This window comes from Anomaloglossus baeobatrachus, chromosome 6 (genome assembly GCF_048569485.1).
Source record: "Anomaloglossus baeobatrachus isolate aAnoBae1 chromosome 6, aAnoBae1.hap1, whole genome shotgun sequence".
NCBI classification, from domain to species: domain Eukaryota; kingdom Metazoa; phylum Chordata; class Amphibia; order Anura; family Aromobatidae; genus Anomaloglossus; species Anomaloglossus baeobatrachus.
Window position 1 is genome coordinate 566,748,986 of NC_134358.1, and position 72,089 is coordinate 566,821,074.

The 72,089-nt window shown below is 47.2% G+C and overlaps 1 protein-coding gene across 1 annotated transcript; it reads right to left on the minus strand.

Moving 5' to 3' along the window:
* Positions 1–24,512: 24,512 nt before the first annotated feature.
* Positions 24,513–59,802, minus strand: LOC142243663 (uncharacterized). The gene is made up of 5 exons (XM_075315793.1): positions 59,682–59,802; positions 39,067–39,187; positions 33,666–33,791; positions 30,823–31,296; positions 24,513–30,194 (listed from the first exon to the last, which is right to left on the minus strand). The coding sequence occupies exons 1-5, from the start codon at positions 59,715–59,717 to the stop codon at positions 27,220–27,222; spliced, it is 3,732 nt and encodes a 1,243-aa protein (XP_075171908.1). The 5' UTR covers positions 59,718–59,802; the 3' UTR covers positions 24,513–27,219.
* Positions 59,803–72,089: the final 12,287 nt, after the last annotated feature.

Consider the following 72,089-nt stretch of genomic DNA (forward strand, 5'->3'; position numbering starts at 1 on the left):
CAGGTTGCAAAGTAAGCCTGTGCTTTGGCACCCTTGCTTTTTGCGGACGACATGCTGTTGTCTCCTCAGAGTACAATCCAGGAGGGTATATAGCCAAAAATCAACAGTGCGACCGTACAGTGTAAATGTATAGCATATAAGCATATATATATATGTACACTTCGGCACTCAGTGGGGCCAGCACCTCAGGTGCTGCTTACCGACCGCTCAAAGAGGTTGTGTGATCACCAGATTCCCTGCCTGGGCCTCCCAGAGCCGTGTTGTCTCTCCTCTCCAGCGTCAGAAGTGCTGACAGGAATGGCTGCCGGCGTTCTGTGGGGAGGAGGGGGCCGTGGGCGTGCCCTAGAAAGTGCGGGAATCTGGTGCCCCACTGTGCTGAGTGAGGGGGGAGGAGGATACAAGTATGCTCCAGCCCTCAGCGCTGACGTCCTGTGCAGCGTCCCGCCCTTCCCCTGACTGGCAGGCCTGGGGGCGGGAATATGCGATACTAGGCCGCAAAAGCCGGGGACTAAAGTTATAAGCGCGGCCGGCAAATAAGCGCGGCCGGCGCGGTAGTCCCCGGCGCACTAACACACCCAGCAGTGCTGCAGTGTGTATGGCACAAGCGCTCATGCGCGGTCCCCCAAGGGGACACAGAGTACCTCACAGTAGCAGGGCCTTGTCCCTGACGATACCCGGCTCCTGTCCAGCAGATTCCCCAGGGGCTGCGGAGGGAGCACGGTCCCCGTGCCTGGAGACCGATTAGGATCTCACTTCACCCAGAGCCCTTAAGGGATGGGGAAGGAAAACAGCATGTGGCTCCTGCCTATGTACCCGCAATGGGTACCTCAACCTTAACAACACCGCCGACCAGAGTGGGGTGAGAAGGGAGCATGCTGGGGGCCCTGTTATGGGCCCTCTTTTCTTCCATCCGATATAATGAGCAGCTGCTGCTGACTAAGATGTGGAGCTATGCGTGGATGTCAGCCTCCTTCGCACAAAGCATAACAACAGAGGAGCCCGTGATGCACGGGGGGTGTATAGGCAGAAGGGGAGGGGCTTTACACTTTTAAGTGTAATACTTTGTGTGGCCTCCGGAGGCAGAAGCTATACACCCAATTGTCTGGGTCTCCCAATGGAGCGACAAAGAAAGTAGGAGTTATGTTACTGTACTCAACTGTCTTGAGGAAAGAGGAACTAGTACTTTGGAGAGGTTAACAGTTTACGGCTACATCTTTGTGTGACGGGTCCAATAACTGAAATAATTGATAAGTCTGGGGGCCCTAGTCTTCCAGGAATAGAGGAGACAGAAGGGGGGGGGGGTTAGTGATTACCTGCTGAGTATTGAGCGGATGGTAAAAAGCCCTGACTGTATCTAAATGGAAGGTAATGTGTTATTTTGTGATCCTAAGGCCCGTTTCACATGTCAGTGAAAAACACTGACGTTCTTCACTGACGTGTAAAACACGCACATGTCCCTCCGTGTTCCGTGATTCATGGCTCAAGTGGGTTGTCCATGTGCAATCTGTGATCCGTGATTGCAAATGGACATTACTCACCTGCCTTCGCTCCTGCCCACCGCTCTCTGCAGCTACTTCCGGGTTGGCTATTCCTGCTTTCATGAATGTTCATGAGCCGGGCAGGAGCTGCAGAGAGCGGAGGCTGCACAGCGAATCGCTGGAAAGGTTAGTTGAAAATGTTTATTATTTTATGTCAGTGTTTTTCTGGTACGTGTTTTACGGATCACACACCATAGTGTGGTCCATGGGTCATCAGTGATGCCAGAAAAAAAACTGACTTGTCTCCGTCAGAATCACAGACACATGTGTACGCTACACGGAGACACGTTCAAGTGAAAAATCACTGATGTGTGAGCAGACGCATTGATTATAATGGATCTGCGTATGTCAGTGATTCTGGTACGTATATAAAAAAAAAAGCACATACGTACCAGAATCACTGACGTGTGAAGGGGGCCTAAGAGAAGAATAGCATTGCAGGGGAAAATCCTTAACCTCAGCCTTGATCAAGTGTTTTTAGTTTTGGATGGATCGTCTTTGAGGTGTACGTAGTGTAAACAGACTTTGGTACTTGTAATATCAATGTACGGCTGGCGTGTAGTGAGGGTGGATGAAATTTCTTGCCACCCACGATACTCAATTTGGCATGCACTCTGATTCTTTCCCAAAGCAAAGGTTTTCAGTTTAAACATTCACGTTGGAGTAGCGGCAGACTATCCTGTCGGTGTGTTGTTGACCGAGATAGAATCTATTAAACAGAAAAGGATCAGACATGGATAAATAGTGATATGTAAAGGGCCACTCAGGATAAAGTTTTGCAAAAAAGAGGGGAATCTGAGTTTTGAAGGGCCATACATAGTCAATAAGTAATGAGTGCAACAATATTATGCAAAATATTTATTTTAGAAAAATATGACATGAAGCACTTACATTTTACATAAGACCATATTAATACAAAGATAGGTGATGAGTTACAGAGTCAGATTATCCCTGAGAACAGACCTCAATAGCAGAAAAATAATACATATATAAAAGGGCTTAGCTCAAGTCCCCCTCCATATGATCATAATCAAATCATGCATCCAGATCTCCACACAGAAGACCCAAAAAAATTCCAAGTGGGGAGGAAGGGTACATCCAGCCCTATAGGGAGGAACCAAGCTTACCCATATATGAAGTGCCAATGTCACCGCTGCAAGAGGTCCTATGGGGAAAGAGGAAAGCCCCGACGCGTTTCGCAATGCTTCCTCGGGGGGCTATGCGACCATAGATCATGAACCTCACCTTATATATCCACCCAGAATTTGTTCGTAATTACCGCCGTTTTTAGCGCCGCATGCGCAGTAGCGATGCCCGTGGCCCGCACGTCACTTCCGGGTCTCCCCGGCGGAAGTGACGTCCACAAAGGGGATTACACTTCTCACCGGAAGGGAGCTCCTCAGTGCGCGCGAGATCACGAGCAGTACTGGGCATGCGTGCGCACGTGCGGCCATTTAAAATGGCCGAATTACGAACAAATTCTGGGTGGATATATAAGGTGAGGTTCATGATCTATGGTCGCATAGCCCCCCGAGGAAGCATTGCGAAACGCGTCGGGGCTTTCCTCTTTCCCCATAGGACCTCTTGCAGCGGTGACATTGGCACTTCATATATGGGTAAGCTTGGTTCCTCCCTATAGGGCTGGATGTACCCTTCCTCCCCACTTGGAATTTTTTTGGGTCTTCTGTGTGGAGATCTGGATGCATGATTTGATTATGATCATATGGAGGGGGACTTGAGCTATGCCCTTTTATATATGTATTATTTTTCTGCTATTGAGGTTTGTTCTCAGGGATAATCTGACTCTGTAACTCATCACCTATCTTTGTATTAATATGGTCTTATGTAAAATGTAAGTGCTTCATGTCATATTTTTCTAAAATAAATATTTTGCATAATATTGTTGCACTCATTACTTATTGACTATGTATGGCCCTTCAAAACTCAGATTCCCCTCTTTTTTGCAAAACTTTATCCTGAGTGGCCCTTTACATATCACTATTTATCCATGTCTGATCCTTTTCTGTTTAATCTATTTATTGTGTGTATCCACAGCTTTATCAAAAGGACAAATGGATACTGCGCGTGAGAGCACGTGGCAGAGTAAACTGGAACAAGTATTTGGTGATGATTCGGAGTCTGTAGATGTACAGAATTCCAGATAAACGGATATTTCTGTTGAGAAACTAAAATTTTCATTGAACCAAAAAAACCAGAATATGGTGGAACAAAGCATTCATGGAGCGTTATCTATCCAAAGGACTCATACCTAGGGGCTTGAGAGTCCAAGTGTTCCCATCTTTTAACATAGATGATGATGTGGTCAGGAAGGATTGGGAGGATTTGGCCACCAATTGTTCAAAAGGCTTCATGGGCTTGCTGATTAAAATCAATGAGAATACACTCTCTAAATTAGAGAGTGAGATAGAAGATCTGAAGCAAGATTTATCAGCTAAGCTCCCTGAAGAGTCCTTAAAGAAGTTAAATTTGGAATTGGAGAGATCCTTTACTAAATGGGAAAAGGACATTATTGAGATCAAAACTAAAAAATATAAACGAGATCTGGGAGACTACAGGAATAATTTTGTTTATAAATGGAAACATACCCAGAAAAAGAGAAAACCATTTTTTTCTTCTAATAAATCCAGATCTCCGTCAGTGTCCTCACTCTCATCAATAGATGATGATTCATCCCTTGGTAGAGGTTTTGTAACTCCCTTTTTAAGTAAATGGAATCCCAATAAAACCAAACAAGTGGCACCGGCAGCTACAAAAAGAAAAATTACCCCTCCTGAGCCCATCGAAAAGAAGATCAGGAATAAAAACAATCTAGAGGTAATTAATCTCTCAGACACTGTACTCTCTAAGCCCCAGATTGAGGTATTGGAATTGGGTTTGTCTTTTGTCCCCAATGCCTCTTTTGATTATTTCACAGCACTGAAGGACTTGAACCTGTTTTCACGCAAATTGGTCCTAAAAAAACTACACGCGAATAAAGACCTTCAGGGAACCCATGTCGGTACGTCTGAAGAGGAGGCCTTGGAGATTTTGGAGGAACTAGGGGGTGATTCTCCTTCTATGTCGGGAAATATTTTCCCAAAATCCATTTATCCGAGGTCGACCACTTTCCCCACCTTTTCCCTGTGTCCGGCCGTTGAGATTTTCCATAGATTGGTAGCCCACGATTTAAAAACACTAGAGGGTGGTGGTAGAAGGAGGGATAATCTCACGGCTGGGCAGAGGAAAGCTCTTAATGAGCTCAAGAATCTGCCGGATGTGGTTATTAAACCAGCAGATAAAGGGGGGAATGTGGTTATTTGGCCCGTTAAAATGTACGAACGGGAAGCTTTCAGACAGTTGAAGGATAAGTCATCTTATTCCCCTCTGTCCTCCAATCCAACTAATAGCTACATGGCAGAACTCTTTGGAGTTATCGACATGGCTTTCCAAAAAGGGATTATCCCCAAAAAGATAATGGATGGATTATTAGTAAGAAACCCCAAAATTCCTACTTTTTATTTACTTCCTAAAATCCACAAAGATCCCCTTGTCCCTCCGGGGCGTCCCATTGTCTCTGGCATTGGGGGGCTGTCTGAGCCAGTGTGCAGGTTTATTGAATATTACCTGCATCCTCTGGTTCAGACTTTGCCGTCCTATGTCAGGGATACTACGGACGTCCTGCGACAGATCGATGGGATCTTTGTGGACCCTGATGTTATATTGGCCACGGTGGACGTTGAGTCACTGTACTCCTCGATAAAACACGAACATGGACTTCAGGCGGTGAGATACTTCCTCGGGATGAGCAGTCTAGATGCACCAATGATTGAATTAATTTTGGAATTACTTTCTTTTATTTTAACTCACAATTATTTTTTGTTCAAGGATCGTTTCTTTTTACAGGAGCGCGGCACTGCGATGGGCGCGGCGTGTGCGCCCTCGTACGCAAACCTCTTTCTGGGCTATTGGGAGAGGGAGGTTTTCGGCGAGGGCGTGCCCGCCGCGTCTCATGCGCAGTGTTGGCTCCGTTTTATTGATGATGTTTTGATTTTTTGGAAAGGCACTTTTTGTGAGTTTTCTGCGTTTATTCATGATTTAAATTCTAATGAGTTCAACATCAAGCTTACTTTTAAGTGCGAGAAGAGTTCTATTGATTTTTTAGATATTCATATTTTGGTGCATCCGGACTGCTCTATCCAGACAACTATCTTTCGGAAGGAGACCTCTGTGAATAGTCTTTTGCATGCCTCTTCGGCGCACACTCCTTCCACAATTTCGGCAATTCCAACTGGCCAATATTTGAGGGCCAGAAGAGTATGCTCTACTGAGACCCTCTTTGAACAACAAGCCAAGGACCTTCGGGAAAGATTCCGAATGAGGGGCTATAGTGGAAGGAGTGTGCGCCGTGGGTATGGACGTGCTTGTAACACACGAAGGACTGATCTGTTAATTCCTAAAAAGAGAGAGGAGGAGGGATCCTATCCGCCTGTTCGTTTCATCTCTACTTTTAATGATCAGTGGCAGGAGATGTGCTCAATATTGAAACGTCATTGGGGTGTTCTGAAAACTGATCCATCCATTGGGGCATTGATACCACCAAGGCCTTTAATGACATCTCGACGTGCGCCGAATTTGCGTGACAAGTTGGTTCAAAGTCACTACGTGGCTAAGATACCGCGTATCTTTGGTGTTGGTGAGCCCGCCAAAGGATTCTTCCCATGTGGGTCCTGCATTGCATGCCGCAATATGATCAGGGCAACGTCATTTGTGTCGGCAGATGGGAAATCCGAATTTCGGATACAACAACACATTACCTGCCGCACAGAGAACGTTATATATTATGCTACATGTGGGTGCGGTAAGATATACATTGGGCTCACTACTCGTGAGCTAAGGCTCCGCACTCGGGAACACGTGAGGGGAATCCTGGCAGCAATAAATATTGACCTAGATGATCCCCAACTTAAAACCTTACCAAGACATCATAAATTAAAGCATGGGTGTGACCCTCAAAACTTTAAAGTGAGGGGTATAGATGTCATCCATCTAGGAACTAGAGGTGGGGACTATGGCAAAATCCTTTCCCAACGGGAGTGTTCTTGGATTGCGCGCCTAGGGACGATGGCTCCTGTTGGTCTTAATGAGAAAATGAGTTTTTCTTCATTTTTGTGAGGGAGATATATATATATATCCGGGTCTCTGGGGAGGGAGGTTTTTTGAATCCTCCCTCTATTTGTCTTTTTAAATGTTTTTAATTCTTTTTTCTCTCTGTTTCTTTATTTTAAGATGTGATCTATGTGATGGACTTTTACCCTCATTCCTCCTTGGACATCTTATGTGGGCATTGATGAACGTCTACCCCTGATAGTCATCTCTTGGGATTTGAATTCCACTCCTAATTGAGTCTTCTGGATCATTTTATCATCAGTGCTGGGTTATCACAGAGCATGTTTCTTGCGGGTGTACACGTGCTTTTGTATATGTGCGAAGAATTGTTTATATGTAGTTTTGTAAGATGTGCACAGAGACATGTTTATGGGTATATATGTGTGGATTAATGTACTAACTTTGGATATGGTCTGAGTATGTAATTAAGTGCACTATACAATGGATAGGATGGTATCCAGTTTTTCAAACTGTTTATTTGATTGATCATGGCATATGATCGGGATATGTATATCCACATTGCACATTGAGATGGATGTGGGAGGCTTGCTTTTTGCGGCCACACATACCCTGTATTTATATATTTTTACCATTCTAATTATGAATTTGCGGGTGTGTGGCATTGTGGATTTATATATCCTGATGATATGCGCATGCATATAATGGGTGTGCATATGTATTTTGTGTCCTTTGTTGCTGTATGTATCATATACACTTTATTGTACTTCCTCTAATAATAAGAGTGATGAATTGATGCTTTATACGCCTTCTTGTATTTGCCCATAACCGTGCCATATCTAGAATGGCCGTATGTGTTTGTGCATGCCTAGTATACATATGTATATATTTTTTACGATCCCGTGCACTCATGTATGTGTATATGTGCTCTTCTGAGTATTTAGTCCATGTCTGTTGTTACTATATGCATCATTTATGCTCAACTGAGATTGATTATGCACATTTTCTAATAATACTCAGAGAGGCACAAGAGATTTATACATCCTGCTAAATGTGTGCTTTTTTGAAGTATTTAATTTATATCTCTTGTTTCTATGTGTATATGCATACTCTTTGGAGATCAATTATGTACTTTCTTTTAATATGAGGGATGATTTGATGTTCTGTGCATCTCCTCTATATTTGCCCACAATGGTGCCCATATCCAAAATGGCCGTATGTGCCCACGTATGCTCAATACTCTTCATGATCCCATATGCTCATGTGTATATATATGTACTTTTTTTGCTCAAACCACGTCTTCGGCTGCTATATGTATCATTTATATTCCATTGAGACTATTTATGTACACTTTCTAATGATGCGAGCGACGAACTAACGTTTTATATACTTTATCGATATGTGTTCACAATTGTGCCCATATCTGGAATGGCCGCGCGTGCTTATGCATGTTCAGTGGTTTCCATGATTCCGCACGTGCATATATGTATACATGTGCTCTTTGGAATATTCAATCTATGTTTTCCGTTGCTATGGGTATTATCTATACTCTACAGAGACTAATTGTGCATACTTCCTTATGTCACGAGTGATGAAATCACGATTTATATTTTCTTTATACTTGCCCATAATTGTGCCCATACCCAAAATGGCCGCACGTGCGCACGCATGCCCAGTACTGCTCGTGATCTCGCGCGCACTGAGGAGCTCCCTTCCGGTGAGAAGTGTAATCCCCTTTGTGGACGTCACTTCCGCCGGGGAGACCCGGAAGTGACGTGCGGGCCACGGGCATCGCTACTGCGCATGCGGCGCTAAAAACGGCGGTAATTACGAACAAATTCTGGGTGGATATATAAGGTGAGGTTCATGATCTATGGTCGCATAGCCCCCCGAGGAAGCATTGCGAAACGCGTCGGGGCTTTCCGCTTTCCCCATAGGACCTCTTGCAGCGGTGACATTGGCACTTCATATATGGGTAAGCTTGGTTCCTCCCTATAGGGCTGGATGTACCCTTCCTCCCCACTTGGAAATTTTTTTGGGTCTTCTGTGTGGAGATCTGGATGCATGATTTGATTATGATCATATGGAGGGGGACTTGAGCTATGCCCTTTTATATATGTATTATTTTTCTGCTATTGAGGTCTGTTCTCAGGGATAGCAATGAAGAATAAGTTGTGCTCACTGCAATGACCTGGTGCTCGGGAAAAAAATAAGTCAATCAAGAAGGGTAATCCCGGCACACAGCATATGAAAAAATGGTAAGTCCAGGTATGGTATGCTTGAACAAAATTTCTTTATTTTTCAACAATTATTGTACTGCCCGCCCAACGTTTTGGCTCACGCAGGAGCCTTCATCAGGGGTCAAGAGCACTAAGAAAAAGAGATATGGTATACAAAGAAAAACAAACAGAAACAGTGTTTACAAAATGCATCATAACATTACATCAAACAAGTAGTAAGGTAAGTAACCTATTGGGGACTATGCAAAAGAGGGGGAAACCATTGTCGTAGTGTGAGGGGTAACCTAAAGGGATCTAACCGCTAGAAAAGGAGAAATCCTATGAGTATGAAGGGTGAAAGGAGGAAGAGAACAATGCAAAGGAAAAAAGAGATATAGTGAGAAGGAGAGGGAAACAGGGAAAAGAGCGAAGCTGAAAAGTATGCAATAGTCAAGAAGTAAAGGAAAAAATGGGAAACATACCCGTGAAAATGGTTATAATGGTTATAATGAAGAATCATGTAGGTACAGCAGGACCTATGAGCAAGAGGAAAATATAAGGAAAAAAAGGAGAGGAAAAAAAGGGAGATGCATAAGATGTCACCAAGTGTAACTAAGGTGGTAAAAGTAGTAGGACCATGTTTGACTTACTTAGTAAAGTCAGCAGATGGATTAGTCCAACAGGAGGAATTGGTTGCTACCGATAAGGTAGGCAAGGAAAACCCTGGTATGAGGACATATAATTAGTATAGGTGGAGAAAGAGTTAAAGGGACAACAGGGAAAAAAAAGGGGAAGGGGGGGGGAAAAACAAGAGGGGGTTGTATATAACGATACATACCAAAAAGGGAGGGTGAGGTAGGCATATAATGAGAAGGGGCTCACACTGTAGTATAGGATATAAGGTGAATGCTGTCAAAGGAGAACAGTATCAGTAAAAAGTGTATATAATGAATAAAGTAGAATATAGGGAAGGGGATACATACCAAAGGGACATAGTCATATGTGTGCTGCGATTATCAATCATATGCAATATGACAAATGGATGGGCAATATGACATCCGTGATACTAGGGAAAGAAAAGGAGATCATGACTATCAAGGTATGTAAAAGGCAAAAAAGAAGGAGGCAAGGAAAGGATAAGAACATACCTAGGGGCCTCTGGATAAGGGTGAGAGCACCAAGAAAAGGCCTGTAAAGTATCAGGGAGTAAAGTAAGTCACATGAAAAAAGAAACCGAAGTAGAGCACTACTTCGGTTTCTTTTTTCATGTGACTTACTTTACTCCCTGATACTTTACAGGCCTTTTCTTGGTGCTCTCACCCTTATCCAGAGGCCCCTAGGTATGTTCTTATCCTTTCCTTGCCTCCTTCTTTTTTGCCTTTTACATACCTTGATAGTCATGATCTCCTTTTCTTTCCCTAGTATCACGGATGTCATATTGCCCATCCATTTGTCATATTGCATATGATTGATAATCGCAGCACACATATGACTATGTCCCTTTGGTATGTATCCCCTTCCCTATATTCTACTTTATTCATTATATACACTTTTTACTGATACTGTTCTCCTTTGACAGCATTCACCTTATATCCTATACTACAGTGTGAGCCCCTTCTCATTATATGCCTACCTCACCCTCCCTTTTTGGTATGTATCGTTATATACAACCCCCTCTTGTTTTTCCCCCCCCCTTCCCCTTTTTTTTCCCTGTTGTCCCTTTAACTCTTTCTCCACCTATACTAATTATATGTCCTCATACCAGGGTTTTCCTTGCCTACCTTATCGGTAGCAACCAATTCCTCCTGTTGGACTAATCCATCTGCTGACTTTACTAAGTAAGTCAAACATGGTCCTACTACTTTTACCACCTTAGTTACACTTGGTGACATCTTATGCATCTCCCTTTTTTTCCTCTCCTTTTTTTCCTTATATTTTCCTCTTGCTCATAGGTCCTGCTGTACCTACATGATTCTTCATTATAACCATTATAACCATTTTCACGGGTATGTTTCCCATTTTTTCCTTTACTTCTTGACTATTGCATACTTTTCAGCTTCGCTCTTTTCCCTGTTTCCCTCTCCTTCTCACTATATCTCTTTTTTCCTTTGCATTGTTCTCTTCCTCCTTTCACCCTTCATACTCATAGGATTTCTCCTTTTCTAGCGGTTAGATCCCTTTAGGTTACCCCTCACACTACGACAATGGTTTCCCCCTCTTTTGCATAGTCCCCAATAGGTTACTTACCTTACTACTTGTTTGATGTAATGTTATGATGCATTTTGTAAACACTGTTTCTGTTTGTTTTTCTTTGTATACCATATCTCTTTTTCTTAGTGCTCTTGACCCCTGATGAAGGCTCCTGCGTGAGCCAAAACGTTGGGCGGGCAGTACAATAATTGTTGAAAAATAAAGAAATTTTGTTCAAGCATACCATACCTGGACTTACCATTTTTTCATATGCTGTGTGCCGGGATTACCCTTCTTGATTGTTCTCAGGGATAATCTGACTCTGTAACTCATCACCTATCTTTGTATTAATATGGTCTTATGTAAAATGTAAGTGCTTCATGTCATATTTTTCTAAAATAAATATTTTGCATAATATTGTTGCACTCATTACTTATTGACTATGTATGGCCCTTCAAAACTCAGATTCCCCTCTTTTTTGCGAGATAGAATCTAGTTTGTATAATCCTGTGAATGTACAGTTTCTGGTGCAGAAGGAATAGGGGGAACACCTGAAAAATAGAAGGATTTTTGTGTACTCACCGTAAAATCTATTTCTCTGAGTCTTCATTGGGGGACACAGGACCATGGGGTGTATGCTGCTGTGACTAGGAGGCTGACACTAAGTGAACACAAAAAAGGTTAGCTCCTCCCTGGCAGTGTACACCCCGAGCCGGAGGCGGGACTATGCCAGTTTTGTGTAAAAGCAGTAGTAGGAGAGCCTTGAACAAACATGACTAAACAATGTAATACAAGAGAAAAATGTGTGGTGAAAACAACACAGTGCCTTATGGTCACAAATATATAGTAGCCGGATAGAAACAAAGGTGACCCGCAAACAACATCGGGAAACATCAGGCAAATGAAGACCTCACAATCCAAACAGGGTGGGTGCTGTGTCCCCCAATGAAGACTCAGAGAAAGAGATTTTACGGTGAGTACACAAAAATCCTTCTTTCTCTATCGCCTTCATTGGGGGACACAGGACCATTGGACGTCCAAAAGCAGTCCCTGGGTGGGAACATAAGCCGTTCCACAGAACCAAAACAAACAACAAATTCTGTGGGAAAGCTCTGTACAAATGTTTATTACCTTTTTAGAGGTGTGCGACAGCCGTCTGCAACACCTTTCTCCCAAGGCAGGCATCTACTGATGCCTGGGTGTGGACCTTGTAAAACCTGGTGAAGGTATGAAGACTGGACCACGTTGCGGCTTTGCAGACTTGCTCGGCTGAAGCCTGGTGTCTGATTGCCCAAGACGCCCCAACTGCACGGGTGGAATGGGCTCTTACTCCCCTCGGAGGGGACTTGTCCCTGATTCGGTAGGATTCCGCAATGGCTGATCTGATCCATCTGGCAATGGTAGCCTTGGACGCCGGCATGCCTTTCTTGGAACCAGCAGGCAGGACGAACAGGTTGTCTGATTTGCGGAAAGGCGCAGTTCTCGAGACGTAAGTCCTGAGCGCTCGTACTAAGTCCAGAGTGTGTAGTGACCTTTCCAAGGAGCGAGTGGGTGCCGGACAAAAAGATGGAAGCACGATCTCCTCATTCAGGTGAAAAGGAGACACCACCTTCGGCAGGAACTCCGGAGACGGGCGCAAGACAACCTTGTCCTGGTGAAAAACAATAAAAGGTGAGCGGCATGAAAGAGCTGCCAGTTCGGACGTTCTCCTGATTGAAGTGACCGCCACCAAAAAGACCACTTTCCAGGATAAGTGTGAGAATGAAGATTCTCTGAGTGGTTCAAATGGAGCCAGTTGGAGGGATCCTAAAACCAGATTAAGATCCCATGGTTCTAGCGGAGCTCGATAGGGTGGATTCAGATGAGCGACTCCTTGGATGAACGTCTTGACCTGTGGACGTGATGCTAGGTTTCTTTGGAAAAGAACAGACAAAGCCGAAACCTGCCCTTCGATGGTTGCCAGCGAGAGACCCGCTTGCAACCCTGCCTGAAGGAACGCTAGAAGCGTCGGTAGTGACAGAACTAGCGGGGACAAATTGCCGTTGACCTCGCACCACTGAAAAAAAGTCTTCCAGGTGCGGTAGTAGATCTTTGACGATGAGGGCTTTCAAGCCCTAATCATAGTCTGAATCACTTCTGGAGCAAATCCTGACTGGGCTAACAGCCAGGATTCAAGAGCCATGCCGTCAAATTGAGAACCCCTGAATTTTGATGGAAGAGCGGACCCTGAGACAGCAGGTCCGGCCGATCTGGAAGCCGCCATGGGGTGTCTGCGACGAGCTGTGCGAGTTCTGCGAACCATGCGCGCCTGGGCCATTCTGGAGCGATGAGAATCACCGGAATGCCCTCTGCCTTGATTTTCTTGAGGACTCTTGGGATCAGTGGCAGCGGCGGAAAGATGAACGGTAGTCTGAACTGATTCCACGAAAGAATGAGGGCGTCGACTCCTAGCGCCTGCTGGTCGTGGTAGCGGGATATGAACTGTGGAACTTGATTGTTGAACCGCGAGGCCATCAGGTCCACATCCGGAGTCCCCCACCTGTGGCAAATCTGGTCGAAAACCTCTCTGTTTAGAGACCATTCGCCCGACGCCAGACCCTGTCTGCTGAGATAGTCGGCCGCCCAGTTTTCCGCTCCGGGGATATGTACCGCGGAGATCCTGGCATTGCGAGACTCTGTCCACTGTATGATCCTCTTCACCTCTTTCATCGCCATGACGCTCCTCGTGCCGCCCTGATGATTGATGTATGCCACCGCCGTGGCGTTGTCTGATTGTATCCTGATTGGAGACCCCTGGAGAAGGTGCTGAAAGGCTTGCAGGGCTCGTAGGACCGCTCTGATCTCCAACACATTGATTGGGAGCCGGCTTTTTTGGTAGGACCACTGACCGTGAGAAGTGTGTTGATGGAAGACCGCTCCCCAGCCCAGAAGGCTGGCATCGGTGGTGACTGTCTTCCAGTGCACCGGTACGAACGACGTTCCCTTGACGAGATTCTGGCTGTTGGTCCACCAGCGCAGCGAGTGGCGGACTTTCGGGGACAAACGTATCTTGCGATCCAAGGTGAATAGAGACTTATCCCAATTGTGCAGCAGGAATAGCTGCAGAGGGCGAAGGTGGAAGCGGGCAAACGGAACCGCCTCTATTGCCGCCACCATCCGACCTAGGGCCCTCATACCAAATCGTATGGACACCGCCCTGGAGTAGTGGAGGGTCTGGACGTCTTTGCGGAGGGAGACAATCTTTTCCTGTGGAAGGAACACACGACCTTGGATGGTATTGAACTCCATGCCTAGGAAGGTAATCCGGCGAGCCGGGGTCAACGAGGACTTCTTCCAATTGATGAGCCAACCGAGACGGGATAGAGTGTCGATGGTGACCTGGACACTTAGACGACAGTCGTTGAAAGAGGACCCCTTGATCAGTAAGTCGTCCAGGTATGGAATCACCAGAACACCTCTGGAGTGCAGGATCGACATGGCGGCAGCCATGACTTTCGTGAACACTCGAGGCGCGGAAGCAAGACCAAACGGTAGGGCAGTGAACTGATAATGATCGTGTGCTACGGCAAAGCGTAGGAATCTTTGGTGCTGGTGTGCAATCGGGATATGTAGATATGCGTCCTGTATGTCCAGAGAGGCGAGGAATTCGCCGATCTCCATGGAGGAAATCACCGATCGGAGGGACTCCATGCGAAATCTTCGGGTTCTGACGTACCTGTTGAGGATCTTGAGGTCGAGAACAGGGCGCACAGTGCCATCCGTCTTGGGGACAACGAAGAGGTTGGAGTAAACTCCTCTGTACCGCTCCGAATCTGGAACCGGAATCACGACCCCTGAGCGGTGCAGAGATTCGATGGCGCGAAAATGGGCGAGCTCGCGCGTCTGACTCGGGAGGATGGGAAAGGAAGAAGCGGCTTGGAGGAATTGACGTAAATTCTATCTTGTAACCCGAGACTAGGATTTCTCTGACCCAAGCGTCTGTGATCAAAGGGAGCCAGACGTGTTGGAACAGAGAAAGGCGCCCCCCCCCCCCCACCTGGTCTGTGCTGACGCGCGAAGACCAGGAGTCATTTGGAGGAGTATCGCTGAGATCTTGATGCTGGTTTGGAAGGCTGGCGTGGTCTGGGACGCCAGGAGGGATTTGTTTTGAAAGACGGGTTCTTCCTGCTTCTCTGCGGGGATCTGTTCCTCCTAGGCTGTGCCGGGGAACTGAAGCTGCGAAAGGGGCGAAAACCTGAGGTCGGCTGGCGGCGTGGGAAACGCCTTGGTCTCAGCTGTGGAAGGGAGGTGCTCTTTACTCCCGTAGCCTCGGCGATAATCTGATCGAGCCTGTCTCCAAACAGTCGGCCTCCTGCAAACAGGAGGGCAGTAAGTGATTTCTTTGAAGCTGCGTCTGCATTCCAGGCTCTGAACCAGACTGCCCGGCGGATTGCCACCGTGTTGCTGGCCGCTTGTGCTGCGCAATTGGCTGTAGACAGAGATGCATTAATGATGTACTCACCCGCCAGGGCAATCTGTGCAGCCATGTTGACGAGCTCGGGATCGCCAGACTGAGAGCGAAGCCCTCTGCGGAGGGTGTCGGCCCAGGTCACCATGGCCTTAGCTACCCAGACGGCGGCGAAGGCCGGAGACAGGGCCGCGCCTGCCGCCTCAAAAGCCGAACGGGCGAATCTCTCGATGTTACGGTCCATGGCATCACGGAGCGATGTTCCCTGCGGCAGAGATAGAACTGTATGCGAGGCCAGACGAGAGACCGGAGGGTCGACCACCGGTGAGCCCGCCCATTCCTTCCTGAGATCCTCGGGGAAGGGATAGTGTAAATCAATCGACTTACAGTTGTTGAACGTCTTGTCCGGTTGCTGTCTGTGCTTGTGTAAGATCTCAGCGAACTCCGGATGATCGCAGAAATACCTGTGAACACGCTTAAGTCGTTTGAAAGATACCTGTGAGCTCTGGGTGGTGGCAGAGTCAGGCTGTAGCTTCAGCGTCGTATTCACCGCGTCGACCAGGCTGTCCACCATACGCCTGACATCGGCTGCCTGATCCGAATCCAGCAGGGAGGCTGCATCAGACTCTTCCCCTGAATCAGCAGACGGTCTCGGAGATGAGTGGCACTCGGGCCTTGGAGGGGATAGGGACCTCTGGGAGGAATTGGAAGACGAGACCGTGCGGGTTCGCTTCCGTGCTCCAGTAGCCAGGTCGGGGTCAGCACGACTGCCGTCCTGCGGTGGCTGGACCTGTGTGGCGTGGCTGAGCGTAGGGAGTGACTGCAAAGCCTGCGCGATGGTCTGAGACGCCCTCGACAGGGAATCCACCGACCGGGAGAGAGAAGTCAGCCACTCCGGGGGAGGGAGCGCATTGGGGCCCGGGGCATCCTGTACTGCTGCAGTAGCGACGTGGACGGGGGAGCTAGCGGCGTCTGGGGTAATCTGCGTGGGCTGCGGATCGGGAGCGCAAGCTGCGCAGAGCGAGATAGCCTGGCCTTGGGAGAATTTTTCGTTGCAGGACGAGCACGCAAAATGCATTATAAAGGGGGCCTGTTTGGATCGGGACGATTTAGAGTTAGGCATGGCTGCTCAGGGCTCCTACTAGGGACACTAGGGAGGAGACAGGAGAAAAGTGGAAGAAAAAAACCCCAAAAAGTACAAAGTGTCGCTGGTCCTAATAAGGAGCAGCACTCACCCTGGCCTGTGTCCTTCCCGGGTCAGCAGGGGCCTCAGAGTAGCCGGGGTAGCCACAGAGAAAAGATGCTGTTGCCCACCGGCCTGCCTGTGCTGAGGTGAGCCGTTGGTAAGAGAAAAACGCGGGCTTTTTTTTTTTTTTTTACTGCTGGAGGGGGCGTGCTGGCCGATGAGGTGGCTGTCTCTGGGCAGAATATGCAAAGGGCAGGCCAGAGGGGGCGCGCGCAAACAGGGGGCGGAGCGCTCCGGCCCGAGTTAGGCCCGAAGCCGGGGACTAAATTAATGAGCGGCGGCCGCCGGGAGCGCAGCACTGGGCGCGGAACAGCTCTCACCTGCGTCCACGCGCGTCGCTCGGATCCATAAGTCCCCTCCATGATTGCTGCGGCCCCTGGTAAGCGAGGACTTCTTCTGTTGAGGCATCCGAGGGGCCGTGATGGAGACTGCGCAGCGCTCCTGCGCTGCAGTGCCAGAACCTCAGCCTGGCCCCAGGGTATCAGGTGAACGCTGGAGGAGGCCTGGTGACAGAGGACCCCTTGATGGGAGCGCTCCTGCGCTGCCAGTCAGACATCTTCAGGGATTCCTCTTCACCTCCACCAGAAACACCCCCTGGGACGGTACCATGGGGGTCGACGGGGAGTGTGTGCCCTTAAAACAATAATATCGGTCCCCAATCAGCCCCTGGGGTGGTACCATGGGGCCGGAGGGGGATAGGGCCTGGCGTCTCGAGCCCTCAGGCAACCCTGGGGCGAGAGTTCTCTCAGAAGCAGGGTCTTTATCCCTGCGGAAGAGACAAAAAATGTAGAATGATGAGAATGCTGAGCGGCGCCGTATAGCCCGAAAAAAACGGAAAAAAACGCAATAGCCTAGGCTGAGGTTGGCCCACAGAGATATGGGCCCACTTCAGCCTCCTACGACACTAAGCAAAAAACTGGCATAGTCCCGCCTCCGGCTCGGGGTGTACACTGCCAGGGAGGAGCTAACCTTTTTTGTGTTCACTTAGTGTCAGCCTCCTAGTCACAGCAGCATACACCCCATGGTCCTGTGTCCCCCAATGAAGGCGATAGAGAAATTGGAATTGCAAAAAAGAGACGTATCAGTTTTTGTATATGAAGATCTGTGAAATAAGGTCAAATGAGACCAGCAAATTTAGCATGTTGGAAAAAAAAAAATAATAGAGAATTCTCCTCGGGGTGGGGCAGGAATGGAAGATGAGGAGTGATTGAGGTAAAGGATGTGATAATGAGATGGATTAAATAAATGTAATTCTGAATCTATTAACTACACATGTATATTTACTGTCTGAAAATGGCTTCTCCCAGGCCCATTAGAAGGCAATGCTCTCCACTCTAGAAGCTGTCCCCATAGGTTGGACTTGTGTACTACATATAGAGCACTGTGTCCACGTAAACCCACCCCATTATTTCCTGGTCTGAATGTCCCTCCCTCCCAGGCCTCTTCAGATGCCATTTTACCCAAGCCAACACCTAGTTCCTCCCCATTTTAACTGAGACACTACATAGTTCCTCTTCAGACACCATTTTATCCTGGCCAACACCTAGTTTTTCAGCCGCCATCATAGGACCCAAAGCCACTGCTGTTTATTGCTGATACAGCAGAGGCTGCAGAGGAGGGACATAAAGACCAGAAATTCACACTACGTATTTTGGTTATATATACAGATTTGTGTCCCATTGTGGTCCCACTAATGAACCTTAACAAAGGACATTGCTGATAACCCGGTGAAAACTTTTTTCCTTCACTTTTGCATATTTTTTTTTGCTGTACCTGGTATACAGTTTATTAGACCACATCAATAGACTGCTCCCTATTCGTCCTGGTGGACAGTGAATATTGTTCTGCCTATGGCAGGTGCTACTGAGCCTAGTTTTGAGATAATCTCGCTTGTATATTATCTTGCTTGGTATCTTGCACAAGAGTTCCCTGATGTAGAGGGTGGAAGATCGTGTGGTCCTAAGGGGACTTTGATCATCAGGAGTTGGCATATATTAGAATTTTGCTGGCAGCACCCAGTGATCTATCCTATCTTTTGTGTCTTAGCAGGGCCTCTCTTTGCTTAAGTCTATCCCTAACCAACTGTGTATTGTTTACTTCTTATATCATCATCCTTATATGTTGGGGGCTTTAAGTATCTCTTTGGGGCTGTTCCGAGGCAAGTTAGGATTTCTTTATTCTTCTTTGAGGCTAACTAGTTTTTCAGGCAGGGAAGAGGCGTCTAGGTAGAGTAGACACGCTCCACCGCAATTTCTAGTTGTGTAGATATAGTCAGGGGGTTGCTGCTTTTTAGTTACCAATCACTCTTGTGCTTTTTCCAGGGTTTTAGGAGGATCTTAGTTTTTGGAATCTCAGAGTTCTCCTGACCCCAATTTACAGCCGATGCTCTTCCATACAAACCTGGATATAGTCCTTTGTATCAGGTCTCCGAGAGCCCACACGCAAACTGCAGATGGAACGCCTGATTAGAGTGAAGGACCAAGACACTCTCTTTCAACTGGCAAGAGGTGTGGAGATGAATCTAAATAATAATATAACCCTTTAAAAGTCAATTTTATTAATTTAAGCTTTAAAATTATCCAAACACCATGTGCAAATACAAAGAAAAAGGGAGGAGTGTAAAGTTCTCACCCTATTGGATGCACCTCCCTCCTGCCCACTACCTACCGCGGAGGTTGGCACCCTAATGATAACGCAAGTGGCGCCCCCACTCAACGACGGCTGTCCCTATAAGATTCCCTATTGCACCCTCAAAAAAGTCATGAAAAATCCATTAACTCCGTGTGTACCCATATCGCAATCTGGATTCCTTACCAGGTTGTGGTACATGTGTTTTTCCGTAGTACCCTGTCCACTGGTCTAATTGTGCCCTACCCTTTTATCTCTTGCCCTCTATTTTTTCATGACTTTTTTGAGGGTGCAATAGGGAATCTTATAGGGACAGCCGTCATTGAGTGGGGGCGCCACTTGCGTTATCATTAGGGTACCAACCTCCGCGGTAGGTAGTGGACAGGAGGGAGGTGCATCAAATAGGGTGAGAACTTTACCCTCCTCCCTTTTTCTTTTGTATTTGCACATGGTGTTTGGATAATGTAAAGCTTAAATTAATAAAATTGACTTTTAAAGGGTTATATTATTATTTGTTATGCAACACTCACCTTTGTCATGGAGATAAATCTAGCAGCTTCCAAGACCACCCCACGTACAAATGTGATACATTCACAGTCACCTGAAGAGTATCATCACGTTATCTCCAGCCCTGAGATTGCCTGACTAGCAGAAGTCATTATGTCTGTTTGCCATGGAGGAAGACAGCGGCCCTTCGGATACTACTCAGCCAGATTAGATCCAGTCATCCTAGAAATACCAACCTAAAGCACCAGTTAAAGATCAATGCTCCGCATGACATCACTACTCCCTGCCAATGTCACCATCTCCTGGTGTGCGGTCCTTAATCCTGCACAACCTTGGTGGAAGAGGTAGTCGACTCTGGTAGAGCTCTACATGATTGCCTTGCTCTCCTGAGGCAGGAATCCTCTGGATTCGATACAGTGACTGATACACCCTTGGAAGACCCTTTTTCGGATGGCTAAAGATATGCAGATCAAGAAGGACGGTTCCACACGGGTATTGTGGTGGTAGCAGAAGAGAGCAGCCAACATCTACTCTGTTTGGAAGACAAGAGACTTGATCACCGCCAATGGAACTGTACGCCACCATAAGGCCATAGAAGAACTGATCGAAGCTTTGCTATTGCCAGGCAGAGTCACAGTGAGCAGGGTTGACGCCTATATTGGAGGAATAAAGAAAAACCGTAAGAAATGCCCTCGCTGACAGAACAGCCAAAAGAAGCAGCAATACAACCACTTACCATAGAAACAGTCAGCCAATCTGTGCTCCTTAAGTGACCACAATGTGAAGAAGAAAGGAAAGATGGAAAGTCTTGAGAAAACAGTCCTATCCCTACAAAAGCAAGTCTCAGAAGAAGAGGACTGAGATAGGGTACTTTCACACATCCGGATTTTTCCTCTGCGGCACAATACGGCGTTCTGCAGAAAAACCGCAACCGGCTTTTGTAACGCCGATTGCGGTTTTTTTTTGCATTGACTTACATTAGTGCCGCATTGTGCCGTAGGGGCTTGCGTTTGGTCCGGTTTTTGCCGCATGCGGCAGATTTAGCCGATGCGGCGGCCGGATCGAACGTACCCTGCAACGTTTTTTGCTCCGGCAAAAAACACCGCATCGCGCCGCATCCGGCCGCTGCGGCGCATTTTTCAATGCATCCCTATGGAGGCCGGATGCGGCGCGATGCGGAAAAAACCGCATCCGGTCGCCGCATGCGGTATTTTCCACTGCGCATGCTCAGTAGCATGCCGCAACCGGAAAAAACCGGATCGGCCGCATGTAAAAACGTATGCAAAGGATGCGGTGTTTTCACCGCATCCGTTGCATAGTTTTCACAGCCGGACTGAGCCGCAGGGCTCAAACCGGATGTGTGAAAGTAGCCATAGTGTGCACCTGTGGGTTCCCGGAGACCATAGAAAGTGGCCAGGGACCTGCTTTCATTGCCAGCCAAAGAGCTATGGCAGACCTTGGGGACAGAACTGACCCACCACACCCCATACCATCCACAGAATAGTGGGAGGGTTGAGAGGTTGGAGCAGTGTAGGAAACAAGGGCATATGAGTCTCCCCCTTGCATTGTTCAGTGTCAGACACACCCCATCAGGGACCACCAAGTCGAGACCCTATGAAATCCTGTTTAGAAGTACCCCTAGATACTTTAACTAAACTTGTTGTTTAATTACCTAAACATTTGACTAACATACGTTCTTGAGTTTTCTCCTCCACTCCAGATCCCAACCAGATCCAGATTAGGAAATGGCTGTCTACGAGCCCTGGAACCAGATATGATGTGACTTTCCAAGGTTTCCGGATGATCAGCACTGCTGTAAAAGGTGGAAGGGAGACCCACATAGATCCACGCATCACACTACAAAAAGATGTCGGACCTGGGATCAGGAGATGGCCATCTCCCCAATACTTTGTGTCAAGATGGTATCCAAGCTTGTGGACCAGAAGACGACTATGCATGCCGCCTTAGATAATGTCCCACCATCACCGCCTGAGGAATATGAGGCTCTGAGTGTAACCAACCCTGATGAATGTGAACTGATGAAAGGAGTGATGAGAGGACTACCACTACCTCCTTTCCACCCTTTAATAACGTGCGCCAGCGTGGAACGTAGCCACAAGGACAGTCAAGGGAATACGGACAGGATCTGACTTCCTATGCATAGTCTGTTGGGTGAGGAGGTTCATCCACAAGGGATGTTATCTCGTAGGCAAGTGAGGTAACCATCGGCATTAGGACAGATTGATAGCCAAAAATCTTTCCCTACTTCTGTCGAGTCTATCTCCAAAGCGGGGATTGTTGTGGACTGTTATGAGTATTAAGAATTATATGAAGATATCCAAAAACAGAACTCTTAATGGCGTTCGAACTGTACTCAGATACATGACTTTTTGGTCATAATTGATTCATGCTCACTTAGCTTAATATAGAATGATGAAACACATATAGAGATATATCTATCTATCTATCTCTCTCAGAATAAGCTCTTTTTGCCGTTTACCCAATAGGAGAAGTGTTACCTATTCTTGTTGGGGGAGACCGCTAAGGGGTCTTCAGGGTCACAGAGTTGGAGTCCAAATCAAATCTGTGCAGATGTATGTATGAGGAAAAATGACCACACAGAGATGTGTCTCTATCCAGGAAAAGCTTAAAGCTCTTCTAACTCGTATATTGTAAAACAATCACAGTTATACAATTCACCATTTGACCTTGTGACAGGAACAAGGAGTAAGGGTACCGTCACACTTTAGCGACGCAGCAGCGATCTGACCTGGTCAGGATCGCTGCTGCGTCGCTACATGGTCGCTGGTGAGCTGTCAAACAGGCAGATCTCACCAGCGACCAGTGACCAACCCCCAGCCAGCAGCGACGTGCAAGCGACGCTGCGCTTGCACGGAGCCAGCGACGCTGCGCTTGCACGGAGCCAGCGTCTGGAAACTGCGGACACTGGTAACTAAGGTAAACATCGGGTATGGTTACCCGATGTTTACCTTAGTTACCAGCGCACACCGCTTAGCTTAGCGTGTGCAGGGAGCAGGAGCCGGCACTGGCAGCGTGAGAGCTGCGGAGGCTGGTAACGAAGGTAAATATCGGGTAACCACCTTGGTTACCCGATGTTTACCTTGGTTACAAGCTTAACGCAGGCTGTCAAGACGCCGGCTCCTGCTCCCTGCACATTCAGGATTGTTGCTCTCTTGCTGTCACACACAGCGATGTGTGCTTATCAGCGGGAGAGCAACAATTAAAAAACGAACCAGGGCTGTGTGTAACGAGCAGCGATCTCACAGCAGGGGCCAGATCGCTGCTCAGTGTCACACACAGCGAGATCGCTAATGAGGTCACTGCTGCGTCACAAAAACCGTGACTCAGCAGCGATCTCGCTGTGTGTGAAGTACCCCTAAAGATAAAGCCCCAGCTTCACATCTCAGCTGGTGAGAACCAATGTGTTATGAATACCTCTTTGTTCATTTGATAATCATTGGCTTGATTACCTAGTTAACACATTCCTGATCACACATCTTAAAGTTATAATGGCGTCTATGCGATTGTCATACAGACATACAGATAATTATGCAACGACATCTATGCTTTGATAATTTACACACACACAATCTAATTACATTAGGATAAATGACCTATAGGCCAGGCCTACCCTCACATTCTTGGCTCCTAGCCAACTGATTTCTTTAAATGTATCTAAACTTCTGTAATTAAACCAGTCATATTTCTTACTCAGATCCGTGGTCATCCCTGATCTGTGTGGACGAATAGCATGCATGCTGACAAATGACTCATGATTTGGCAAGCAGACAGGTTTAAGACGTGGATACATAACTTGAATTGCTCACCCTAAATTATGCTCCCCTTAACAGAATATAAAAAAAGGTTACTCCTAAACCTTCAGAATTGTATAATTGTTATGGTGGTTTGACCATCGAATCTACACCTATAACGGCACCATTAAACGCGTTGACTTATCGTGCGATCGCACCCGTCCCCATCACTTGTGCGTCACGGGCAATTTGTTGCCCAAGTCGCACAAAGTCGGTAACCCCTGTCACACGCACTTACCTTCGAAACGACCTCGCTGTGGGCGGCAAATATCCTCTTCCTGAAGGGGAGAGACGTTCGGCGTCACAGCGACATCACACAGCGGCCGCCCAATAGAAGCGGAGGGGCCGAGATGAGCGGGACGTAACATCACGCCCACCTCCTTCCTTCCACGTTGCCGGCGGGACGCAGGTAAGCTGTGTTCGTCGTTCCCGGGGTGTCACACGGAGCGATGTGTGCTGCCTCGGGAATGACGAAGAACCAGTGTCCAGGAATTTGACCGATATTTGGAAAATGAACGACGTGTCAACGAGCAACGATAAGGTATTTTTGCTCGTTCAGTCGCTCGTAGCTGTCACACGCTACGATATGTCAAACGATGCCGGATGTGCGTCACTTACGACGTGACCCCGACGACATATCTTTAGATATATTGTAGCGTGTAACTCCGCCTTAAGGAAAAATTCCATCCTTTTCAAGCATTAATGCATTGTACATTTCTTGCAAAACTCCAACCTCCCTAAAAAAACATAAAACGAGGGCTGGGAGTCAAGATGTTCGGACTTTAAAATATTTATTGAGTACAAAGTTATGTGAAAAATCGAAAACAGAAGGCTGTGTACCCCAGGACCCTATGTTGAGGTAGAAGTGACAGGTCAGGTACGTAACACTACGCTGGTTAACAAAACACTGATACAAAATATTTACAGAGTTCAAACTGTTGGCAGCAACCAGAACACGACGTCACTGTGTGCAGTAATGAGGGCGGCACGGCGCCATTGCGACCTTATAGGAAACCTCTGGGAAAGACACCAATAGCTCTTATATAGACAAAGGTCAGGAGAACGGATTGCGATATAGGCCATAAGTGCATTTAGTTCAGAATCTCTGTGTTACCAGTTTAGGCTGTGGGCACACGCGAGTTCAGTTTACACCATGACTGATGCTACCTCAGCCTCGTGCAGTGGCAAAGTCATAGGAGAAAATGTGGCAGCTCCCGCTACTCTTTCCCCACTGTGAAATCACCTATAATCCCCATTAAAGTAAATGGCACCTGCTCATTGCCTAACGCAAAATGTTATGCCAATGCCGACACCGAAAGATATTCTAAGAGGACAGGGAATAGATGTTCAAGTGGGTAAGGAGCCTTTTTCCAGTTAGTTAATTTTTGGATGTAGTGGCTAGGGGGGGGGGGGGGTGTTTCTGAATAGTAGCAATTTGTCTCAACCTTGTGGATTCATATTGCATCTCATTCAGCTCTAGTTTATGGTCCCAGAAGACCTTCATCTACAGTAGTAAGAATTTATTACAATGGGTGGGTTCACTCCTGTAGTAAGGAGTTTTTACACCATCGACTTATAAGCAAGTAAATCTTAATCTCAGAAATACCTTTCTTTAAAATATTGCATCCTTATAAATTTTCTAATACACTTTGTGCCTGAATTCTCTTGTTTCAAGCAAAGTCAGGAGTAATGGGGAATGCAAAGTCTTCGGGCCTTACGTCCACCAGCTCCATTCATGGTGGCTTATCGATAGCCGGCGTGGGCATTGGCCTGGAACATCCCAGTTTTTGCTTCTTTTTTGCCCACTTTTAGCTTCGAATGGAATGTCATTTTCATAGTATTATTGTAAATGGCCTTTGTACATAATCACTAGTGGGTTCTAGGTAGCATTTGGGTCAACATATCAAATGCAAAAAAAAAAAAAGTCACCTTCAATCTTGCATTTCGCAAGCAACTTATCAATATATCCCATGTCTACTTCTAGAAATAACATTTTTTAAACTTCTACCCGTCTCTAGGAAAGTGGGCTACAATCAATATGGATGCAGTTCTATGGGTTGTATCTGACTTTTTTGGCAGATCGAAAACCCCTGTTTAGATATGGAGGATTTTTTTCGTAAACTGCTTTACTAACTCTTCCCAGGTCCAGCGCGGAGTCTCTGCTCTCGCTCCCTTTATCAGTTATTGTCTGCAGCGCTGACGACACGTTGTCAGCTCCGCAGACAATCAGCGATTTTAGCACAACTCCTCTCGAGCTCCGTGACATCGATGTGATAATCAGAATTTTTCATTGTTTTTCTTTTTAAACAAAACGTCAGCTGGGAAGAAAGGGGCTTTCCATAACTAGATAACCCTTTTTACGAGCAGGAGGAACAGACACTTAAGGACATCGACTTTTCAGTAGTTGTATATGTAAAGGGCAATGTGCCGGGGTATACACCTGGTCCTGACTTGTAGCTTACCCGCAAAGAAGGTGAAAAATTCCCCCCAGGTGAAGAAAACACAGAATACTAGTCCTTGAAAGCACCTTTTGGCCAACTGGTTTTACTACTTCTGCCGTCAGCACCAAACCCTTAACCACAGGATTACTGCCGATAGTGATAGTATCCTGGTTGGCCTCCTTGAGTTTGGTTGGTTTTACTGGTAGAGGAAGGCGGAGGAGGAGGTTCCCAGTTACTTATAGGGGTTGGTTGCATGTGGTGTCACAGGTGCGGAGGTTTTCAGCTCAATTTTTGGGCTACCGACAGGAGAAGTGCGTGGCGGTGCCGCCATTCCTTCCCCATCATTGACATCAATAATTATGATCGTATTGGAGTCCTTCTTTGCTTCGCTTTGTCCACCAGCAGTTGGAGGAGAAAAAATGGCAGCACTACGGATATTACTGATCGTAATTGGTGGTCATCAATAATTATGTGGGCAGATGTCCACACAAACACATGCTTTGTAGGTCTTTACACCTGTGGTCACACGTTACTACATGAAATTGCACAACAGAAGAACTTTTGAAAGACTGCCGCATAGTGTGAATACAGCCTTACGCGACCTTCACCATGTTATTATCTGAAACCATGTAAGTAGGAGATGTTAAGTAAATGTGCCCCTAAGGGGCGACATATTGAGGCATTCATGTACATGGCATCTACCACTCTATGACCAGCTCAGCAGGCGCTCCACCTCCGCTTGATACATGAAAGTTGCGATTTTCTTTCGGTACGGTGCGTTATTTACAATTTTACACTTCTAAACTAACTTTTCCCTTTCTGGATAAACAGCCAGTGGTAAAAAGGGCAGGGCAGCTACGACGAACATGCCGATGACTAAGGTCAGGGGAGCTGGAAATCTGAAACACATTGAAAACCTAAATTTTTTTCTATCTTCTCTTTTACACATATCGAACACCCCCTCCCCAATCCCACAAAAAAAAACAAACAAACGTGTAACTAACAAAAAAAAAACAAAAACATGTAACATCTTCAGGCTACTGCATTTATACTGTAACGACGTACACCGTGCTGCCGTCGTCTCCCTGTGTAGTGTACAAAATGGTTGGAGCATCGTCCCCTCCCGTTCCTGGAAGAACTTCTTTAGAGTTTTTGGAGGCCGGTTCGCTGACACGGCCACCTGCCGGGACTTCTACCGGCTTGTGAACAGCTTGATGGGAAGTCAAGTTCTCGAGGGAATTAAATTTCTGATCGCATTTGCTGCATTTGAACAGTCTTTCCAATACGACCGTTGGCTGCTGTTCACTGTTCGGTTGGGTGGATACCCCACTCTGCTCGCCAATCTTTCTTACAAACACGGTATTGTTTGGCTGACTGGCACCACCTATAACCGTAGATGCTGAAGTCTTGGTGGCCACCTGCAAAGTCCTATTTGCATTGACAGAAGAGATATTAGTTATGGGTGCCGCAACTGACCCCGAATTGCCAATGCCCAAGCCACCATTCAGGGTGAGGATAGTGGGATTGTTGATGCTTAATGTCCCTTTATTATTAAAGTTATTGGGATTGCCTGCCAGAGCCACAGGGGAATTATTGCCTATGTAAAGTCCATTTACAGGAGCAAGGTTGCTAAATGCCAGTTTTCCACCAACGACATTGCCGTTCACCGTAACTACTGTTGCATTGCCAAGACCGGAGGAGACGTTATCCTTGGAAGGAACAGCAGATCCAGTCAGAATTAGTCCAGAATTAGCATCTACGAACAGTGGGATAGCTTGTGGGTTTCCCGTAGTAGACACCGGCACGGCTTTGAGGGCTGTACCACCGACCTTTGGGAGGTTGGAGTTCTTTACACTGAGCGCACTGGTGATATTGCCGGTTTGGTTAACATTGATGGCCACAGGTTTTGTGTGCCCAGGAGGTACAGAAATAGTATTTGTTTGCCCAATTACCGGAGAGACGGCCACAGAGCTAAATTTAGGATTGACAGCTCTGGGAGGGTTCATGGTGCTTGTTGGCACTAGTCTAGTGTTCTTATTAATAGCCACTCTGTTGTTCTGTTTTATGCCAGAAATCTGGTTTTCTGCAATTTTTACAGGTGTTGCGAGGACAATTCCTGAACTACCGACCGAGACGGGGAAGGTCAGCATGATACTTTGGTTGCCGTTCACCGGGACAGACAAGGGCTGGTTGCTGAGATTCGTACCTCCAGTGACAATAATTGGGGAGGGTTGCTGCACTTGAACTTTACTGACCAAAACTGCAGCTCCCTGTTGGCCTCCTTGAGCTTGGTTGGTTTTACTGGTAGAGGAAGGCAGAGGAGCAGGAGGAGGTTCCCGGTTACTAATAGGGTTGGTTGCATGAGGTGTCACAGGTGCAGAGGTTTTCAGTTCAATAGTTGGGCCACTGATTGGAGAAGTGCGTGGTGGTCGTGGTGCCACCATACCTTCCCCATCTTTGTCATCAATAATTATGATCGTATTGGAGTCCTTCTTTGCTTCACTTTGTCCACTGGCGGTTGGAGGGAAAAAAATGCCAGCACTACGGATATTACTGATCGTAATTGGTGGCGACTGGCACTTTTCTTTCACTTCAAGTGTTCCTGTACTCCGAACGTTGCTGATAGTAATTGGTGGAGTTGGGGGCCTGACTTCAGGAGTGTTGGCACCGCGAACGTTACTGATGGTAATTGGTGGTGTCGGACACTTCTTTTCAGTTCTGCCTGCACCCCCACGAACATTACTGATGGTAATCGGTGGCGTTTGGCGCCTATTTTCTCTAATTTCAGGTGTCAGAGTTTTCTTAGGTTCCAGGCACCCGATAATCACAACAGGAGGACTTGGTTTGGCAGAACCTTTGTTAGTCCCAGCAGATCGTGGCGTCGGAGTGCGTTTTTCTTCGTCCAGTATGATCACTGGTGGACTGGCTCTTTTTACCGGAAGCCCACTCTCTGATGCCATTTGGGTAGCTGGCCTTTTAGTGGCATGACTTTCATTTACTACGAACCGCTCCACATCTTGAGCAAGAAAAGTAGAGGATGAAGGAAGAGCGTTTTTGGAAGCTTTGTCCACTCCCTCTAAAAGTGAGGGATTTTTATTTAAAGCCGCTTCCCCTGGTTTTGGTTGCCCAGTCGCTGACGTCACTGGCACCCTGGTAATCCGGCTTCCATGGATAGAATAATTAAGTTGTTGTTGTTGCTGCCCATTATTATAGGAAGGTTGTTGTTGTTGTTGTTGCTGCCCATTATTATAGGAAGGTGGTTGTTGTTGCTGCCCATTATTATAGGAAGGTGGTTGTTGTTGCTGCCCATTATTATAAGAAGGTGGTTGTTGTTGTTGTTGCTGCACATTATTATATGAAGGCATCAGGTTTCGGTCTCTGCTATTATCACTACTGGTCACTGTTTGGGGTAAAGGTCTATTTCGCTGGTCTCCAATAGCACCTGGATTATTAATGGCTGCAAACACTGGCATCGTTTCAATAGCTGCCAATGGAGACATAGATTGTGACTTCCTATGACTTCCGCTACTGTTTGGAGGCACCATTCCATACTTGACACCCTGGTTAGCGCCATGAGGAGACGAGACAGTCTGGTTATTTCCATGTATTCCATTGCCCATGGGGACCTCTGGCTTGTTGGGGAAAACGTTTGGAGACTTCACGTCACCGGGCCTGCGATATCCTGGATATGGAGCAGATACCTGCATCATCCCAGGATTCCCTTGGACATTTACTGGAGGGGCTCCATGTCTGACAGAAGGGCGTATGTTTGAGAAAGGTGCAGTATTTACTCCACCACTATAGTACGGGTTGGGAGGAGAAGTGTATCGATGCCCCTGGGCTGCGTCAACTGGTCCCGGCATCGGATGGTGCAACCTCCGTTGTTCCCAGTGAATGTTTATTCCACACTGATTATTGCAGTATGTTCCGCAGCCAGGACAAGGGGGCAAAGGATTCCTCCGTTCATGGAACATTGCATCTCGCATATGAGCGTAATTATTCCGATTTCTGTTCTCCAGATCTGAAACGATAAAAAGATCAAATGAGGTTCTGCATTACCCTATTCACACTATCGAGAGGCCACACTATATACATGCATGTATAGACATATCTACAAGTACGCCCACCTTCTCACTGCAGGACCCTTGTGTCACAGGTCCTCAAGCTTTTAAAAAAGGCACAACATTTGGGAAGGGGGGGGGGGGGGGGGGGGAAGACGGGACATTTTCCTCCCTAATTTTTGGTAGGAAAAAAAGCATCTTATAATCCAAAAAATATGGCAAATGCCCATCTCTATCAATAGTGAACAAAAAGGATACTATAAAAAGGTAAAAATAGAAATTGGCGGAGGGCCTGTCTGGCCGACAGCCATTCCCCGTATACACTGGTCACGTGCACTTGACTCTATTAAGCATATGTGTCTAAAATTGAGAGAGCAGAGTAAAGCCCTGCCAGACATCAAGCGGGGCCTGGCCTAAAATTATTGTAAAACAATAGATTGAAACAATGTAAAACAATAAGGATATTAACACCCCCTTTAAGAAATGTAATGGCACAGAATTTGGTTTTTTAGAATATTAGAAATGTTGGGCGATAACTTATGTAGCCCAAAATGACAGACTGAAGCTTCCTTCTCACCGGACACTTACCGACATGACTGCTGGGTGGCCCCATGGGCATTTGCTCATAGGCAAACACTGGATTTCCTGGTCTCTCCGGCACTGAAAATGGGGAGCTTGGGTCGGTGGCATTTCTGTAGCTGGGAGCAGGATAGTGCGGAGACAGTGAAACCATTCCTGGATTTCCATAAGCAGCCATTGGAGAGGTGGGATGGGACATTCCTTCACCCCTACTGGCATATCCAGGTGATATCGGGCTCCCGTTGAAGTAAGAAGATTGAGGGGTCATATATGGTGGCTTCCCATGATTTACGTCCATAGGAGATCCTGGATACATCCCCGATGCATTCCACTGAAATCCCATTCTGCACTGGTTATTGCAGAACATCCCGCACCGAGTGCACTGCGCTCCACCGCGCTCCTGCGACGAGGAAATCTCACTGGGAGCCATCGGAGTGGAGGCTTCCGGAGACTCTCGCTCCACCTTAATCGCCCGCTCCGAATCTGCAAGAAGGACGTATGGGATTGATAAGATGCAAAGCTATCACATAGGACAGGACTGGCGTCTTCAGACAAAATCATTAAAAAGTTTTCAACCAAAAATTCAACCATAAAATAAAAAATAAAAAATGAGGGAACAAACTGGATCAGTTCATATTATAGGTGTTTAAAATAGGGAGCAGTATTATAGTAGTTATATCCTTGTACATAGGGGGCAGTATTATAGTAGTTATATTCTTGTACATAGGGAGCAGTATTATGGTAGTTATATCCTTGTACATAGGGGCAGTATTATAGTAGTTATATTCTTGTACATAGGGAGCAGTATTATAGTAGTTATATCCTTGTACATAGGAGCAGTATTATAGTAGTTATATCCTTGTATATAGGGGCAGTATTATAGTAGTTATATTCTTGTACATAGGGAGCAGTATTATAGTAGTTATATTCTTGTACATAGGGAGCAGTATTATAGTAGTTGTATCTTGTACATAGGAGCAGTATTATAGTAGTTATATCCTTGTATATAGGGGCAGTATTATAGTAGTTATATTCTTGTACATAGGGGCAGTATTATAGTAGTTATATTCTTGTACATAGGGAGCAGTATTATAGTAGTTATATTCTTGTACATAGGGAGCAGTATTATAGTAGTTGTATTCTTGTACATAGGAGCAGTATTATAGTAGTTATATCCTTGTATATAGGGGCAGTATTATAGTAGTTATATTCTTGTACATAGGGGCAGTATTATAGTAGTTATATTCTTGTACATAGGGAGCAGTATTATAGTAGTTGTATTCTTGTACATAGGAGCAGTATTATAGTAGTTATATCCTTGTATATAGGGGCAGTATTATAGTAGTTATATTCTTGTACATAGGGGCAGTATTATAGTAGTTATATTCTTGTACATAGGGGCAGTATTATAGTAGTTATATTCTTGTACATAGGAGCAGTATTATAGTAGTTATATTCTTGTACATAGGAGCAGTATTATAGTAGTTGTATTCTTGTACATAGGGAAAGTATTAAGGGGGCTTTACACGCTGCGACATCGCTAACGATATATCGTCGAGGTCACTGTGTTTGTGCCGCACATCTAGCGTTGTTAGCAACGTCGCAGCCTGTGATCGGCTGGAGTGACCTAAAACGATCGCAAAAAAGACGAAAATCGTTTGTTTTGGAGAGGTTGATTAATAACAAAAAAATCGTTGTCAGGTAAGTAGTGATGTTGGTCGTCGTTCCTGCGGCATCACACATCGCTATGTATGACACTGCAGGAGCAACGAACATCTCTTTACCTCCGTCCCGCCGGCAATGAGGAAGGAGGTGGGCGGCATGTTCGGCCCGCTCATCTCCGCCCCTCCGCATCTATTGGCCGGCTGCTTAGTGATGCCGCAGTGATGTCGCTATGACGCCGAACGCACCTTCCCCTTGAAGGAGGGATTGTTCGGCGGTCACAGCGACGTTGCTGAACAGGTATGTGCGTGTGACGCTGCCGTAGCGATAATGTTCGCTACAGCAACGATCACCACATATCGCACGTATGACGGGGGCGGGTGCTATCGCGCACGACATCGCTAGCTATAGCTAGCGATGTCGTAGCGTGTAAAGCACCCTTTATAGTCGTTATATTCTTGTACATAGGGGGCAGTATTATAGTAGTTATATTCTTGTACATAGGAGCAGTATTATAGTAGCTATATTCTTGTACATAGGAACAGTATTATAGTAGTTATATTATTCTACATACGGGCAGTATTATAGTAGTTATATTCTTGTACATAGGGGCAGTATTATAGTAGTTATATTATTCTACATAGGGGCATTATAGTAGTTATATTATTCTACATAGGGGCAGTATTATAGTAGTTATATTCTTGTACATAGGGGAGCACTATTATAGCAGTTATATTCTTGCACAGAATGGGAAATTAGGTGTTGATGAAGCTCTAACATTTTTCCTGAGTGCCTTAGGAAGGATTTCAGTTTTCTTTGCTTATTAAAGAGAACGTGTCAACACGATTTTGTAGTGTAAAGTGAAGACCTGGCTGTAATACAGATTAAGTTGATACCTTTGGGTCTCCTGTAATGATCCTTGTATGTGATGCCCCGGCCCCTCCACCTGCTTCTAACCGTTGAATTACAGATACCTGAGAAAGCAGGAGGAGACCCCAGTGTACAGTCCGGCCCCTGTGCACCGAAATCCAGCAGACAACTTCAAATCGTGATTAAAGAAAAACAACAAAGCACATTTTTTTCCCCAAGTTCTCATGGTAACCTGTATTACAGCCCTTCTGTACTTTACAATATTGTGTTGAAAGTTGCTCTTTACATTGTAGTAAATATAAAGCAGACGCTACGGGCACCTTTGCTGCCGTCCGGGGTGCCCTGCGGCTGTGGTTCTTGCCGTTTTGACTTCTTGCTGGCATCAACGCACGGTTCTTCCCCTCGCTCGATACGGGACACAATGTCTGGTTTTGGGATGCGATATCCTGGAAAACAATGGACTAAATAAGCAAAACTAAATCATGCAAATCAAAAAGGTCCATGGAGCCTCTGTTAGAGGAGTCTCGACACGGAAAATAGTCAGATATCCCTCCAGGAAAACTAAATTATACAACAATATTAACAATTTTGTTTAAGATGAACCTGTGCTGATTATTTGCAAAGTTTGAAAGTTGAGAATCTAGCGATCAGCAGAACCGTCCGAAAGGTTAACGTACGGATTAAATGCAGAAACTGACCCATATCCAGCGTAGGATGTTCTGGTAAACATGTTGTGCTGTTGTATTGTCAAGGGAGAAATTTAGGTAAGACTGCTAATGGAGTCTTTGTTCAGGGCAAATCCAAAGGACGGGTCCAAATTAGCTATTTGTACAGATATAATAAATAACTCAGAAGCAATGACCACAGACAACGTGTTCACTCTTTTGAGTCAGTATTGGCGTCTGAGCTCGTGTATTGAATTGCTCAAGCATTAATACATCATTTCAGCCTTGAAACATATTTACAAACCTCTATTTGCTCACACATACTGATAAAGAATAATTAGGAGGAGTGCGTGCATTGGGAGAATGCATGAGATCATATATGATGCCAGATGGTACATTACTTTCTCACACTTTGAAGACGGTAAGCGAGGATGAGATTCTGTAGGAGTGATGCATGGGAGTATGGGATCACCTGCCTCATCCCACAGATATTACATTCCTTCTCCTGTGAATTTTACTGATAAGGCTCCCAATTAACTTAATGAGTATCTCCCTTGTTCATAGTTCGTTCATTTGTACCTTGGCTAACCCTTTCTTGAACATACAGCTTAGAATCATATTATGGCGTCTGTGCAATTTTCATATAGACACACATAATTATGCAACTACATCTATATTTTGATTATTTACATACACAGATATTCTTATTACATTTGAACAACCTATAGCCCAGGCTACCTTCACAGTATAAATTACCCAATTTTTGCTTTATTTGTGGAGAAGGAACTTTAAAATCAGAAGAGAATCATAGTGCCGCTGGTGAAGAAAAGTTATTTCTTGTATTCTCAGTGCAACATTGGAGATCAGGACACACTTTGGGCCCCATATTTTCTGCTCATCTTGTGATGCACTTCTCACAGGTTGGCTTGGTGGTAAACCACGGCACATGGCGTTTGCTGTTCCAATGGTATGGAGACCGTTCTATAGATTGCCATTTCTGTACGGCAAAAGATTGCTGTAATAATATCCAAACATTCCTTCAGCAGTCAGGCCGGTCTCACATAGCTCAGACCTGCCGGTCCTCACTCCACCAACATCTTGGACCTTGGGTCTGGAAGAAGATTTAGTCGCTGATTGAGAAGATCCTGATTTTCTAGGTCATGAGTCTCCGGAGTCTCAGACTTAGCCTATGTGCGCACTTTGCTTTTTACCTGCTTTTTCAACTGCAGCGTTTAATGCCAAAATGGTTGTGTTCTGCTTTTCAAGCAAAGTCTATGGGAATTTGGTTTTCTTGTCCGCACTATGCAGTTCAAACTGCAGCCTTTTTGTTGCAGAACTTTGGTCAAAAACTCAGCTTTGCAGTGCAAAACCCAAATGGCTAAAACAATTGACATGTCAATTGTTTTTGCCATTTGGGTTTTGCACTACAAAGCTGAGTTTTTGACCAAAGTTCTTCCACAAAAAGGCTGCAGTTTGAACTGCATAGTGCGGACAAGAAACCCAAATTCCCATAGACTTTGCTTGAAAAGAAGAACACAACAATTTTGGCATTAAACGCTGCAGTTGAAAAAGCAGCAAAAAAGCAGGTAAAAAGCAACGTGCGGACATAGCCTTATTTAAAGTGTGCCACAAGCCACCTGGAGACACCAAACATGTGGAAGAAGGTGCTCTGGACAGATGAAACCAATATCAAACTATTTGGGCACAATGCCAAACGATATGTTTGGCATAAAAGCAACACAGCTCATCACCCTGAACACACCATCCCCACTGTCAAACATGGTGGTGGCAGCATTATGGTTTGGGCCTGCTTTTCTTCAGCAGGGATAGGGAAGATGGTTAAAATTGATGGGAAGATGGATGGGGCCAAATACAGTACCATTCTTGAAGAAAACCTGTTGGAGTCTGCAAAAGACCTGAGACTGTGACGGAGATTTGTCTTCCAACAAGACAATCATCACAAACAAAGCAAAATCTACAATGGAATGGTTCACAAATAACCGTATCCAGGTGTTAGAATGGCCAAGTCACAGTCCAGACCTGAACCCAATCGAGAATCTGTGGAAAGAGCTGAAAACTGCTGTTCACAAACACCTCCATCCAACCTCACTCAGCTCCAGCTGTTTACAAAGGAAGAATGGGCGAGAATTTCAGCCTCTCCATGTGCAAAACCGATAGATACATACCCCAAGAGACTGCAGCTGTAATCGCAGCAAAAGGGGGCGCTACAAAGGATTCACTTACAGGGGATGAATAATATTGCACGCCCCAATTTTCAGTTTATTATTATTTTAAAAAAGTTTAAAATAAGCAATAAATATCGTTCATCTTCACAATTGTGTCACTTGTTGATTCTTCACCAGAACATTAACATTTTTATCATTAATGTTTGAAGCCTGAAATGTGGGAAAAGGTTGAAATATTCAAAGGGACCGAATACTTTTGCAAGGCACTAACATATATATATTATATACACACACACACACACACACATACATACATACACATACATACATACACATATATATATATACACATATACAATACATTATATATATATGTATTGTGTATATATATCTCATTCAGATCAATAGGAGTTGGATGTCCAGTACCCGGCTGCGGCCACTATCAGAAGACGGAGCAGCTCCAGAACGGAGCATATTCAGCTGCCGGCACCAAGAACATCTGATCAGCAGGGGCGCGGGGTGTCAGAACCCGGGCAATCTGACACTGATGACCTATCCTAAGGATAGATATCAATGTAAAAGTAGTGGACAACCCCTTTAAGTAAATTCTGTTAAAAATAAAAATTTTCAAAAATGTAGAACGCGTGTTACTAAAAATCCCTGCCTGATAGAAAAATTCTGAAAGCAGATTTGGAATCGAAGGAAAAATTACCATAAGCAACATCCTATTTCACGCAGTTAACACACAAAAAAGTACAATTTTGTAGGCCAGTGTTATCAGCCCCATCGGTGTAATTTGTGGGGGACGCAGAGTATTGTGTCCTTGATAAGTGCACAAAATGCAGGCGCTTGTGAAGAGAACATCGGCCATTTCTATTTTTCTTGGTACCAAACATCTGTAGCTTTTTGTAGGAAAAAACCCAGTGCCCATTTGGTTATGGAAATAGTGGAAATAGACAGGACCCCTCTACTTGGTGAATGTGGTGCAGATTTGATTAGATGGATACAAGTTTTCTGCTTTGTGATAAAATACCCGAGATGACACAAACTGTTCCTAAAAACAAAATCAGATCTAATGAAAAAGAACCAGGACCCGATGGGGTTATTATAGGTTGGGGAATAGAGGCCAGACGCTTCTAATGCTCGACCGCAGATGGAGAGATCTTCTCCCGCAGGCCCCCACCCTGTACCCACGATGGTGTGAGGAGGTGTTCGCTTTTCGGAGCGTGAGCTTGGTTATTGGGGAAGCAGCGCTGATAATGGATGAGATTTGATCTAGAGAGTGTCATTGAATATTGATCTAACATACAAAGAAAACCAAACTGCTGTCAGATGAGCCTGTCGGTTCGAGGTGAATTAAATTTGCCAAAATTTTACCAAAAAATTTGGAAATTCCTGAACTTACCGTATTTTCCGGTTTGTAAGACACATACTTTCTCCCAAAAACTGGGGGGAAAAAATGGGGGTGCGTCTTACAAACCGCATCTGGCTTACTGGGATGGTGATACGGAGGGCTCGGAGGGGAATCACTGCAGTGGAGCAACTCAGGAGGGTCAGTGTGCAGAAACAAAGGGTCGGTGATACTGCGGGGTGTCGCAGCGGCGGGCATCATTGATCTGTTGGTGGACTGCGGATTGCTTTGTATCGTCAGCAATTAACGTGATGGACTTAAAGAAAATGGCCTCCGCAGAAAATCTGTGCACGCGCCGCCTCCATGGCCATTTTTCTGAAGTCCATTATGTCAAGCGCCAGCGATTCAAATTGAGCCCGCTATCCGCCGGCAGATTAATGGCGCTCGCCACTGCGACACCCCATGAGCCCGCAGTATCGCCAACCCTCCGCAGCTGTACACTAACCCTCTTGAGTAGCAACACCCCATTGCCGAGCCCACCGGCAGATCAATGGCGCCGGCCACCGTGACACCCCATCAGCCTACAGTATTGCCGACCCTCCACTGTCACATACCGATCCTCTTGAGCTGCAACATCCCTCCTCTAAGCCTGCCGGTAGATCAATGGCTCCTTCCGCCGGGATGTGATGACCCCATGAGCCCACAGTATCGCCGACCCTCAGCACACTGACCCTCTTGACCCGCGACTCCCCATCCTTCGAGCTAGCAGCATTGCCTATCCTGCCTCTTGTGACCTTTCCTGAGCAGCTCCACCCTGGAGAGCTAATATAAGAGGCACAAGGATTATAAAACGGACCCTCATTTTAAACAGTAAAAATAATTTTTTGCCTACTTTCCGCCTTCATATTTGGGGTGCGTCTTATAATCTGGTGAATCTTATAAAGCAAAAAATACGGTAAATTCATGGTGTATGAATTCCGCAAAGTGGTGACCACAGTAATATACAAAGAAAAACACAACACTTACCTCCCCCACTCACCTGTGCCGCAGCCCCCCATCCGGTACTCCACGCAGCTCCCACCGGCCTATCTCTTGGCACCGCACACGATGCCGTCCTCCTGTATCTTTACTTTGAGTCAGGACTTCCAGCACAGAGTAGACTTGTGATGTCACGGCCTAACCGGAGCCTTCGGAGACGTTCATCCCAACATCCTAGGCCTACTCCACATCGGAAGTCCTGGAGAAAAGAGAAGATGCAGGAAGATCTCATGACGTGCGCTGCCGAAGGAAAGAAGAAGAGGCGGAAGGGTGCGGTGACAGAGGAACAGACCGGTGGCAGCGAGACAGGCGAGCAGCAAAGTGAAGTTTTTGGGGAGGTCTGGAGAAGACTCCGTGCATAATCAGAATCATTCGATGCGACTGAACTGCAGAATTTGTGCCATTTCGTTCATCACTAGATGTCACCAACCCCACCTGGATATTCCCAGTTATGTTAGCAGCTCAGGGCCGCCATCCTTACCCAGCGCCAGCATCGTTTCATAGATTTCCTTGATCAGTTCCTTGTATATTTTCTTCTGAAACTCCTCCAGGTTGTCCCATTGTTCCTCCGAGAAGTAAACGGCGGCGTCATCAAAGGTCACCTGAAAAAAAGATACATGATGTTCATAGGTTCATTACTTACACCATAGGCATAAAGATGGCTTGCATGTCCCCTTTAAGACTAGCCTGAGACTTTTAGTTCCCCCCACCTCTCCCAGGCGGTGCAGAAGGTGTGAAGCTCCAGTCCGGGACCGCTTTATTTTCGCTCTCTTTGGTTCTGTCATCCGCACACACGCGCTCGCAGTGAATAATTACACGGCAATTAGCGATCTTTACGCACGCGGCTATTAAGCTCTCAAAGAAGCAATTAGTGCAAAATAATTAGCAAATAAAGGAGAAATATTTAATGTGTGGAGTGTAAATGATTCGCACCACAAAGCCTAAACACACGGCGCAGGGGACTCTGCAGGTAACGAGCGCAAACACGAGCCGACGGCGATATCGGCACCTCCAATATGCAACTCCCAACATCCGCAATCCCAGAGAGCAGGAAACGTGCAGAGGAGCACGAGAACCCACAATAGTGCACCGCTCTGTAGTGCGGCCGTGTGCAGGAGGATCTGTGGGGCCAAACACGTCTATAGGGCACTGCTCTGTAATGCGGCCGTGTGCTAGAGGATCTGTGTTATGATTCAGGGACCGAGGAGGATCAAAAAATGCGAAATCCCAAATGGTAACAGAGTGGCTGGAACCTTAACGGATTGCAGACCTAATCCTGACACACAACTAACAGCAGCCGTGGGACGAGCCTACGATGACCTAGTCGTCTCGACACAGCCGGAGAACTAAATATTCTCACAGATAGAGAGATAAGAAAGCTAATTGCCTCGGAGCAGTCCCCAAAGATAGATAGCCCCCCACATGTAAAGGCTATGGGGATATAGAAAAACACAATACAAAGCTGGAAAAGACAGATTCAGCAGAGATGAGGCCCAAACTATTTTTATAGGAAATGATAGGAAGGAGCACTGTCTGCAGCCGTAAAAAACCCTAATATAAACCAGCACTTCTGATATGGAAAAATCCTGAGGTCACACAACCTCTCCCCCACTTTATCAGCACTCTTAGTGTTTTTGGATCCCAGTAACATCATACATATGAGGGACCGAATTAATACCAAGCATGACAAACACAATACCTTGCAGAATCATGGAGCCAAGTATACAGACACTCCCAGCAGGGAATGATCCCATTCCACCAAGAACTCCACACAGACAATAGGAATCAAGCATTAGTATCAAAGCAGAAAAAACAACAAGAAAGTGGAAAACAAACAGTAGAGGTATAAAAACCACTTATCTGAGAGGCGTTCTGGTAGTGAGCAGAGCTGGTTACAGAATGTCCTTAACACACAGGAGACCATTAAGCACCGGCAAGTAACAAGAGAAAACTACTCAGTTAAATAGCCCAATCTGACCCTGATTGCCAGTCCTCCACAGGTGTGTGGCTTTCATTCCACACCAACTGCACCGTCAGCACTGACCACAAGAGGGAGCCCCAAACTGGAAAACGTATTCACAATAGTAACCCCCCTTCAGGAGGGGTCACCGAACCCTGACCGGACCCCCAGGTTTGTCAGGATGGGCGCGATGAAAAGCAAGGATCAAGCGATCAGAATGTATGTCGGAAGCAACCACCCAAGAATTATCCTCCTAACCATAACCTTTCCACTTGACCAGATACTGGAGCTTCTGTCTAGCAATACGGGAATCCAAAATTTTTTCCACTACATATTCCAGATCCTCTGAGCAACACAGGATCAGGAGACGCAGCTATGGGCACTACCAGTTCAACATATTTTTCAACAAAGACTTATGAAAGAAATTGTGAATCTTGAAAGTCTCTGGAGGAGCCAAAAGAAACAGGATTAATTACCCTCGAAATTCTATAAAAAGGTCCAATAAACCTTGGCTTAAATTTTGGAGAAGAAACTGTCATAGGAACATGTCTGGAAGAAAACCAGACCAAGTCCCCTACCTTAAACCGGGGACCCACTTTCCTACGTCGGTTGGCAAACCGTTGGGCATTGTCCTGGGAGTGGGACAATTTATCCACCACTTGATCCCAAATATGCTGCATTTTCTCCACTGCCGGATCAACACCCGGGAGGGCGGAAGCCTCCATCTGCCCCGAAGAAAACCGAGGATTAAACCCGAAATTGCAAAAAAAAAAAAAAAGTAAGAAGGAGACATCAAAAGTGGCCGAACTAGCTCTATTATTAAGAGCAAACTCAGCCAAGGACAAAAAAGAAACCCAGTCATCCTGATCAGCCGACACAAAACAGCTCAAATAAGTTTCCAAATTCCGATTTGTCCTTTCCATCTGTCCATTGGTCTGAGGATGAAACGCAGAGAAGGACAACTCAACTCCCAGCCTAGAACAAAAAGCTCTCCAGAATTTAGGCACAAACTGGACTCCCCTATCGGACACAACGTTCTCAGGAATACCATGCAAACGAAACACCTGACGAAGAAACATCTGACCCTGATTGCCAGTCCTGCACACATCAACTGCACCGCCAGCACTGACCACAAGAGGGAGCCCCAAACTGGAAAACATTCACAACAGATCTGCCTTTTTGTGTTAGGGTACTTTCACACTTGCGTTATTTTCCTTCCGTTACAATCCGCCCTTTTGGGAAACAGCGGAATCCGTTAACGGATTCCGCTGTTTCCCATAGACTTGTATGGTTGACGGATTGTACCAAAAGGAGCTGCGTTGCTTCCGCTGGGCGACGCTCCGTTGCTTCCGCCCAGCGGGAGGAACGCAGCATGTAACGTTATTTTGAGCAGCGGAATCCTCTGGATTTCACTGCGCATGCTCTTTTTTTTTTTTTTTTTTTTTTTTTAAATCAAACTTTATTTTGGCTCGCGGTGGCCGAACGTTCAGCTGAGCGCCCGGCCGTCGGCAAGCGACAGCGCTCAGCTGAATGACCGGCCACCAGCATGCCCGGCCGCCGGCAAGTCACAGCGCTCAGTTGAGCGCCCGCCCGCCGGCATGCCCGGGCGCCGGCAAGTGACAGCGATCAGCTGATCACCCGGCGGCCGGCTGCAGGGAGCGATCAGCTGATCACCCGGCGGCCGGCTGCAGGGAGCGATCAGCTGATCACCCGGCGGCCGGGAGCGATCAGCTGATCACCCGGCGGCCGGGAGCGATCAGCTGATCACCCGGCGGCCGGGAGCGATCAGCTGATCACCCGGCGGCCGGGAGCGATCAGCTGATCACCCGGCGGCCGGGAGCGATCAGCTGATCACCCGGCGGCCGGGAGCGATCAGCTGATCACCCGGCGGCCGGCTGCAGGGAGCGATCAGCTGATCACCCGGCGGCCGGCTGCAGGGAGCGATCAGCTGATCACCCGGCGGCCGGCTGCAGGGAGCGATCAGCTGATCACCCGGCGGCCGGGAGCGATCAGCTGATCACCCGGCGGCCGGGAGCGATCAGCTGATCACCCGGCGGCCGGGAGCGATCAGCTGATCACCCGGCGGCCGGGAGCGATCAGCTGATCACCCGGCAGCCGGCTGCAGGGAGCGATCAGCTGATCACCCGGCGGCCGGGAGCGATCAGCTGATCACCCGGCAGCCGGCTGCAGGGAGCGATCAGCTGATCACCCGGCAGCCGGGAGCGATCAGCTGATCACCCGGCGGGCGGGAGCGATCAGCTGATCACCCGGCGGCCGGCTACTGGGAGCAATCAGCTGATCACCCAGCGGCCGGCTGCAGGGAACGATCAGCTGATCGTTCACTATAGTCTGCCGCTGGTAAAACCGGGAAAAAAAAAAATAAAAAATCAAAACGAATTGCGTTGTTTTGCAGCATCCGTTGCATCCGTTGTGTCACTATATGCAACACATCCGTTGCATCCGTTACACAACGCAATGCAACGGATACCGTTCAACGCAAGTGTGAAAGTAGCCTTACGTGTACATTTTTAAAACATGGGGCAGTTTTTTCATATTGTAATATTACAATAAAAAAAAACTAAACTTTAATTTTTTTTTTTTTATCTTACAATTTTCTGTAAGGCCATTGTTGCCATTTTAGAAATGTACTTTCCTCTCCCTTCAGAAAGTTTTTCAGCAGACTCCTTACCAGCAGAGGCAGGATTACAAAGACTGGTAACGCTGCCCACCCTCCCTTCATAATGACCTACAATGCTCCAATACAAAATATGGAGTCAGATTCTGGTTAATGAGGCGAATACATGAGGATTTCATGAAAGAGGACGTTGGAGTATATATATATATATATATATATATATATATATATATATATATATATATATATATATATATATATATATATATATATATATATATATATATATATATATATATATATATATATACATATATATATATTAGCGCCCTGGTGGTCAATGACAAGTTGAAGGATTAAACAATGTCACTTTCTCATAGTCGCTTACCTTTAAATGTATTTTTCAAAAATGTTTTAACTTTTTTTTTTCATATGACTATCAGAATATTAAACTTGCATTTTTTTACACCATCATCAAAATCCAGCCAAACATATCAGCGGTGAGAGTTTGGCTCAGACCAAATGTAGAACTGGTGGAGGAAGGTTGAACTAGATGGACCTAGGTCTTTTTTTCAACCTAAGTAACTATGTAACATTAAATTGTTATCCATGTAGAATGCTCAAATTTGTGCAATGGTCATTGTGAAGGAAGGAGGAGGAGGTGAGCTGTGACATCACCTATTGTGAATGGTAGAGCCGGTGTATCAGTCACTGAACAGGAGGAGGAAGAGGTGAGCTGTGATATCACCTATTGTGAATAGCGGATCTTGTGTTATCTACTATATACAGAGCTGTTATCAGTTATTGTACAGGAGGAGGTGAGCTGTAATATCTATTGTGAATCCTGTGTTATCAACTGTATATAGAGGTGTTATGTAATTTATACAGTAGGAAGCGGTGAGCTGTGATATCACCTATTGTGAGTGGTGGATCCTGTGTTATCAGTTGGACATAGAGGTGTTATCAGTCATTGTACAGGAGGAGGGGGAGGTAAGCTGTGCATGACACATCCTTCAAGTGCCCAAAGCTTCCCAAATGGTGGAAGTAGTTCATTCCGACACATTCTTTCCCAAAGGTGGGTGCACACTGCTTTAGCCCCTCTTGTTGGAGGCTTCTTCAGGTCTGAACCTCGTAAGAGTCAACAAAGAAATTATCCAATTAGCAAAACAGATTAAGAACTGCAACAAAGTCAGTCCAGTAGAAAGAAGCCGAATATTGTAAACCTTAAAGGTACCGTCACACTAAGCAACGCACCAGCAACGTGACCTGGCAGGGATCGCTGGAGCGTCGCTACACGGGTTGCGGGTGAGCTGTCAAACAGGCAGATCTCACCAGCGACTAGTGAGCAGCCCCCAGCCAGCAGCAACACGTGGAAGTGATGCTGCGCTTGGTAACTAAGGTAAATATCGGGTAACCAACCCGATATTTACCTTGGTTACCAGCGCACACCGCTTAGCGCTGGCTCCCTGCACTCCTAGCCAGAGTACACATCGGGTTAATTACCCGATGTGTACTCTGGCTACGTGTGCAGGGAGCCGGCACTGACAGCGTGAGAGCGGCGGACGCTGGTAACGAAGGTAAATATCGGGTAACCAAGGTAAGGGCTTCTTGGTTACCCGATGTTTACCGTGGTTACCAGCGTCTGCAGAAGCCGGCTCCCTGCACATTCAGTTGTTGCGCTCTCGCTGTCACACACAGCGATGTGCGCTTCACAGCGGGACAGCAACAACTAAAAAATGGCCCAGGACATTCAGCAACAACCAACGACCTCACAGCAGGGGCCGGGTTGTTGCTGGATGTCACACACAACAACATCGCTAGCAAGGTCGCTGCTACGTCACAGAAACCGTGCCTCAGCAGCGATGTTGCTAGCGATGTTGGTTAGTGCGACATGGCCTTTAGTTTGAAGCAATTATCTCAATTACCATATAATAAGAAATCCTCAGAGAAGCAGTCACCTTTAATTTGGATGTTTTAGTGCGTGGGAAACGCCGGGCCCCTCCCACAGGGTCGGGCAATTCACAGAACCTATAATTGCCCATTTTATTATTGGGATGACCTCATCGCATTCTCAGTCACACCCAGACGCCCTGACATAATCATCATCATCTCTGGTTAACCCCTTAAATATAAAGTCACAGGTCCGGTGTGGATATCTGGAGCGGGCTCAGGAGCATATAAAACAGGTTCTGGCTGTATCATACAGCCGGCACTTCCTCCAACAGCACCAGCGGAGAGAACTCCCCACACGAAAACATAATTCTTTACCTTACTTGCTTAGTGACTTTTTTGTTGCTGAATTTCATTGAATCTTCCATTGAATGTTGGTATTTATTACACTTCAATCAAGCCCCCTTCTTCCCCCAGTAGTCATCTCCTCCTCCCTTCCCCTCAGCAGTCATTATCCCCTCTCCCCCTCCCTACCCGTCATCAGTCATTATCTCCTCTCCCCCTCCCTACCCGTCAGCAGTCATTATCTCCTCTCCCAACCCTTCAGCAGTCATTATCTCCTCTCCCAACCCTTCAGCAGTCATTATCTCCTCTCCCCCTCCCAACCCTTCAGCAGTCATTATCTCCTCTCCCCCTCCCAACCCTTCAGCAGTCATTATCTCCTCTCCCAACCCTTCAGCAGTCATTATCTCCTCTCCCCCTCCCTACCCTTCAGCAGTCATTATCTCCTCTCCCAACCCTTCAGCAGTCATTATCTCCTCTCCCCCTACCAACCCTTCAGCAGTCATTATCTCCTCTCCCCCTCCCTACCCTTCAGTCATTATCTCCTCTCCCCCTCCCTACCCTTCAGCAGTCATTATCTCCTCTCCCCCTCCCAACCCTTCAGCAGTCATTATCTCCGCTCCCAACCCTTCAGCAGTCATTATCTCCTTCTCCACCTCCCTACCCTTCAGCAGTCATTATCTCCTCTCCCAACCCTTCAGCAGTCATTATCTCCTCTTCCAACCCTTCAGCAGTCATTATCTCCTCTTCCAACCCTTCAGCAGTCATTATCTCCTCTCCACCTCCCAACCCTTCAGCAGTCATTATCTCCTCTCCACCTCCCAACCCTTCAGCAGTCATTATCTCCTCTCCACCTCCCAACCCTTCAGCAGTCATTAATTCCTCTCCCACCAGCAGTCATTATCTCCTCTCCCCCTGTGGCTTGTCTTATAGATTGGGATGTGTCCGCCTGCCCCACATCAGCAAAAATGGCTTAGTGTGTCGACCCTGACAGGTGTGTCATAGGTTAGCCATCCCTGATCTAAGGTGTCAGGGCCTCCTAGAGAATCCCATAAACACATTTCCTTGAGTTCCTCGTTGCTTTCTTGAGCCGAGGACACATCAATGTCAGCTTCTTAGATTTATCAGGATTACAGTTGCTCTAAATATTGCGAGTGATCAGGTTTAGTTTTTTCTCGTGACTCTCATAGGGCTTACGTTTTCCAGATCGATCTAGGCGTCGGACTTATTCTCCCTCCCTGGTCGGACCGTGGTGGTCTTGATCTTCTCTACAGCTTTGGGACTTTTCATGATTTCTACAGAATTGAATTCAGACTAGCACAAGCTCGGGGTAACGCGATCTCCTTAGGAGTTTCTCTGGTCACCTTAGCGGTGGTCGAGGGTCTTCTCCAATATTGCATATAGCAGTAATAGGTTGTGCTGCCTTGCATAGCGCGTCCCACACATCCTGCTTTATCCCATTAGTCACTGGAGAGGAAATATTGTGGCCGTATCCTTCCTGAATAATCAAGGAAATCCTGTTTTGGGGTCTTGCATTAACTTCAACTGTTGAAAAAAGTAACAAAACCTCACTAAATCCTCCTAAAAGAAAAAGTCTAGTTCCTAAACGAATAGCGATTGCTGAGCCTGTATGGGCAGGTGTCCGCTGTCCACAGGCTCCGGATGGTATAAGTCTATGTAATCAATAATCTAAAGATATAAATCATGAACTACTCAAAAAACCCTGGGAACCCATTTCTACCACTTTTCGTTTTTCTCCTTTTGCAATTTACCGTATTTTTCGTTTTATAAGATGCACCGGATTATAAGACAGCCCAAATTTAGAGGAAAAAAAAAAAGTGGTCAGTTTTATATGCCGGTGGTGTCTTACCAGAAGGGGGCGCCAGCGGGGGTGGAGTGGGGGTCACAGGAGGCCGGGATGGTGCTGGAGTAAGGCGATGCTGCAGAGGTCATGTGGAACAGGGAGGTTCAGCGGGTGTCCCAGATGCTCTGTTGGCGGTGCAGGCTTTAAAGAAATAGCGCCTGAGTCAGCGCATGTGCAGATTGAGCCCTCAGCTCAATGACAAGCCGAGATCTCACCCGCACACGCGCCACCTCCGGGCACCATTTCCCTTGTATCTGCTGCTGAAGGATCAATAGGCCGGAAGCGGCACGTATGCAGATGAGATCTTGAGCCGAGCGCTCCATCTGCACACACGTTGACTCCAGGCGCCACTTCTTTGAAGCCGGCACTGTTCACAGAGCATATGGGACAGCCACTGCACAGCCCTGCTCCACACAGCCAGCCAAGCCCCCGCAGCCAGCCAAGCCCCCGCAGCCAGCACAGCACCCATTCTCCACCACCCCCCGGTAAGCTACATTCAGATTGTAAAACACACCCCTCATTTTCCTCCTAAAATTTTGAAAGGAAAAGTGCGTCTTATAATCCAAAAAAAAAAAAAAAAAATATGGTAATTCTTTTGAATTAAGAAAATAAATAAATACTTAATCACAGTTTTGTGGTGGTAAACACGGCCATAACGTATCTAAAAATTGCACACGGCATAATCTAATGTCCCTTACTTTACACCTTTTTTTTTTTCTTAGAATCCATCTGTACTTTGTGATAAATTTTAACGGTTCAATGCCATTTGCCTTTTTCTATCTGTGGGAGATGGCAATAGCGCCCAAAAACATTTGCTAAAATTTGGTGCAATTTCTGATACATTGCATTTCATACATGTAAAGTTCCTGCAGGGACATCAGTCCCATCCCCTCCAAAAACTCTTGAATTCATGAAAGTCCAGAAATGCGCGTCAAACTTGTTATTTTTGGGGCTGTGGTCTCATCTCTCAGCGGCGGGTCCGCTCTCCAACCGGCGGGTCCGCTCTCCGCCTACAAACCTTTGTGTGAACAAAGCCCTAAAGATAAGGAGGATGAGGTCACCTGAACAAGCAAATCACTTTATGCACCGGATGTTAATGCTGGCACAATCACTGCGGTGAGATAATGTTTACACGGTGACGCCCGTCCACACCCTTGTACAAGGCACCACCCTGCACTGAACTCATACGCCACACCTCTACATCACCGATGACTTACATGGCCATCCCAGACCCATCCGACCAGACCGAGCCATCTTGGTTACAACACAAGACACCAATCTCAACATAGTTTGCTGCCATTGAAAAAGGTTGTCAAGGAACAGAAGAACAGCTGCTCTTTTCCCAAAACCAGCGCCTGTCTACGGATTGTGTCTAATAATGTAGCTCAGGTACCCTGAAGTGAGTGGGGCAGAGATGCAGTACTACAAACAGCCAATGGACAGATGTGGCGCTACTTCTTAATGAAAATAGTGCCAATTTTCCCAATCCAGTTCAGCCAGATACTGTCATGGGTGACAGACAGACAGTCATGTGGTTTCTGGCAATAGAAGGTCACAGCGTTTGGCTGCGCAAATTGTTCCTGCTGTCAGTATTCATTAGTATAGGTAGATTTCCTGCTGATTTTTCATCTCTCCCTTTTTGGACCGAGCAGAAGCTCGTCTTCCACCCAGCTGCTAATTATCAGTATTCCCCTTGTACTTAAACACTCCCTTTCTCCCCTGGACTTGTACTGGTGATATTATTCAGTTCATTCTAGCTCTGGTTGCAAGCAGGCAGCTTGTACTCCTCTGTGGTATCGTTGCTGAAGCTTTGCTGAACTCCGGCCTGTCTCATCTGTGGATAAGTAGTTCATGCTTTCCCGTCCCCCCCCGTGTGTCCTCGTGTCTTCCTCTTGCATTTAGTGGGTTTGATGAAGAGTTCATCCCACCCGTTCCCTATTTAGGGTCCAGCACTAGGGATACCTAAGGTCAGGTATCCTGCTCGGCAAATAGGTGCGGAACCTATCTAGGGTGGTGAGGGACCCCATGGACCAGCGGTAGGTTTGGTCAGGGGTCACCATCTCACTCTTCCCTAGACACAGGGGTCCCCTTTCCATTCCTTTCACTTGGTACTTCCCTGTACCTAGCATCACAGTTACACTTTTTTGGGGAGGAAAAGGAAATTTAGAGTGCTCTATTTTTGCAGTGTAACGGTAAACTATGGTGAGAAGGGTGCTAATATCAGTCACTTTTTTTTTTTGCTGGTACAGACAAACAGGAGGGGCTCCAGCCAGCGATAGATATTCAGAGAGCACAGCTGCATGTCCTAGGAAGGATGGAAGAAAGAAGCGGGCAAAAGTACTGTATAAGGAGGTATAGGGTGAATGGCACATGTGTAAATGAAAGTGTGAGATTAGTCCACAAACACTGAACCAGCTGGGAGGTTTGGAGTTCTGCTCTGCAGCCTAAGAGCCAAAGTTGAAAAATTGTAAATTCAGTTCCAGCTGGGAGTTGAGACGCTCCCTTGCTTTATATTATGTGATCTGCGGTGCTAGACAACTTCTGGTCGGAACGTATTTCCTGTGTTGACGAACCATGGTTCCTAGGCTAAAGTCCTGTAGAAAAATTATGGTAACAGGAGCAAGGCCCTTTTTATACCCCTTAGTTGTCATTTCAGGGTATTGTGTCTTACAGGATTGGTATAAGATGGCTGTTCTCTCAATCGTCGCTAGTTCAATCCGACAGCATCATTTTCCGGTGATGGATGTAGTCAAAGGGACCGAGAAACTTTACCGTTAACAAAAAAATAGGGCTCCGATAAGTCTGACATGAAACAATGGCTAACTTCTCTTAATTTACCGAACAAAGGAACTATATGTCTGGCCTGATTAAGTCAGTTCACTCCTCCACGCAAGTGGCCAGATGCCAAGTCATCCCATTCCTTCCACTTAACTTAGCTCCAGAGACTGCTGGATCCTGACAAAGGTTGCTGCTGACGGGACTGCCAGACGTGATCCGCTTTTGATCTTCCTTCTCTACAGTGTTTATAATGGAAAGGCCATTGCCGTTTCATGTGAGATAGAAAAATTATAGGACTGTAAGGCCAGACTCCATCTGAGGAAACGTCAGCTGTCCCCGGCAGTCCAATTTAGCCAACTTAAGGGATTATGGTCGATTAGGATCATGAAGACCTTGCCGTAGGAGGTATGGCTGCAAATATTTTGGGGCCCAGACTATGGGCAGGCATTTTTTCTATTGTGGCATAAGTCCTCTCTTGGTCAAAACCATTTCTGGGAGAGTTTATCGGATACGTTTCCCTTTTCAGTATCCGAAGCGTCTGTTTGGACAATGAACCGGGAGCAAAACTCAGGAGCAGTCAGGACTGGGCTCTGGGCTTTCAGGCTCGCATTCTGGGGTGCAGAGGAGATGCTTTGCTATTCTGTAATTGGTGATAAACTTTCGATAATATTTTGCGGTCCCTAGGAATGTCTGAACCTGCTTTTGGTTAACTGGGTGGAGTCACTGGGTAATGGCTTTTACTTTTGCGGGTTCTGGACAAATTCACCCACATCCCAGATATAGCACCTCGGCCATCCTCATTTGTTGGGTCGTGTGGTGTGCTAGGCTATGGCTACCCTCTGCAGCACCTGGGACACGTGCTGAAGATGCTCTTCCCAGGGGTCGCTAAAAATAGCAATGTCATTCAGGTAGTCCATCATCCTTGGAAGGTAGCCGGGGCGTTCTTCATCCCAAATGGCATGCTGGTGAACTCATACCGGCCAAAAGGGATGATGAAGGCGGACTTCGAGCCTCTTTCGTGAGTGGGATCTGCCAGTATCCCTTACGCAGATCGATGGTAGATATGAACAGAGACCCCCTAACCTTTACAGTAGTTCATCCACCCAGGGTATGGGGTGGGCGTTTAACAGTGACCTGATTGAGTCGTCTACAGTCCACACAGAAGAGTACTCTTGTCCTTCTTGGGCAGCAAAACAACACTTAAAGCCCATGAGTTATGGGATGGAACTATGGCACCCATATTTTACATATCATCCATCTAAGCCTTCATCATTGCCAACACTGGAGGTGTCACCCGGTAGGCTGGTTAAGTGGAGTGCCTGCCCCGGTGTTGAAATTATGCTGGACCAGGGGTGTTCAATCAGGCTGACTCGCGAACAGGGGTCCATATGTTCTAAACGGATTAATTGACTAAGCTCTGAAATGTACCAAGCCGCTCCCCTTGTGGGATATTCATTACCCCATTCTCCTTTGCAGTCCACCAATAAGTCCAGGCTCTGGTCCATATCATGGTCATCTTTAGGAGGGCAACAAACTGCTTACTTGGTGACCTCCCTTTCCTCATAAGCGTTTAGCCTATTGACAAGGTGGGTACATCCATGAACACCTGCTCGATCCAGGGCCATAGTGAAATCAGTATTTCCAAATTTACTGGTAAGAGTGAATGGACCCACCCACATGGCTTGCAGCTTGTTTCTGCGTACCGTTACTAGTACTAGAACCTTCTGTCTACAGGCCAATTCTCAGAGTCACGTAGTACGGTTGTAACATCATTAGGGGTCTGTACTGCTGGGGTAGCACAAGCTGATGGACATGGGTCCAGGGTTTCTGTGGCCAAGATACGGGCTTTTCCCGATATAAAAGCCCTTGTCTCATCTACACAATCCTCGATTTCCTCTCCCAGGTTGGGCAGCTGAACTGCAGACAAGCTCTAGGATGGAGTCCATGAGTTGGCCTTCCTTAACCTCCTTTCAATCTCTCTCCCCAATCAATGGCCACAGTCTGGTGGGGTTCGACATGGAGGCATCTTAAACCTACAAACACCAGTCCCCTGAAGCTTCCCCGGATCAGCCGGGCTAAAAACAGTATCCAAATGCTGTCACCAGTGTTTGAAAGACGAGGGTCAGTGGCTGCTCTCGTCCGCTAGCCTGGCTGTACTCGTCCGCTAGCCTGGCTGTACATAACAAGGCTCATCCCACTGAACTCCTGGACTCCTTCCCCATGGACAGAACACTACTCAGACAGACCACAAATTGGTAAGACTATTTGGTCACCAACAGGCAAAAACATATCACACGTTTCCAGGAAGAACACAAGATGGAACAAACGACAGTCTCATCCTTCTGTTGACCCGCCGGGATTTAGAATCTACATGACCTTGAAGGTTCCAGGGCCAACTATCCCAGCTAGCAGTATCTCGGTTTTGGAGGTTACCCAATGATGAGAGATGGTGGCCAGCTTAGGAAGCTGACCAAGCACAGCAAGATATGTAGCCAAATGGCCGAATTGTCTCAACCTGGGTTCTCCAAGGGAATTTGTGGGCTCAGCGTTCACCAGTGAAGCATTTCTGTGATCCTCTAGCTGGAGCCATGGATCCTAGGCTGAAGTCCAGTAGAAAAATGATGGCAACAGGAGCAAGGCTCTTTTTATATCCCTCAGTTCTCATTTCAGGACATGACGTCTTACAGGATTGGTGTGACATGGCTCTTCTCTCATTGGTCGCTAGTTCAATTCGATTGTATAATTTTCCTCTGATTGATGTAGCCAAAGTCAAAAGGTACTGAGGCATTTCCCACTTTCCATAAAATAGGGCTCTGGTCAGTCTGAAACAATGGCTAATTTCTCTTGATTTACCGAACAAAGGAACATTACACATGGCCTAATTACAAATAGTTCACCCCTCCACACAAGTTACTAGATGCTGAGTCGTCGTCACAACCACAAATCTCAAATATTTATTTCATGAAGAGTTGTACAAAGAACAAAAATATAAAATACAACATTTGTTTGTGCTCCCATTTTTAATGAAGTGAACTCAAATATCTAAGACTTTTTTTATGTACACAAAAGGATTTTTTCTCTCCAATATTGTTGAAAAATTTGTCTAAGACCCCTTCACATGTCCGTGTCTCTGGTACATGTTTGGTCCGTTTCCTCACGTGCCGGAGACACTGGCACACGTAGACCCATTAAAATCAGTTAGTGTTTTGACATGGACCATGTGGAGCATACGTGTGCCCGTGTGCTCCACACGTAGACATGTTCATTTTTTTTCCCGACATCACGGGTGTCACATGGACTACACGGATGTGATCCGTGTGACACATACCGGAGAAAACACACATGCCTGTGAAATACAAAAATTCTATACGCACCTTCTCCAGCGCTGCAGTCTCTGCCGCTGCTGTCACTTGCTTCCGACCCCCGCTGATTATGCTCATCGCATATTCACTGCACTGTGGCCGGAAGCAGCAGCAGCAGCAGCGGGGAGTCGGTAGGACCGGAGACCGTAGATCAGCACCACGGACAGCGAAGCCAGGGACAGGTGAGCAGAATGTTTCCGTTCTCAGTGTGTTATCACGGATTACAAACAGCACGCGGAGGCCAACACACACCTTTGACACGTCCATGAAATACGTGCGTGATTTTCATGGATGTATGAAAGAGGCCTTAATCTGTATTTAGTGAGCGCTTCTTTACCGAGATAATCCATCCACCTCACAGGTGTGGCATATCAAGATGCGGATTAGGCAACATTATTGCACAGGTGTGCCTTAGGCTGGCCACAATAAAAGGCACAATGTGCAGTTCTCATCTGCTGCTCATCCTCCTAATCGGCGGGTCTTCACCTGACTGCAGGAAAATGCTCACATTCTATGGCGTCTGGCACGTTGGAGGTTTCTCTTCACGGATGATCCCGGTTTTCACTGTACAGGGCAGATGGCAGACTGTATACGGCGTCATGTGGGTGACCGGTTTGCTGATGTCAATGTTGTGAATGGCGTGGCCCATGGTGGCGGTGGGTTATGACATAGGCAGGCCATATGTTCGGGACAACAAACATGGGTGCATTTTATTGATACTATTTTGAACGCACGAGATCCTGAGGACATTGTTGCGCTTCATCCATGATCATCCCCTTACGGTGCAAAAATCCTGCCGGCCAGCTCAAGGCACGCACAACAGTGCATTAATCCTGCCGGCCAGCCCAAGGCACGCACAACGGTGCAATAATCCTGCCGGCCAGCCCAAGGCACGCACAACGGTGCAATAATCCTGCCGGCCAGGCCAAGGCACGCACAACGGTGCAATAATCCTGCCGGCCAGGCCAAGGCACGCACAACGGTGCAATAATCCTGCCGGCCAGGCCAAGGCACGCACAACGGTGCATTAATCCTGCCGGCCAGCCCAAGGAACGCACAACGGTGCAATAATCCTGCCGGCCAGCCCAAGGCACGCACAACGGTGCAATAATCCTGCCGGCCAGCCCAAGGCACGCACAACGGTGCAATAATCCTGCCGGCCAGCCCAAGGCACGCACAACGGTGCAATAATCCTGCCGGCCAGCCCAAGGCACGCACAACGGTGCAATAATCCTGCCGGCCAGCCCAAGGCACGCACAACGGTGCAATAATCCTGCCGGCCAGCCCAAGGCACGCACAACGGTGCATTAATCCTGCCGGCCAGCCCAAGGCACGCACAACGGTGCAATAATCCTGCCGGCCAGCCCAAGGCACGCACAACGGTGCAAAAATCCTGCCGGCCAGCTCAAGGCACGCACAACAGTGCATTAATCCTGCCGGCCAGCCCAAGGCACGCACAACGGTGCAATAATCCTGCCGGCCAGCCCAAGGCACGCACAACGGTGCAATAATCCTGCCAGCCAGGCCAAGGCACGCACAACGGTGCATTAATCCTGCCGGCCAGCCCAAGGAACGCACAACGGTGCAATAATCCTGCCGGCCAGCCCAAGGCACGCACAACGGTGCAATAATCCTGCCGGCCAGCCCAAGGCACGCACAACGGTGCAATAATCCTGCCGGCCAGCCCAAGGCACGCACAACGGTGCAATAATCCTGCCGGCCAGCCCAAGGCACGCACAACGGTGCAATAATCCTGCCGGCCAGCCCAAGGCACGCACAACGGTGCAATAATCCTGCCGGCCAGCCCAAGGCACGCACAACGGTGCAATAATCCTGCCGGCCAGCCCAAGGCACGCACAACGGTGCAATAATCCTGCCGGCCAGCCCAAGGCACGCACAACGGTGCAATAATCCTGCCGGCCAGCCCAAGGCACGCACAACGGTGCATTAATCCTGCCGGCCAGCCCAAGGCACGCACAACGGTGCAATAATCCTGCCGGCCAGCCCAAGGCACGCACAACGGTGCAATAATCATGCCGGCCAGCCCAAGGCACAACGGTGCAATAATCATGCCGGCCAGCCCAAGGCACGCACAACGGTGCAATAATCATGCCGGCCAGCCCAAGGCACAACGGTGCAATAATCCTGCCGGCCAGCCCAAGGCACAACGGTGCAATAATCATGCTGTCTAATCAGCATCTTGATATGCCACATATGTGAAGTGGATGGATCATCTCAGTAAAGGGGAATTTCTCACTAACCGATTTAGACAAGTTTATGATCAATATTTGAGAGAAATGTCTTGTGCACATAGAAAAAGTCTTCGATCTTTGAGTTCAGCTCATGAAAAATGGAAGCAAATGCAAAAGTGTTGCTTTTATTTTTGTTTAGTGTGGGTAATAGTAGTTATAAGGGTACTTTCACACTTGCGTTATTTTCCTTCCGTTACAATCCGCCCTTTTGGGAAACAGCGGAATCCGTTAACGGATTCCGCTGTTTCCCATAGACTTGTATGGTTGACGGATTGTACCAAAAGGAGCTGCGTTGCTTCCGCTGGGCGACGCTCCGTTGCTTCCGCCCAGCGGGAGGAACGCAGCATGTAACGTTATTTTGAGCAGCGGAATCCTCTGGATTTCACTGCGCATGCTCTTTTTTTTTTTTTTTTTTTTTTAAATCAAACTTTATTTTGGCTCGCGGTGGCCGAACGTTCAGCTGAGCGCCCGGCCGTCGGCAAGCGACAGCGCTCAGCTGAATGACCGGCCACCAGCATGCCCGGCCGCCGGCAAGTCACAGCGCTCAGCTGAGCGCCCGCCCGCCGGCATGCCCGGGCGCCGGCAAGTGACAGCGATCAGCTGATCACCCGGCGGCCGGCTGCAGGGAGCGATCAGCTGATCACCCGGCGGCCGGGAGCGATCAGCTGATCACCCGGCGGCCGGCGGCCGGGAGCGATCAGCTGATCACCCGGCGGCCGGCTGCAGGGAGCGATCAGCTGATCACCCGGCGGCCGGCTGCAGGGAGCGATCAGCTGATCACCCGGCGGCCGGGAGCGATCAGCTGATCGGCCGGCTGCAGGGAGCGATCAGCTGATCACCCGGCGGCCGGGAGCGATCAGCTGATCACCCGGCGGCCGGGAGCGATCAGCTGATCACCCGGCGGCCGGGAGCGATCAGCTGATCACCCGGCGGCCGGGAGCGATCAGCTGATCACCCGGCGGCCGGGAGCGATCAGCTGATCACCCGGCGGCCGGGAGCGATCAGCTGATCACCCGGCGGCCGGGAGCGATCAGCTGATCACCCGGCGGCCGGGAGCGATCAGCTGATCACCCGGCGGCCGGGAGCGATCAGCTGATCACCCGGCGGGCGGGAGCGATCAGCTGATCACCCGGCGGGCGGGAGCGATCAGCTGATCACCCGGCGGGCGGGAGCGATCAGCTGATCACCCGGCGGCCGGCTACTGGGAGCAATCAGCTGATCACCCAGCGGCCGGCTGCAGGGAACGATCAGCTGATCGTTCACTATAGTCTGCCGCTGGTAAAACCGGGAAAAAAAAAAAAAAAAAAATCAAAACGAATTGCGTTGTTTTGCAGCATCCGTTGCATCCGTTGTGTCACTATATGCAACACATCCGTTGCATCCGTTACACAACGCAATGCAACGGATACCGTTCAACGCAAGTGTGAAAGTAGCCTAATATGGGGCCCTGACAGCTAAAAGTCAACAGAATTGTGAATGCAGCTCCGGGTGTAATATACAAGCCATAATATAAAACATAGAAGGTGAGGTTTCTTCTCAGTCCGGTGTAGCTGCTGCACTCACGTGGGAAACATTGTAAGTCGCTGCTCTTATAAATACAGAGCCTCCATCATTCGGTCCTCGGCCATCTGGTGACATCAGGTGTGATGTCATCACAGAAAGTGTATGTTCTAACTCAGCATCAAATAGTAAATCCTCACAATAAGCGACTTTGACGTTTTTATATTTTTCTCGGAAAACATTTCAAGTTGAGTTACAAGATAATTGTAGCTTCCTGCAGCCACCATTAGGGGGAGCTCACTGCATACTGGCCATACAATGACTCTATTCACACTGTATGCAGTGAGCTCCCCCTAGAGGTGGCTGTGGGAAGATAGGATAATCATGTAACTGACTGGGGGGGATTTAGAGCTGTGTCAGGAAAAAAAGAGCTCAGACCACTATAAAAGCCAAATCAAGGATTAGAGGGGCATTTTCCCCTTCAGAGCAGCAATTGTGCTCTGCTGATGAAGGGATTTATCGTCATCACTGTTCTTCATTCAGATGTTTTTAGATTAATGAAATGCAACAGCGCCCCCCCCCCCCCCCCCCCATGTATCCACTCGACGCACGGCCCCAGCCCCCATATAGCTCCACTCGGCGCGCGGCCCCAGCCCCCATATAGCCTCCACTCGGCGCGCGGCCCCAGCCCCCATATAGCTCCACTCGGCACGCGGCCCCAGCGCCCCCATCTCCACTTGACGTGCGTCCCCCCCCCCATATATCCACTCAGCACACCCTCCATATATCCACTCGACGTGCAGCCCCTGTTCCCCCCTCCCCTCCTCCATATATCCAGCGGACGCCCCCCCATATCTCCACTCAGCGCACCCACCCCCATATATCCACCGGACGCGCGCAACCCCCCCCCCCCATATATCCACCGGACGCGCGCAACCCCCCCCCATATATCCACCGGACGCGCGTAACCCCCCCCCATATATCCACCGGACGCGTGCACCCACCCCCATATATCCACCGGACGCGTGCACCCACCCCCATATATCCACCGGACGCGTGCACCCACCCCCCCCATATATCCACCGGACGCGTGCACCCCCCCCCCCATATATCCACCGGACGCGTGCACCCACCCCCCCATATATCCACCGGACGCGCGCACCCCCCCATATATCCACCGGACGCGCGCAACCTCCACCCCCCCATATATCCACCGGACACGCGCACCCCCCCCCCATATATCCACCGGACGCGCGCAACCCCTCCCCCCCCCATATATCCACCAGACGCGCGCAACCCCTCCCCCCCCCCCCATATATCCACCGGACGCGCGCAACCCCTCCCCCCCCCCCATATATCCACCGGACGCGCGCAACCCCCCCCACCCATATATCCACCGGACGCGCGCAACCCCCCCCCACCCATATATCCACCGGACGCGCGCAACCCCCCCCACCCATATATCCACCGGACGCACGCAACCCCCCCCCCCATATATCCACCGGACGCGCGCAACCCCCCCCCCACCCATATATCCACCGGACGCACGCAACCCCCCCCATATATCCACCGGACGCGCGCAACCCCTCCCCCCCCCCCCATATATCCACCGGACGCGCGCAACCCCCCCCACCCATATATCCACCGGACGCGCGCAACCCCCCCCACCCATATATCCACCGGACGCGCGCAACCCCCCCCACCCATATATCCACCGGACGCACGCAACCCCCCCCCCATATATCCACCGGACGCGCGCAACCCCCCCCCCACCCATATATCCACCGGACGCACGCAACCCCCCCCATATATCCACCGGACGCGCGCAACCCCCCCCCCCCCCATATATCCACCGGACGCGCGCAACCCCCCCCCCCCCCCCATATATCCACCGGACGCGCGCAACCCCCCCCCCCCATATATCCACCGGACGCGCGCAACCCCCCCCCCCATATATCCACCGGACGCGCGCAACCCCCCCCATATATCCACCGGACACGCGCACCCCCCCCATATTTCCACCGGACGCGCGCACCCCCCCCCCATATATCCACCGGACGCGCGCACCCCCCCCCCCATATATCCACCGGACGTGCGGCCCCTGCACCTTCCATATACTGTATACACAGGACGAGGGGCCCCCGCACATCATATACAAATATACAATGTGCAGGGACCCCGCATCGTGTGTGTGTGTGAGATAGAGATATGTATGTATGTATGTATGTATATACACACACATACATACAGCTCAGGGCCCCTCAGGACCCTCCTCCGCCGCTCTGCACCGTGCACCGGCCGCCGCTGGACCCTCCTCCGCCGCTCTGCACCGTGCACCGGCCGCCGCTGGACCCTCCTCCGCTGCCGCTGGACCCTCCGCCTCCCGCCGCCCACACCGCTGTACACTGCCCCTCAGCTCCGCTCCACGGCTATGGCGGCTCCTATAGATACCACATCACACGGAACAAAGCGGTGCCGCTCAGCTCAGCCCCGGGAGCCGCGCACGGTCCTACCTGCGCCAGGCTCTCCGAAATCAGCGGCCGCTCCATGTTCCGCTGCTGCCGGTCACCGACTACAGCCCGAAAAATGGGCGAGAATCGGAGGGAGGAGCGAACCGTGCCGGAGGTGGAGCCACAGAGGAGGCGGGAACATGAGCGGGGCGGAGACAGCCGGCGATTGGCGATTGGTTTAACAAGAAAGGCGGAGTTAAATTGAGGCGGGAGAACAGATATTGGTAGGTGATTGGATGAAAGTAGAAGGCGGAGTCAGGGGGAGTCGGCTAATCTGAAGAGCGTGAAGTCCCCAGCGATTGGTGGCTGGCAAGAGGCGGAGTCACACTGTTTCCACAGGAAAAGGCGGATAGTGTTACATTTTGGGGGAAGGGCAGCGCGATCCGGATTGGATAAAATGCGAGGCGGAGACTAAAAGAACAATAAACAGTGGGCGGAGCCGTGAGGGGGGAAACGAAATCCCCGGATGAGATTAGTCACTCTGGAAACCTGAGACCAATCACGTGAGCGAAGCCTGAGCAGTAAAGAGAGATGTATAGTACTGTTAACCCCCTGTATCCTGAAGCCATAAAACATGTGGCCAATTTGTCATGGATAGTTTACTAAATAAATAATTTCATACTGATTTAACACTGCCCCCTATAGGCAACAATATAACTACTAAAATACTGTCCCTTATAGGTTAAGAATATAACTACTATAATACTGCCCCCTATAGGCAACAATATAACTTCTATAATACTGCCCCTATGTACAAGAATATAACTTCTATAATACTGCCCCTATGTACAAGAATATAACTAATGTAATACTTCCCCCTATAGGCAAGAATATAACTGCTATAATACTGCCCCCTCTAGGCAAGAATATAACTACTATAATACTGCCCCTATGTACAAGAATATAACTAATGTAATACTTCCCCCTATAGGCAAGAATATAACTGCTATAATACTGCCCCCTCTAGGCAAGAATATAACTACTATAATACTGCTCCTATGTACAAGAATATAACTACTATAATACTGCCCCATATAGGCAACAATATAGCTTCTATAATACTGCCCCTATGTACAAGAATATAACTACTATAATACTGCTCCCTATAGGCAACAATATAACTACTATAATACTGCCCCCTATAGGCAACAATATAGCTTCTATAATACTGCCCCTATGTACAAGAATATAACTACTATAATACTGCCTCCTATGTACAAGAATATAACTGCTATAATACTGCCCCCTATAGGCAACAATATAACTGCTATAATACTGCCCCCTATAGGCAAGAATATAACTATTATAATACTGCCCCCTATAGGCAAGAATATAACTACTATAATACTGCTCCCTATAGGCAACAATATAACTGCTATAATACTGCCCCCTATAGGCAACAATATAACTGCTATAATACTGCCCCCTATAGGCAACAATATAACTACTATAATACTGCCCCCTATAGGCAAGAATATAACTATTATAATACTGCCCCCCTATAGGCAAGAATATAACTACTATAATACTGCTCCCTATAGGCAACAATATAACTGCTATAATACTGACCCCTATAGGCAACAATATAACTGCTATAATACTGCCCCTATATTCAAGAATATAGCTGCTGTAATACTACCCCCTATAGGTAACAATATAACTACTGTAATACTGCCCCTATAGGCAAGAATATAACTACTATAATACTGCTCCCTATAGGCAACGATATAACTACTATAATACTGCCCCCTATAGGCAAGAATATAACTACTATAATACTGCTCCCTATAGGCAACAATATAACTACTATAATACTGCCCCTATAGGAAAGAATATAACTGCTATAATACTGCCCCCTATAAGCAACAATATAACTGCTATAATACTGCCCCCTATAGGCAACAATACAACTGCTATAATACTGCCCCTATAGGCAAGAGTATAACTGCTGTAATACTGCCCCCTTTGGCAACAATATAACTACTATAATACTGCCCTCTATAGGCAAGAATATAACTACTATAATACAGCCCCCTATAGGCAAGAATATAACTGCTATAATACTGCCCCCTATAGGCAACAATATAACTGCTATAATACTGCCCTCTATAGGCATCAATATAACTGCTATAATACTGCCCTCTATAGGCAACAATATAACTACTATAATACTGCCCCCTATAGGCAAGAATATAACTACTATAATACTGCCCCTATGTAGAAGGATATAACTACTATAATACTGACCCTATGTCCAAGATTTTAACTACTATAATACTGCCCCTTATGTACAAGAATATAATTACTATAATACTACCCCTATGCATAAGAATATAACTACTATAATACTGCCCCTTATGTACAAGAATATAACTACTATAATACTGCCCCTATATACAAGACTATAACTACTATAATACTGCTCTTATGTACAAGAATATAACTACTATAATACTGCTCTTATGTACAAGAATATAACTACTATAATACTGCTCCTATGTACAAGAATATAACTACTATAATACTGCTCCTATGTACAAGACTATAACTACTATAATACTGCCCTCTATGTACAAGAATATAACTACTATAATACTGCCCCCTATGTACAAGAATATAACTACTATAATACTGCCCCTATGTACAAGAATATAACTACTATAATACTGCCTCTATGTACAAGAATATAACTACTATAATACTGCCTCTATGTACAAGAATATAACTACTATAATACTGCCCCCTATGTACAAGAATATAACTACTATAATACTGCCCCCTATGTACAAGAATATAACTACTATAATACTGCCCCCTATGTACAAGAATATAACTACTATAATACTGCCCCCTATGTACAAGAATATAACTACTATAATACTGCCTCTATGTACAAGAATATAACTACTATAATACTGCCTCTATGTACAAGAATATAACTACAATAATACTGCCTCTATGTACAAGAATATAACTACTATAATACTGCCCCTGTGTACAAGAATATAACTACTATAATACTGCCCCCTATGTACAAGAATATAACTACTATAATACTGCCCCCTATGTACAAGAATATAACTACTATAATACTGCCCCAATGTACAAGAATATAACTACTATAATACTGCCCCCTATGTACAAGAATATAACTACTATAATACTGCCCCCTATGTACAAGAATATAACTACTATAATACTGCCCCCTATGTACAAGAATATAACTACTAAAATACTGCCCCCTATGTACAAGAATATAACTACTATAATACTGCCCCTATGTACAAGAATATATCTACTATAATACTGCTCCCTATGTACAAGAATAGAACTACTATAATACTGCCCCTATGTACAAGAATATAACTACTATAATACTGCTCCTATGTACAGGAATATAACTACTATAATACTGCCCCTATGTACAAGAATATAACTACTATAATACTGCCTCTATGTACAAGAATATAACTACTAAAATACTGCCCCCTATGTACAAGAATATAACTACTATAATACTGCCCCATATGCACAAGAATATAACTACTATAATACTGCCCCTATAGGAAAGAATATAACTGCTATAATACTGCCCCCTATAAGCAACAATATAACTGCTATAATACTGCCCCCTATAGGCAACAATACAACTGCTATAATACTGCCCCTATAGGCAAGAGTATAACTGCTGTAATACTGCCCCCTTTGGCAACAATATAACTACTATAATACTGCCCTCTATAGGCAAGAATATAACTACTATAATACAGCCCCCTATAGGCAAGAATATAACTGCTATAATACTGCCCCCTATAGGCAACAATATAACTGCTATAATACTGCCCTCTATAGGCATCAATATAACTGCTATAATACTGCCCTCTATAGGCAACAATATAACTACTATAATACTGCCCCCTATAGGCAAGAATATAACTACTATAATACTGTCCCCTATAGGCAAGAATATAACTACTATAATACTGCCCCTATGTAGAAGGATATAACTACTATAATACTGACCCTATGTCCAAGAATATAACTACTATAATACTGCCCCTTATGTACAAGAATATAATTACTATAATACTACCCCTATGCATAAGAATATAACTACTATAATACTGCCCCTTATGTACAAGAATATAACTACTATAATACTGCCCCTATATACAAGACTATAACTACTATAATACTGCTCTTATGTACAAGAATATAACTACTATAATACTGCTCTTATGTACAAGAATATAACTACTATAATACTGCTCCTATGTACAAGAATATAACTACTATAATACTGCTCCTATGTACAAGACTATAACTACTATAATACTGCCCTCTATGTACAAGAATATAACTACTATAATACTGCCCCCTATGTACAAGAATATAACTACTATAATACTGCCCCTATGTACAAGAATATAACTACTATAATACTGCCTCTATGTACAAGAATATAACTACTATAATACTGCCTCTATGTACAAGAATATAACTACTATAATACTGCCCCCTATGTACAAGAATATAACTACTATAATACTGCCCCCTATGTACAAGAATATAACTACTATAATACTGCCCCCTATGTACAAGAATATAACTACTATAATACTGCCCCCTATGTACAAGAATATAACTACTATAATACTGCCTCTATGTACAAGAATATAACTACTATAATACTGCCTCTATGTACAAGAATATAACTACAATAATACTGCCTCTATGTACAAGAATATAACTACTATAATGCTGCCCCTGTGTACAAGAATATAACTACTATAATACTGCCCCCTATGTACAAGAATATAACTACTATAATACTGCTCCCTATGTACAAGAATATAACTACTATAATACTGCCCCAATGTACAAGAATATAACTACTATAATACTGCCCCCTATGTACAAGAATATAACTACTATAATACTGCCCCCTATGTACAAGAATATAACTACTATAATACTGCCCCCTATGTACAAGAATATAACTACTAAAATACTGCCCCCTATGTACAAGAATATAACTACTATAATACTGCCCCTATGTACAAGAATATATCTACTATAATACTGCTCCCTATGTACAAGAATAGAACTACTATAATACTGCCCCTATGTACAAGAATATAACTACTATAATACTGCTCCTATGTACAGGAATATAACTACTATAATACTGCCCCTATGTACAAGAATATAACTACTATAATACTGCCTCTATGTACAAGAATATAACTACTATAATACTGCCCCCTATGTACAAGAATATAACTACTATAATACTGCCCCATATGCACAAGAATATAACTACTATAATACTGCCCCATATGCACAAGAATAGAACTACTATAATACTGCCCCCTATATACAAGAATATAACTACTATAATACTGCCCTCTATGTACAAGAATATAACTACTATAATACTGCTCCTATATACAAGAATATAACTACTATAATACTGCCCCCTATGTACAAGAATATAACTACTATAATACTGCTCCTATATACAAGAATATAACTACTATAATACTGCCTCTATGTACAAGAATATAACTACTATAATACTGCTCCCTATGTACAAGAATAGAACTACTATAATACTGCCCCTATGTAAAAGAATATTCCTTCCACACACTATCTATCAATACATCTTTAGGCAGAATACTTCCCGGGTACATAAGCAATTGGCTCATTAGTCTATGTGCGCACATTGAGTGTTTGGTTGCAGAAATTTCCGCACCACATCTGCATCTCCTGGCAGAAGACATATCGTGTGTAGCACTCTGGGATGCAAAAACGCTGCAAAATGCTGAATTATTTCTGCACCAAATCTGAAAGTTTTAAAAAAAGCAACATGTGCCCAAAACCACTGAATTCTGATTGACTTGCTGGCATAATGATTTGCATGCAGATTTTTTTACAAAGCTGCTATCAAAAAACACGATAAAAGCGCACTGTGTGCACACACCCTTTTAGTAACAAAGTTTGTAACATTTTTGTGAGCACAGGAGGCCGTGGGGGGTCCAAACAGAGGGGCACGGGCTGTTGTCTCAGATAAAATCAGTAAAGTTACTACAATTGGCAGAAGAAAACAATGCTCCATCTTCCAAATGGAGATTACCTGTCTCATTCCGTTGGAAAGACTCCTTATGCCTCCAGCCAGGGTCGTGGGGTGCAGCTTCAGAAGGACGCCGTTCAGACACAACGTCAGACATTGGAGGCTAATGGCAACCTCAGAGGTTAGTGAGATGTTCCCAAGACCTACAGTAATTAATTTGCCCCTGCTATTTCTCCAGGTCCTGTTGAGGGAATATTGTGTAAAATTCATTACCCAACATGGGGTTTAGGACCATGTCACCAACCCTGTAATTTAAGGTTAAGCCTTCTGATTGAGCTCTCCTGCTCTTCAGCCTCAGGTGATTTTAATTCTCCATTTGCAGGTTCCTGTTCTCCCATAAATTGTAGGGTATTTTTTTTACCCAGAAAGAAGCATTGAAGTAGGCAGGGTCCCAGCAAAAATGAGGTCACCTTGCTGTTGGCTGTGGGGCTGACATAAAACTGGCCATTTTTGTGTGCCAAGTATTCATTGTCTTAGCACTACAGAGTGCGACTGTCTACTTTTTGTTACTATGTTTCATGTTCAGTTTGCACCAGTTCACATTAAAAAGGCAGGATGTGCCATCAGTCTTTTCCTTAAATGACAGGGTCTCAGGCTATTTTAATTCTCCATTTGTAGGTTCCTGTCCTCCCATAAATTGTAGGTGTTTTTAACAGAAAGAGAGGCATTGGAGTAGGCAGGGACCCTACAAAAACAAGGTTGCCTTGCTGTTGGCTGTTGGGCTCACATAAAACTGGCCATTTTGTGTGCTAAGTATCTCAGTTTTTACATGTTTTTCATAGCAGTAAGCATATCTAGCATATCTATATTCCCATATTCATTGTTCCACCTATCTTAGCACTACAGAGTGCAACAGTCTCCTTTTTGTTACCATGTCAGCAACCCTGAGGGACATAACTGTATTGTTCCACCCTTCATCAGATTGCATAATATAATTCACCAGGTCACCAGCACACATTTGGCTGAACAATTCCTCAGGGGTCAAAGGCACAGCAATATACGGCACTGTGTTTGATGACAGCGGGGCATGAGTACAAACCCAACAATCAGTCTGTCCAGCTCCTTTGGCAGTAGCCTCATGCATTTTTTTTAGATTTTTGGCTAGGGGTAGGTTTAGGTTTTTGATCATTCCCATCGTCCTGTTGTTGCTGTTTTCCACCCACAAAACACAAATCTACAATGAGAACACAGAGAAGTACAGTACTCCCCTAGTCATCCTTGGTCAGGTCCAGGTCTTACAATGACTCTAAAGTTTCCAAACTGGTCTTCCTTCGAGTGTGACTGCCGTAGGTGTGGTCAACTGTTCTTGAAAGGGTTTGTCACACTTTGGTTCGAGTGGTCTTCCCACTTGTTTCTTTACGACTACACAGTCTCCAGGGACTGGTGCATGGGTACCTTCTAAGAGTTAAGCGGGCTTTACACGCAGCGATATCGGTAGTGATATCGCTAGCAAGCATACACGCCCCCGTCGGTTGTGCATCACGGGAAAATCGCTGCCCGTGGCGCACAACATCGCTAAGACCCGTCACATGTACTTACCTGCCTAGCGACGTCAGTGTGGCCGGCGAACTGCCTCCTTTCTAAGGGGGCGGTTCGTTCGGCGTCACTGCGGCGTCACTAAGCGGTCGCCCAATAGAAGTGGAGGGGCGGAGATGAGCGTGAGGAACATCCCGCCGACCTCCTTCCTTCCTCATTGCCGGCAGCCACAGGTACGATGTTGTTCCTCATTCCTGCGGTGTCACACTTAGCGATGTATGCTGCCGCAGGAACGACGAACAACCTGTGTCCCGCAACAGCAACGATAATCGGGATTGAAACGACCGGACAACAATCAACGATTAGGTGAGTAATTTTGATTGTTAGCGGTCGTTCGTACGTTTCACATGCAGCGACGTCGCTAACGAGGCCGGATGTGCGTCACGAATTCCGTGACCCCAACGACATCCGACATCTTGTTAGCGATGTCGCTGCGTGTAAAGCCCACTTTAGGGTCTGGTATGGAAGAAAATACACGTGAGTGCACTTTTGACCAATGATCCTGCAGTTCTGTAAAGCTGAGTTCACATGTCCTGTACTCATCCGTTAGAGAGCCGTCGGCAAAAAAGTGGTGCAAACACAACTGTTTGTCCATTGGTAAATAATGGATGACTGCCGGATCCGTTTTTAACATGTAGAGTCTATGGACAACGCATCCGTTAACGGATTGCTATTTATGGTCCATTTGTAACGGTTCTGTTAAGAAAACAACGGATTCATTACAAATGCAGGTACAACGGATGGCTAAATAGCGATCTGTTAACAGATCCATTGTTCATAGACTCAAAACAGATCTGGCAGAAATCAGTTTCCCAACACAATCCGTTCTAACGTATGACTACAGGACATGTGAACTCAACCCAACAAAGTCAATGAGGAATACTCTGCCTGGAGATGCTGTTGGAAGTACAAGCCTGTTTTCGCAGCCGTCCTGAAGAGGACCTCAAACGGGCTCGACTTGTCCTTGCCTGATGAGGTTGTATGAATGGAGTACAAGACAACTGGCAAGGCCTCACCCCAATTCATGCATTTCTGCATGTCTAAGGCGGGCTTTGCACGTTGCGACATCGCAAGCCGATGCTGCGATGTCGAACGCGGTAGTCCCCGGTCGCAGGTACAATATCTTGTGATTCCTGGCGTAGCGAAAATTATCGCTACGCCAGCTTCACATGCACTCACCTGCCCTGCGACCGTCGCTCTGGCCGGCGACCCGCCTCCTTCCTAAGGGGGCGGGTCGTGCGGCGTCATAGCAACGTCACACGGCAGGCGGCCAATAGCGGCGGAGGGGCGGAGATGAGCAGGATGTAAACATCCCGCCCACCTCCTTCCTTCCATAGCCGCCGGCGGCAGGTATGGAGAGGTTCCTCGTTCCTGCGGCTTCATACACAGCGATGTGTGCTGCCGCAGGAGCGAGGAACAACATCGCACCTGTCGCGGCACCAGCATTATGGAAATGTCGGAGCCTTCCACGATGATACGATAACGACGCTTTTGCGCTCGTTCATCGTATCATCTAGGATTTACACACTACGACATCGCAAGTGACGCCGGATGTGCGTCACGTTCGATTTGACCCCACCGACATCGCACCTGCGATATCGTAGTGTGCAAAGCCGCCCCAAGAGTTTCTATAGCTTCAACTTGTTGATTTTGTTAAGTTTCTCTAGATGATATGTGGTATGAAAGGCCTGAGTGATTCCCAAGATGTTCAGTATGTGACTGACTCATAAATTCTTAAAGGGAACCAATCACCAGGATTTTTGTATATAACCTAAAGCCAGTGCTATACTGGCACTATCAGGCTGATTCTATACATATCTGGAGTGGTCACCTCGGATGTTTAAATTTTGAAATCCAAGAAAGTAAAGTTTATAAAATCAGCAGCTTCTTGAGTGACAGCAGCTGAGGATCAGATAATATCTGGGGGGTATTCATACTTATCCCCTCCCCCTGTTAGAATTAGCATAAGTATTGTCACGCTCCTCGGGTCCCCTGCGCTGCTCTCCGGCTCACCTGTCACGCTCCCCGGCTCCCCTGCCTCGCTCCCCGGTGCTTCGGTCCGGTCTCCGCCGCTCCCCGCTCTCCAGCGTCCATTGCCTGCGCTTCCCAGGCGTCCTGGTCCCCGCTCCCGGCGCCCGTCGGCTTCTCAGCCCCAGTCCTGCGCTGCTGCTTCCTCCTCTCAGCTTCCTGCTCTGGCTTCTGGCACCCGGGCCGCGCGCATGCGCATTAGGGCGCGCGCGCGGTCACTGAACCTTTCTTAAAGGGCCAGCGTCCATTGACAGGAAATGAAGCACACAGGTACAGGGTATAAAGGGGTTCAATGTCCAAGTGGGCGGGGCCTGATCTTCGTGTTTCTCAAGCTAGGAGTCAGGTCTCCTGGTGTTCTTGTGAGATACTCACCTCTCTCTCTTCTAGAGCCGATCTTGCCTCGCCATCCGGTCCTGCCGAATCCCGAAACCCGAACGCTGTCCATCTGCCATCCTGAAAGTCCATACCATCTCTGATCCCTGCGGTGACCCATCATCTCGCTCCAAAGGTTCCGGACTCCGCCTGACATCATCTCGGCTTCCGAACCTGAGCTCCGTCACCCGGACTACCGTCAGTGACTCCGTGGTCCCAGGGACTTCTCCATTTGTGCACGGACTGTTCTGCTACTTGTAGTGCTCCAGCTACCGGACCCCTTACCATCATCAAGGAGTTCGGCCCAGTGGATCCACCTCCTGGGTCTGCCCGTCCACCTGGCCCTAACAGTAAGATCAGGCCATGGATCCCGCTGAAGCACTAGCAGCCGTACAGGAGGAACTCACACGTCAGCGTGAGACTCAGACCCGCATGCTGCAATTCATGTCTTCTGTGGACGCCCGCCTGAACACACTACAAGCGTCAGTTACGTCTGCAACATCCCGGGCTTCCACTAGACAATCCACGGGTCCAGCTCCCGTGGCGACTTCTTCGGACGCTTCCAGACTTCGTTTGGCTTCACCACCCCGGTACGCCGGAGACCCCAAGACCTGCAGGGGATTCATAAACCAATGCTCCCTCCATTTCACGCAGCTGCCGCATTTGTTTGCCTCTGACCAAGCCAAGGTCGCCTTCATCATGTCCCATCTAGAGGGTGAGGCACTGGCGTGGATGAACCCCTTGTGGGAGAAGGGGGATCCTGTGACCACGAACATCCAGGAGTTCCTGCAGGCATTCCGTGGCACCTTTGACGAGCCCGGACGCGCCTCCGCGTCTGCTTCCTCTCTTCTCCGGTTACGTCAGGGGACTCTGACGGTGGGTCAATACGCAATCCGTTTCCGCACCTTGGCTTCGGAACTCAGGTGGAACAACGAGGCCCTAACCGCCGCTTTCTGGGAAGGACTCTCGGGTCGAATTAAAGATGAGTTGGCGGGTCGTGACGTACCGACCACCCTGGATGCCCTGATTACCCTAGCGACTCGAGTGGACATTCGCTTTCAGGAGCGATCCAAAGAGGTGTCCCGTGAGAGACGTCCGGTACGGCATTCCTCTCCTCCGCACAAGCCCGCCGTACTTCCGTCAACGGCATCTGGTGCCTCCGTCCACGAACCCATGCAGATCGACCGTGTGCGGCAATCTGAACAACGTCGAGCAGAGCGGCTCGCCAAGGGCCTCTGCTTCTACTGCGGAGAGGGCACACACCTGCTACGCTCCTGTCCAGAGAGGCCGGGAAACTCCAAAGCCTAGGGTTGGTAGGAGAGGCCACCCTAGGTGCTGGGACTCTCTCAGACCCGGTTACTTGGACTGTGCAAGTGACAACGGGAGAGACGCGGTTCACGGCTGAGGCGTACCTCGATTCCGGGGCAGCAGGCAATTTCATCCAGCAGGCCACGGTGGACAAGTACCAGGTGCCTGTTACTCCACTCGACAAGCCCCTAGTGATTGCCTCTGTGGATGGGAGACCCCTCTCTGACACCATCTCCTGGATTACCAGGCCGGTCGAACTGCGTATCGGTGCCCTGCACACCGAGAACATCGCTCTCTACGTCCTCCCACACGTGTCCCATCAAATCCTGCTGGGACTTCCCTGGTTACGGACACACGAACCATCAGTCAGCTGGGGCACTGGTGAAATCACCCGATGGGGCTCTTCGTGCCATGAGAAATGTCTGAAGACCATACAACCCATCCGACGACCTCCGGATCCAGAGAACCTACCGGGACTGCCCTCGGCCTATTGGTCCTTCGCAGACGTCTTTGATAAAAAAGAATCTGAGGTACTTCCGCCACATCGTCCTTACGATTGTGCCATCGACCTGCTCCCAGGAACAACACCACCTCGAGGACGGATATATCCGTTGTCTCCAGCCGAAACAAGGGCCATGTCTACTTACATCACAGAGAGCCTGGCAAGGGGATTCATTCGGAGGTCCTCCTCTCCTGCTGGAGCAGGCTTCTTCTTCGTTAAGAAGAAAGAGGGCGACTTACGCCCATGCATAGACTACCGGGGATTGAACCAAATCACCGTAAAAAACAAGTACCCTCTGCCGCTCATCCCCGAATTGTTTGACCGGCTTAGAGGAGCTCGTGTGTTCACCAAGCTGGATCTTCGGGGTGCCTACAATCTGGTCCGCATCCGCTCTGGGGACGAATGGAAGACCGCGTTCAATACTCGCTGTCACGAACCACCGGGGGGGTCACTCAGAAATCCCCCGCGCTGGCTACCAGTACGTCACAATCGGGGTGTAACAAGTGGGGGGTCACCCCTCCTTTATACCTCC

Bases quoted from the DNA above. Each gene is read 5' to 3' on its own strand.
- LOC142243663 (XM_075315793.1), bottom strand. From the start codon at position 59,717: ATGGAGCGGCCGCTGATTTCGGAGAGCCTGGCGCAG. The intron at 31,297-33,665 runs GTGCCCGTAGCG...TCCTTCTTGCAG, and splicing joins CACCCCGGACGGCAGCAAAG to ATTCGGAGCGGGCGATTAAG. The intron at 30,195-30,822 runs GTAAGTGTCCGG...TTATCGTTTCAG, and splicing joins GCCACCCAGCAGTCATGTCG to ATCTGGAGAACAGAAATCGG.